Below are 56,443 nucleotides of genomic sequence, written 5' to 3'. Positions count from 1 at the left end.
TGATACTACGCATGTCAAATAAAATAATAAGAAATGAAATTAATTGTAATATTTATTTGTATTTAAGTAGTTAAAAACAAAATTAACAATATTTATAATAAGAACATTTGTATTATTTGTGTAAAATAAATTAATTGTTATACTAATTTTTTTTATATACTACCTATATAAAACAACAACAATAATTATTGTTATACTTTTAAGTATTTTATTATCATTTGCATAATATAAAATAATAAGAATAATTAATAATACATAGAAACATAATTAAGCATTTTAATCATAAACTCGAAACGTAAGATTATGATAAATTCATAATTTATTTTCGAATACTCAAGTAAATTAATTTATAACAACGCTTACCTCAGAATAATACATTAGAAACGAGGGCAAATGATATATAAGCAAATTTTCAGATAAAAAACGCGCCATGTTAATATTGATCAGAGATACATCACATCACTTTAACACGCCATGTTAGTACTGATCAGTGTTACATCACATCACTTTAAAAAAAATTTAACGTCTTCTTTGTAAAAGAAAAGAAAGATGCATGTATTATTAACTATTGTAGGTCGTAAGTGTTTCTCATGACAAAGTTCCTCCAAAACGAATGTCCAACAATTATTTTTTTAAAAAAAAATTAAGCAAGTCACGCCTATTGAATAGGCGTGACTTACTTTAAAAAAAAAATTTATTACGCAAGTCAAGCCATATGAGATGGCGTGACTTGCTTTTTTTTAAAAAAAAATTAGGCAAGTCTGAGATGGCGTGACTTGCATTTAAAAAAAAAATTTGCATTTAAAAAAAAATATTGTAAGTCACGCCTTTTCAAGAGGCGTGACACGTTACTTTGTCATTTTTTTTTTACTTTATTTTATTAAAGTATTAAAAAATGTGCTGTAAACGGTTAAAAAGCCCAAATTTTCGGCAACCATGGAATTTTTAGAGAAAAATTTCGGCCACTTCCCTCCAACGTTTGCCGCCGCCAAGTTATCGCTAAGCCGCCGAATATTAGAAATTCCAACGATGTAATCTCGGCGTAAACTTCGTTTAGATCTCTAGAGCGGTCTATATGAGGAATAGAGTTTATGAAACGACCTCGATTTTTTTTTCCTAATATCGAAACCATAACTTCTAAATTTCTAAATAAAATAATTTAACATAATCATGAATCTTAATAAATTAACAATTAAAAAGTCAAGTGCATAAAATAAATCCTAAATCATCACCTAACCAAAACATCTTAAATTATCCTTTGAAAAGATCACAAACAATAAAAATAAAGCATAAGAATTCTCTAATAAAAATCATTAACATAAATCTTTAAATCTTAAATCTAATAAACTAGTACGGAAACATAAAGGCCCTCGGGTGTGTACTGCTGCACTCGATCGACTCAATCGTCACCGCCTCCAAAAATCATCAAATCCTTTGCGTTAAAAACGCTCGAATATTCGATAATCGTTGCGGGGAAATTGGTGGCGATCGGAGCGGCGTTTCGATTGTTTCTTTTGCGTAAAAGTGGCGTGAATCGATAGTTCTACGCATGACGATGGATCGGTGATTGTTGGATCGAAGGAATCAAGTCAAAAAATCAAAATAATAGCCTAGAAACTCTCGGCTGCTTGTGTGTGTAATTAGTATGTGTTTTAGGTGTCCATCACGTGGATGGTGAATGGGTGTGTGAGTTGCCAACTAATAAATACTTAAACATAATTTAGGTTTAAACAAACTCTAATAAATAATTTAAACGTTAATTAGATAATTAATTTGACCCCAAGTTTAGTTTAAAAATTAAATACTAAGATCAAGATAAACTCAAATTTAAAAAGGTTGATGTTTCTATCTTCAAAATTTGCCATAAAAAAAAAAAATCTTAGATTTCACTTAGATACTAATTAAATAAATTGATTAAGGCCTAAAAATCATCATAAATATTTCAATAGAATTTCAAGAATTAAATCCTTAATTTAAAAAATTAATATTTTAAAACACCTAAAATCTTATAAATTGCATAATAACTAAATTAGACCTCAAAATACTAAAATTCGTAAATCATTTAAATTACTAATTTTCTTGGCTTAAAATAAATATAACATTCAAATTTTTTTTTTGCACCTTAATCGCCTCCGATCTCCGTCCCCCGGTCTGACTTCGAATATCCGGACATAAAATCCTTAATTTCATGAATTCATGTAAAATTATGCAATTAATCATTTAATCATGCAATCATACCTTTAATCGTATAAAAATATCATGCTAGCATTTAAAAGCAATTAAATAAAATCATTTAAGCAATTAAAACATATTTGCATACATGTGGTTTACGTAGACTGATTTTTCGGACGTTACAGTTTATGATTGTATACTTGATTTGACGATCGAAGAAGGAGAAACACCCATTCATAAGGATATACAAAAAATGCTATCTCAGCTTAAAATCCAGAATAATTTGGTGCCCAATGTTTAGAACACAAAGATAATTATTCTAAACGTTCTATAAATGTTTTAAATATACGATGCCAAGGAACATTTTTAACGTCAAAACAAAATTTTTTAAACTTCTATTGCGTCTTGGATACGAGAAAATGGAAGATCTCTTGAGCTTGATGCGTCTCCAAACCATGAAAATACAAACTAAAAGTTTTTCTTTCCAAATATATGTGGTGTTGGGATATATAAACTTGTTTAAGCGGACTTACGTTGGAGCTTGGGACACTGCAGCAAATCCTTTGAGCTGAAAATAAGATACACGCATATCATATCGCATCACCATGAAATATTAACAATAACAATCTGGACAAGATATGGTCTAGTGTTGGAAAAAGAAAAAATATTGTAAACTTGCGTGTTCTAAGTGATCAAGAGATGCACGGTATTAAAACCATGAAACTAAGTTTAAAACAAACTATCTGCAACAATGGACCATTTTATTTTGACATTTTTTTAACTCTTCTTCAAGTGGATTGACCTTTGGCGTAAATGCATATGTGAATGGACAACAAAATCTAGTAAGAACTAAAACAGTTAGAAATCACTTGAAGAGGCTCATTTAATTTCATCGTTCACGAGTTACAGTTGGCTATCGCCAAAAGTTAAGCATTTCTCAAACTGAGCCAACTCCGGAATATCTGAATGCATCAACGGAGAGGCTGTAGCCGACGGTGGGAGCATGCGATGATAGATGGTGAGGGAGGGACAACAACAAGCAAACATCTTCAAATCAAACAAAAATATTTCCATCTGATAATATTTCTTATTTTTAATGAGCTGGTTTAGATATCAAAATTAATTTTTTTTAAAAAAATAAATTTCCAATTCCGGTCGATTCTGCATTAAATTTATGTTGGATGAGTGGTGAGTAGTGAATGAAAAGAAGTGAGAGATGTCCCACATTGAGAAATAAGCCAAATATAGTCTTCCTTATTAGCTCCAAGTTTGAGCTAAGGTTTTGGGCCCCAAGGGGCACCAAAAGTTTTTGGAAGGGGGAAGATGCTGATAGTCTGGGTCTCGGTGAAACACGCACGCGCGGCCTGCCCAGCCCGGTGCGGTGCGGTCTCTTGACCATATTAATCTTTTTGGATAAATTTTATTTGGAAAATATTTTTTATTTTCGAAACAAAGGTTGCATTCTGAAACTTTGTGTCCATTCTGAACCAGTGCATCCTTGCACCTTCCAGTCCAAACCAGTGCGTCCAGTGTGATTTGGCGCAGAACCGTGCGTCCCCTAGCTTGTACGCGTCCCATGGATTATCGCAGAAGGGTGCACCCTTCTGTGATACCCATGACTCAGTCTTTAAATCATCCCTTTGCAAGTGTTCATAATACACACTTCTCGCCTACATTTTGTTGCATTTTTTTATTCCGAAACTTGAAAGTTCAGATATATAGTTGTTCGGTGACATCCAAAATTTGAAGTGCTGCATTTTTGGATCGGAGTTTTTGTACCTTGGGGACGACTGTCATTCCGTATAGCATATACATACGGGAAAATTCGTCTTGTGAAAAAAAAATATTTTTCTTGTCTCAACTCATACTACTCGTTGTCCACCTAAGATCAAGAAGAAAGACAAATAACAATCACAAGACGAATTCTTTTTTGTTTCTTATCGATCTTCATTCTGTCGATATGTCGGCTAGATCATTCACTCCCATGCCTACTGCTCCCGCTCACGTCGAAAAAGCCTCCTAAATTTTCTGGTGCTGACTTCAAACGTTGACAGCATAAAATGCTATTCTATCTGACCACGCTGAGCCTGTCTCCGTTCTTGACACAGGCCCTTCTTGTCATCTCCGAAAGCGATACAGACTGGCAACGAAGGACTGCTGTTGATGCATGGAACCACAGTGACGTCCTCTGCCGTAGCTATATTCTGAACGGACTTAACGACATGCTTTACAGTGTCTACTGCTCTGTCAAGACAGCCAACAAGTTGTGGGAATCATTGGAGAAAAATTACAAGACAGAAGATGAAGGGGTCAAGAAGTTCGTTATTGGTAGATTTTTGGACTTCAAAATAGTGGACACCAAATCTGTAATAAGCAAGGTACAATAAATTCAAATTATTATTCATGACTTATTGGCAGAGGGGATGGAAATTAATGAACCATTCCAAGTGGCAGCAATTACTGAGAAACTGTCATCAATTTGGAAAGACTTCAAGAACTAACTTAAGCACAAGCACAATGAGTTAAAACCTGAAGATCTGATTGTGAGGCTTCGAATTGAGGAAGATAGCCGAAACTTTAAAGTCAAAACATACAAAAGAACAATGGAGGCCGAGGCCAATCTGACAGAATCTAGCACTAGTCACAAGAGAAAGCGCCCTCAAAATGATAAGAAACGAGGGCAGGCCAAGAAGTTCAAAGGAAGTTGCTACAACGGTGGGAAACCGAATCATATGGCCAAAGATTGTCATCTTCCAAAGAAAGACAACAAAATTTAGAAACCACCAAAGCAAGCCAACGTCATCAAGGAAAGGCATGTTCCAATAGACCTATAGGAACTTGATCTATTCGCAGTTGTATTTGAACCTAATTTTGTGAATAATCCAAGGGAATGGTGGGTAGATACCAGTTCCACTAGCCACATCTATGCTGACAAAGAAATGTTCTCATCCTACACTTCTATAAGTGATAGGAATTTGTTTATGGGAAAATCTACGATTTTAGTGACTTCTAAAGTCGTAGGGATTGGCGAAGTGGTATTGAAGATGACTTCTGGGAAAGTGATATCGCTGAGGAATGTACTACGTGTGCCAGAAATTCGAAAGAACTTAATTTCTGGATCTTTTTTGAGTAAGGCCGGCTTTATGCTTGTGTTTGACTCAGACAAGTTTGTCTTAAGTAAAAAAGTGTATTTGTAGGCAAAAGGTATCAAGATAATGGTCTTTTTAAAATGAATGTAACGAGTGTTATCTGTCACGAGGTGAAAAATAAATTTAATGATTCTGTTTACTTGTTTGAAAGTTCTAATTTATGACATGAAAGATTAAGACATGTTAACTTCAACACCTTACAAAGACTTGCAAATCTAAATGTACTACCTGCATTTAAAATAAATGCACAAGATAAGTGTGAGATTTGTGTTGAAGAAAAGATGGTCAAAACTTCATTCCATTCTGTGACAAGAAGTACTAAGCCACTTGAATTGAACCACACTGACTATGTGATTTAAAACTTGTGCAAAATCGAGGTGAGAAAAAGTATTTCATAACATTCATTGATGACTGCACAAGGTTTTGTTACGTCTATCTATTGAAAAGTAAGGATGAAGCTTTAGAAGCTTTCAAAAATTATACGAATGAGGTCAAGAATCAACTGAGTACAAAAATCAAAATGATTCAAAGTGATCGAGGTGGAGAGTATGTCGCTCCATTTTTAAAAAAAATTGCACTAACTCTGGCATAATTCATCAAACTACAGCATCATACTCACCTCAATCCAATGGAGTTGCAGAACGTAAAATCGTACTCTTCAGGAGATGGCGAACGCGTTATTGATAAGTTCTGGCTTACCTCAAAACCTGTGGGGGGAAGCAATCTTATCTGTAAACCACATTCTTAATAAAATATCACACAAAGGGAAAGATGAAACTCCATATTGTTAAATCAAACATCTAGATATTATGTCACATCAAATTCCACGTTATTTACGTGCTATGGAGTTTTGTTTATTTCATAATTAATAAAAAAATCAGTATCGAATTTCTAAATAAAGTCTATATTATTTTAATAATAGTAACTGATATATTGTTAAATATGCACTTCTCGTGGGAATGATACTTTACTCATCATATATTAAAGATTGACACTGTGTGCTTGCGAACGAAAACCGCGTAACATTTGTAATTTCAACGTCAATCCCCATCAAATATTTCAAGAATCTTAAATCCTTGATTTTGATCATCTTACGCAAATATTTCTTGAGACACTATATAGATAATCCCTCACGATTCCCCGATATCACTATATCATTTAGATATACCAACAAGATTGTGATAAAATTATGTCTTATTTTCTCAAACAGAGAATGGTTATTGCTAGACTGTTGGAAACATGCCTGACACATAACATTTTCAAATTTCAGGTTCCATTGACTCTAGGCTTGCTTCAAGCTGTAAAAGAACTTGTAATAACCAATTACTTAAAAAAAACACTTGCTTGTTCTTAATGATCGAATGACAGTTTGGAACTAGATATAAGTTTGGAGCTTTCGGACCTAAGATCGAACCTTCCAAACCCACACAACTAGCAAAGCAGTAACACTTCCAATGAGCATCGACACATAAGAGTTCGGAGCTTCTTAAGTGGAGATCGGAGCTTCTGGACAGTGAGGTGTCGAGAGGCAGTTGACACGCATAGTTAGGACCTTCTGAACTCCAAATATAAATAGGTCAGTGATCCTAGAATGGTTGGCATCTCAGAGTTCGGATAACAAAGCAATCATCCCCAAAGGACTGACTATGGACAAATGTATAATCCAAGAGCCTTAGTTATAATTGGAAAATATTAATTGAGATGTAAGTATGATTAGAAAGTAATAATGGTTGGTTATGATGTCTACCACCAGTGAGTAGACACCCAGCATTTCCCATGACAATTAGTACTTAGTGAAATATTCAGCTGAGTATGTATTCTCATTTGTTGCATTTTACTTGTCATACGATGCATGTTATTTGTCACAATATCATGTGGCATTTGCATATAATTTTGAGACAGTTCATTCCTTGAGATAAGGTTTATCTAGTGAGGGTCGCTCAGTCTTATGTCACGATTATCGGGAGTCGTGAATCACCCATTCACTCTACGGAGCAGCGTGCTATGATTACTCTTGATATTTCAGGTCCAAGATCTGGATTGAGTATGGGAACCACCAACTAATTTGACGGACTTGCGTGCTACTCTCTCATTTGCTTAGACATTGACTGAGCACGAGTTTTCAGTTTGATCGCAGATCACCAGTTCATGATTCATGTATGCACATATAGGTTTGTATACTAATACATTATGTATTGGACGATTAGGTAGTTCATGTCCTTGCTTTTATCTTGGAAAACATATTCCCACGGGGCAGAGCCAGGCGACGCAGACAATGACTAACGGAGACCAGTGATTTCTGAGGAGGTTCAACATTTGTTATTTAATGAGTATTTTATTTATGAGTTGATATATAAAATTTCGATATGGTTGTATAACTTTATTCAGGTTTTACCGCGAATATATCAGAGATACTATGTGTTATCATGATTTACATTTCCGCTGATTATGGATATTAGCTCTGATTACTCTTATTATGATTTATTAAGTTTATTATTGCATCCTAGAATTATTTAACATAGACGTTCCTGATAAATAAGCCTTAAAACTTATGTGTGAAATTTATTCACAGAGTGATGCGACTAACAAACAATTGAGTGCTGATAACATTAATAGTTAAATAAAAATTCATTTCCTTTTTATGTGTATATAATCTATATATATCCCCTCTCATGTGTATATGCAAATATAAACGTCGATATTATTGTGCAAATTTCTTGTGTCACAAAGATATAAAATCAGTCTTATGAAGTTGATTTCCTAAGTTGTAAAAGTTAAACAAATAAATAAAAGTTAAATCGTTCGTCACAATTAATTGAGAAGCACTTGAATCACTATGAAATAAAAATATATACATTCTTTGTTTATATATTAGATTCACTTAATTTACACAAAAAAATATATTAAATTAGTTATTAGTTATTCTGGTATATGATTAAAAAAATTGAATGTATAACATCATATAAAAGAGGATATATTAAATTCAAATTCAAAATTCACACGCATTTCAAAAATTTTGTCAACCTAATAAATTATGAAATTTAATTAATAATTTATTATTTACAATTATTTTTTTTTACCAAACACCAAACGATATTCTAAATCCATTAATTTAAAATCCCAATTCAAATTCAAATTTCAAATCTCATTTTTTGAATTAAACCAGTACTGACATCTCAATAGTTAATATGTTTTTTTTTTAGTAACTATTTATACAAATATATAATTTTGGGTTTATTTTTCCTTTTTAAAGATAAATATAAACTGCATAAAACACTTACAAAGTCCTAAAGACTCCACAGATTGAGAAAGATTGAAAATGAAAGTATACCAAACTCACAACAAAGTTCTATCCCTTTCACATAAACCAACATGAAGTTAGCTTTATCAACATGCATGGTGGTGTACTAAGATTTCTAGAAAAGGAACCAAACTTTACAATGGTGATGCTCTCAACATAGATTGAGAAACGTCATTTACCGATGAAATATAGCAAGTGTAGTGTTCAGTGTGATATCCTCGCCTGTAAACTGTATTGTGCAATGTTCAGTATGCAGCTTCACCGAGTTCCGAGATATTCGCATTCTTTCGAGTTCTTTTGACAGGGGCAATACCAAGAAGGCAGAAGAGCGATTAGATATGTTTCTGAAACAGTTTCAGAAAAGCTTGAAACCTTTTTACATGACAATAAACTATTTTGTTCTGCTGTGTGCCTTCGAACGCCTTATTATTGAACAAAATGCATTGTTCTGTGCGAGTCACGGTAGCGACATACTTTTGAGCAATAAACTCACAAGACAAACCACTTTCAGAAGCTCTTCCATTATAGCAAGAACGCCAAAGTTTAAGGTACTTGCTGGTTTCGTATCAACTGATCCATCAAGAATGATGTCCACTGCCAAATGACGAACCAAAATGTGCTTGAGAATCGCCAAGAAGTTGGAGCTTTATGGTGTCGGTTTGAGACGAGTGACAAACATCCACACATTCTACCAAATCATCGTCGCATGTTAGCAATACCCATTCAGCATCGTCGTCCAAATACTTGAGATGGTATCCCTGAGTGTCACTCACACCAAATCTTCTGCAAATTTCTTGGTATAGATCTTTGTAACCCCAAGAATGTTGGATCCGGAATCTGATCTTCTCTTCCCCAAAACTAACTTTTACTCGTGGACGGACTCTTTCTTGAGCTTTGATGCCACCGCCAACCTGTGCTTCTGGACGGCTATTTTCTGGTTTAACAGTCACGTATAAAGATGCCTGGCTTCGGGATCTTTGAAGGAGCTTTTGCTCATCACTTGATAGATGTAAATTTGCATCACTTCTAGTCCTCTTGAACATGCCATCGGCGTTGTCCTTAAAGACTGATTCATCGTGACGTGGAATGCTCAAAGATGATTTAGGCTGTGTTCCACCGGAACAAGATCCACTTGAGCCGGAACTTTGACTGGAAGAAGAAGAAGGTGACAGAGAGACAGCAGCTGGAGGGCTTGAAAGGAAGCTTTCATGATGTACTTCTGCAGGCCATACATGATCAGTAGATTCGAAATTCGAAAAATGGGTAGTTTTCGATGCATTTGGGGACGCCAGTTCAGGAAAGTTTGAGTAGAAAGATTCGATCTGCAAGACACCAGAGGCACCTTGGACAGAGTCGATCACACGTTGGATTTTTTGTAGGGAATGGCCAACTTTCTTGATTTTTCGAGAAGGCCAACGCTGTATTCCGTGCTGCCTGCATATCCTCTTCAAAGTTGTGGGGCAAACTGGTATTAAATAAAAGGGAAAAAACACAACATTAAACACTAATTTACAAATATCATCTTTGATATAAAAAATTAAAAGGAAAAATTACTCATCACTACAAGTCAAGGAAAAAGTTTATGCTCACCACCAAGATTCCTAGCAGCATCTTTCAGGCTACCGGCAAAATGTTGCCGAAGAACTTGCAATGTAATAGTTTTATCAGCTTTAGCACGTCTTTTCTCTTCAGTTCTGTTCGTGTAGACCGAACTGCCATCACCAGAAGTAGATCGTTTCGTTACAAATGTGAAACCTTCTCTCGAATTAGAATCAGGTGCCTGGCTGAATCTCATGGATGGGGAAATTATCAACTCTTCATCTGGCAAAGTAAAATTTTCTTGCAACTCTTTGTCTGTGACAACTCGTAAAGTCCGGCAAATATTTCGTATTATATGCGACAAAGAAGTGAGCATTTTCTTCTGTTCTTCTAAATCCTTGCAATCTATAGGCAAAAAGAACTCCAATACAAAGTCCGCAGAACCTGTGCAAATACTCCTAAGTCGTATAGCAACAGCAGCTTGTAGTCCAAACATTCTTGCGTGGTGAGAAAGAGGGTATTCGGTCTTACTAAACGAAGTAACATCAGGCGAGAAACAGGGCTGATTAGTTCTAAACGCTTTACCAACTATGCCTTGACCTTTCAACAAGTGGTACTCAGAGCAAGCTTCATGAAACCCCTGAATACGGGAATCGCCTATGTAACAAGCAGAATCTACCGTGGAGACACAGTTTTCTAGATTATCATCAGAGTGACGACATCCTCCTTTACCTTGCAAGATGCACGGAACCCATGTCTGAGCCAAAGGTAATCCATGTGTTTCACAGGCAGATTGAAGAACTTCCAAAATTTCCGGTAGTGCAGTTTGGTAAGATATATCACTTGTCTGCAGAAAAGAACCACAAATATCAGGGGCATATCAATAGGAGTAGAACTTGACAATCATCTTCCTCAGATAAAAAAAATTTCAGATTCCAAAATGTTAGCTCTAAATTGTGGGGGAATACATATATTATGTAACCAACTACCTTGACATTTTGCGCCACAGGAACTTCAGTAGTCCTGAGATCAACAGCCTATGCACAAGCAAATTATTTTCTTGTCAGAAAATTCAAATAAAAAAAAGATTATTTGTTGAGTTGAACATGTATCTAACGATATACTAGATTAACAGCAAGATTTCAGCACTAATTTCATACAAAAGCGACATGAAGTTGAGTAATCAAATGTCTCGGATATGTATTTTTCAGTTGCTGTAGAACATGGAACATAGTATAATAATGCTTGGATGATGTACCAAGAAAATACAGAAAAAGGCATAAAATCAAACCTCAAGAGCTTTACAGACACGTTCTAGCTCCGCGCCATATTTGAGCTTGGGTGTTGTCAAAACAACTTCGATCACACCCAAACAAGTTCGACTACCTTGTTCCATAACTGGAACTGCAAGAGTACCACGAATATCATATTTCTGTGCATCAACAACTCGAGGATATTCGTCCCTTGTAAAGAACCGAACATCAGGAGTCCACTCAGGGATTTTATTCCGGAACACCCTACCAGGCAATCCAGCTTCTTTTGAACCTTCCTCGGTGGAGAATTGGTAACCCCTTGAAATCTCCCGATATTGAGCAAGATTTGGACAGTTACGGTCGACGGAAACAAGTCGATCATTTGTAGTCAGAACACGTTCTCCATCTCTGTTCACGGGAACCCAAACTTGAATCAGGGCATCTTTATCCTTCGAGTAATCTTTTATATATCCAAGAGCCTGAAATAATCGGTCCATTATCGATGTCGAAGCTCTAGGCGCAATCCACAATCTTTTTCTTGATTCAACACCTTCAACCACATAGCTTTCGGGTTGCCCCAGAGAACCAAGTGCATCTTGAGCTTGACTTATGGATAGATTCTCGGGGAAAGATGATCTCTGTCTCTCTTCTTTCGATGAGACCCGGCCAAATTCGACAGTATTCGCTTCTAAAGTCGACCATAGAAACGAAGGTTCAAAAGGTGAAATGGGAGTCGAAGCATCAAAACTCAGGAATTCGGGTCCATGCGTTTCTAACCAACCTCCTTCTAAAAACAGCTGGTCCATGTAATCCAGATCCATGAAAGAATCAGACGGAGAAGCACCCAACACCGAATTAAGGGGAAGTACATTTTCTTCCATTGCCCAATCTTCCCACACAATCACAACTGCATCACATCCCATATTCAACAAAATTAGCCTCCACCATAAGTAAATCTAGACGCAGATGGGGGAAAAAAAAAAGAACACACAATTAATTCACAATCAAATCAATCGGATTATCCTCTAAAGGTGTGGTTCAGACAAAGAACAAAGGATGTGAAACATCAGGAGAAACACAAGTACAACTAACTAACTTTCAGAAGATTCTTTACAGGTGTCAAAAGACATGACTCCATTCACCAAGATTCTTGTTCCCACCATTAAAACAAACAAACAACAGGGTTTCCATTAAAATCCAACAAAACCAAAAAATATATATATATATAGACCTTCACAGAGAACACTGCGAAAGTATAGCCAGCAGATAAAACCCACAAAAATGGAAAAAAGAAACACCAAACAAGGAAGCATCAGACAGAAAGATTTGAGAAGCAACTAGCTGTGTGCAAAGATTCTTGGATATTCCAACAGTGGTTGGTTTATTTCCCGAATTCAAACCCCAATAATCGAAATAAATAAATACATTAAATTTCGTACACTCAGAAAAACTTGTGGTGGCTGCCCGTGATTCAGGAATCTCAGCAACACATGTACGCTGGGTAGGGCCTCAACTCTGAAAATTTGTTCTTGTGTATACTTACAAAAAAATCCTAAGTTTATATTTTTTAACCAATATCAGAAAAACCAAAGCACGAAGAAACCTCACAAACCAAGTCCCCCGTCTCTCTCCCCCCTCAGCTATATTATATACACACTGCACACATACACACATACATATATATACACATACATACATATATATATACATAGAATATTATATTACCTGTACACAGTAGTGCTCAGCTCATGCTTTGGATCAATCGGCACAAGCACGTAATACTCCAAAAAATGATAAATATTATAGTTTCGTTGAAAATATTATTCAATTTGTATATAAATATAAATTAATAATCAAGATTCTCGTAACATTCAAGGGCCCCACCACAAAACCCCTAAGGAATCCAGCTACGGTCAACTATGGAGTAGAAGAAATTGTATGAGATAAAAATAGTGGACGAAGTCATTTGATTTTTCCTCAAAAAAAAAAGGTCATTTGATTTTCTTTTTGAAAAAATAATTTTATTCTTATGATAGAAATGTTCTTTCTTTAAATGGGTTGTTTAGTTTCGGTTTGATCATGCAGTATTAAATAATAAAAGTTCCTCTTTAGTACTTTTCATATTTTTAATGGGGGCAATTGTCCTAAAATCCCCAACAATATTTTAAAATTTGAGTTCAGTCGCTAGTTAAGATTTTATTTCTTCTCATTTTTTGACAAAATTAACATACATTCTAACTCTCTGATTCACCATTATTGCCCCTTTTATTCAATTGACTCACTTTTACCCCTTTTATTTATTTTTCAAACAGTCATCCTCCAAAAGAAATCTCATTTTGGGGCGAACATCAACGACTTGAGCCCTGAAACATGAAGACGTTGTGCAGAAGAAATTTTTGAAATTGGTCGTGCTCATAAGAAATCCGTCGTGCTGATAAGAAATCTGTCGTGCTGAGAAGACCCTTGAAGAGATCGTGTTGATAAGAAATCTGTCGACCTTGAAGCCGACAAAACCCTTGAAGTGTAGATTTATTGAGTGATAAGAACCGAACCAAAAACAATTGAAGACGAGTTGAAAGTTCGTTTATTTCCTCAAGTTTTATGTTTTTTTCCTGAAATTACATGTTTGTGATTTAATTTTGTTTTATTTGTTTCAATTTTAATATTGTTGTTGTTATTGCTTGATTTTCTGTAAATTCCCTACATTTGTGAATTCTACCGATTACGTTTCTAATGTTTATGTTTTAGTATTATTATTGATTTTGTGTTTCAATTGTGAGTTGATTATCTGGAATATTGCCCCAATTTGTCGATTAATACAATTTTATCCTCTAATTTTACAGTTTATTTCTTTATTGTAGAAGTTGTTAACTTTTGTAAAATTGTCTTGAAATTCTTTACAGTATTAACTTTTTATGTTTTTATGTATTAAGTGCAAAATGAAATATGTAAGTAGGGCTTGCAACCTTTCGTTTTTGGGTAGTTGTAAGTGCAAGAAGCAGTTGTTTGTGATTTCAATTTTCAGTAATTGTAGTCTGATGGATATATTTGTGAGGCTTGGAAAGAAATGTGCAGTGATTACTCCGGAATCTATGATTTCGCAATATGTAGCTCCACGACACAAGATGTACGTGACGTTGAACGATGATGATGATGTCCTAAATATGATTCATCTTCATATGCGCATAAAGATCACCATGATTGAATTGAGAGCAGAGAGTAAAAACGAACATTTTAACAGCCTAAATATTGGGAGGTGAAATATATTATATTTCTCTCCGTATTTTGGTTTGATAATTTTTTTTATTTTATATCTAGTAAGCTTGAAATTGTGAAATTTTGAAACTAGCGTGGTTTTATAATTTTTGCTCTAGCAATATGATGTAAATACATTTTTCTGTCAGATTATTGGTTAATAATATGTAGTTGGACGCATATTTAGGAGAAGTGCAGATTATATGATTTGACGATACTAATATTATTTACACTCAATAGTTTACATTTTGTATGTTAAATACTTATTCGTTTATCTTGCACTTAACAAGTTTATATCAAATTGGTAAGGGTTGTTGAGGAAGACAGACAGTCAAATAGTGATAATGAAGCCGATCAAGTCTCTTTGTGCAATACACTAGATGCCTGGATTAATTGCATCTGTGGCGTAGGTAAATCATTCAAGGATGTTGCCGACTTTAGAAGATGTGTTAAAAATTATGCCGTTGCTACAAGATGTTCATTTTCGTACAGAAAGAATGATGGCAAAAAAGTCACTGCTACTTGTACTAAAAATATTTTTTGTTGGAGAATTTATGCTTCTAAATATAAAGCAGACAATCGAAAATGCAATTTACAGCATACATGTTGTGAGAATAATCTACGTAGTAGAGAACATCCTAAAGTAGATGCAACATGGATAGCTAATGTGGTTAAATACAAATTGATAGGAGAGCCCTTTTATCGTCCTTGTACAATTCAAAAAGACTTGCAAAGAGATTATGGAGTAGAGTTAAACTATCACAATGTGTGGAAGGGCAAGAAGTTAGCGATGCATGATATTCATGGCACAGATAAAGGATGCTACGATAGACTAAGATTGTATTGTTGTGCTGTTCGAGAAACGAATCCTGGAAGTGTTGCTGAGTGTGAGATTAATCCCATAACTAATAAATTTAAACGAGTCTTGGGGAGACAGTGACTCCAGCACCTCGGCTGGGGAGTTCTGTCAGTAAAGTAAGCTGGGCCTGGTCCAGGACTGTGATCACAGGCCCGTAAGTGGCAGGCCCAGGACTTTACAATAAAAGACGCCTTCTATTGTAAGGACCTGGGCCTGCCCCTTTTGGGCCTGCTTGGACCGAGCCAACGCTTCCCTCATGACAGCCCAAGTATCTTAATAACAGAACTCACTAGCCCTGGCAGTAGTGTACGTGCCTCCCCAGGTTTCGATCCAATGACCTCCAGGACAAGTACATTGATCCTTGAAACCTGGTAACCACTTGTAATATAACAGCAAATCCAAACATCATTAACAATAATATAACTAAAAAAACAAAAATAAATTAAACTTAAAATAATCAGTAGTATGAGATTAAAGTATGCTTCATTTACCTGTTTTGTCACCTTCCTTTTACGTCTTGGTGTTGAGCTAGGCGGGTCACAAACATGGACCTTTTTTTCTTCTTCACACGATCGGCCCTATTCCTTACATTGTCCACAATTGAAGATTGAAAAACAATACGCTTCTCTACTTCTGAAGTACCATCAACAGTACCACCACTGCTCTCATCACCTGATCTATTTCCAGAGTCACTTCCTAACACGTAATTGTTTTCTTCTTTTGAAACATCATCACTATTATGATTCAATGCATTACTTTCGGTACCAATTTTCATCTCATCAATTAAAACATTCAAAGAATGAGATGCCTCTAATTCTTTGTTTTCTTTCGCCAGATCAGAATGCAGCATCTCCCCAAGCATATTTAAAAAATATTGTAAGATCATCGAGATAAGGAAATATAAAGACATGACTGATATAATAACTAGTGGAGAATATTATGCAGTTAAAAATCAACATAAAGCTTTCTTCTTCGTCCCATTCTTCTTTCGCTTCGTCGAAATCGATTATTAGGAAATGAGGAGAGAGATAATAATAGAGATGATATTATAATAAATACATGTGTATTACTGGGTTTAACTTAAAAATGAGAGCAATTGAGTATATTCCTCTTCATTAGGGAGTTAACACAAAGATATTGATTTTGTCTTAGAGTGATAATAAATATTTTCTTAGTTGGGGACGGTAGGAAGAATTTTTGTATAATTTGCCTTTTTTCATTTACTAAAAAATTCTTAAATAGTATTGAAATTATAATCTTATTTTGCATTTCAAATTCCCTGTTTATTATTTTTAAAAAATAAAACGAACTCATAATTTGAACCGACTTTGCGGCGGAGATTCTAGAAGTCGAATTTGGTCACATATAAACTAAGCTCTGGTTAATTGTATTTCGAGTTTTCAATATTATTTTAAATTATCTTGTTCATTACCTAGTGAGTGAGTGATTTTATAAAAGTTGGTTGTCATTATGGTCATTTCCAACTTCATAAAGATTTCCTAGATTTTAACTTTTAAAAAAATCGAGTCATTTGATATACACAAATCCATAGAACATTATAAGTTTTTTGTTATTTAACAAGGTTGCTGATCCAAAAAATAATTACAGAGCTTAAATAAACTGAATTCAAAAAAAAAAAAAGATATTCATAAGAAGAAGTTTTCTAAAGAACCCAACTGAATACAGAGCCGACTGATAATATTCTGATAGCCAACCCGATTCAAGATCAACTTCGAACATTCTCTGAAGAATCAGTATAATCAGTGATAAAATATCACAGCACAACTGAATTAGCGGATAAAATTTTTCGTATCAATACTCACTGAATCCTAACAGAATGTTAGGTTTATACTGACTATCAGAACATGACAGAAAAAACGATGACATATCAACATTGACATTTGTATTGGAAATGGTATGTCATTTTACAAAGACTATCGTTGCAAATTAATCTATAAATAGATCAGTTAAACAAGCTCTGAGGGTTGCACACTCTATCTCTAAACCTTTTGAATTAACTACTCTCCACTTAAAAAGATTTTTGCGAGCCAAACTGAAATAGTCAGAACAAGCTGATAACTCATTATTTGATCATATTGAGGATCAAATTTGTACTTATAATTAGTTAAGAGTAAGAAGATATACTGCTCAAATTGTTTAGATTTGAGTATACTAAGAGTTTCAATTAGACATCGTTAAATTGTACTGAAATGAGTGATTTCAAATTATTTTTAATTACAAAAGTTTTTTAGTGCAATCTTTCTGAAAAGAAAAAGAGGTGACGTTTAAATATTGAAATCTCTTAACATACAGAAATAACCTTATGCCTATTTTCAATTTATCTACCTTATAACTATGCAGTCAATCCCAACTGATCTTCTTTTAAGCCATTTGTTCATAGAGTCTCAGTAATCCTACTTCCGCACAGTTTGTACTTATTGCTTTACTGAGAATCCAACTGACAAGAATAAAATTTCAGTGTTGTTAAAACAACCGAAATTATCTGTTGAAAAAAATTTATTCGCCCCCTATAAATTTAGTTCCAGTCATAACAATTTTATTTTAAGGATTTAAAAAAATTAAATATTCGATTTAGTCTAGGTACTCAAACAGTGCCTGGAAACGAACTACTCGAGCGCGACTCGACTTCGGCAATGTGAAATATCTTTTGTAATTCTTGATATGGGTTTGAGAGATCAAACATAAATAAACAAGAGTAAACCAAGGAAAGTAAATTTTATTATGTTATTTCTTATAATGCAATTGGTTAATTATTAAAAAAAAAGTGTTTTTTGGTGGGGTGGATGGTTTGTATCTTAATGACTTTACTTCTTCCCATTTTCATTACAATATTTTGGATACTTTTTTATATGTTTGTTAATGACGATGACATCACATCAACTTGATGATATAATCGTTAAAAAATGGATATAATAATCGTAATTGTTGAAATATTATTTAAAAATGTGTTAAATATTTGTGTTGAAAATGTGAATGTTGAATGTTGAAAATTAGGTGTTGAATATTGAAAATTAGTGTGTGATGATGTAGGTAATGATGTATTTTATTTTTGGATTATTTGTAAAAATTTTCTATAAATAGATCTCTCATTTGNATTTATTCTAACATATAAATCGAATAAATATTGGTTGAGGTCAATTTAGCTTGAGAACATTATCATCGAGATAAACATATTGCCATCATTATTTTAATTTTTTTTTACGTGAGATCAAACTTTACGGGTCAGTTTTAGATCAATAATGAACATTGGATCTGCAGCGAAAGTATAATACCACAATTCAATCAATATGTAATAATTTCAGATAGAGAATATTGCAAAAAATATTCAGTAAATACGATTGAGGACTCGAGTGGATGAGCTAATCAATTATATTTTCAAAATAATGAATATATAAGTGGTGGGTTTCACTTTTGTATCAACTGTGATGTACAATATAGTGTGTACTTGGGCAAGTGGCCTACTTGTCTGCCATTTTTAGGTCGAAACTTGCTATAATTGCCCAAAAATAGTCTACCATTTTCTCTAGCAAAAATAAAATCTAATTTAAATATTATGATGGTGATTGAATTGTCAAACAAATTGTTTAATGGTATTTCTTATTGTATTTAACTTGTTTTTTGTATGTAGAATAATTTTGTGTTGGAATCCAAGTGACATTCATTTGGTTCCATTAACAACAACTACAAAATTTAATAAAACTACAAGTTTTCGAGAAAAAAGATGACATACCGAAATATATGTTTTTTTTGGATCTAATTGGGGATTTTGCTACAGTTGAGTTCTCGAATCCGAGAATCATCTCGACTTGAGATTTTAATATCATATCAGCTATAAATCATGGACATATAGTACTTTTAAAATGCAAAATATTATTGTAAAATGCAACAGATACAAATCACTACTCCGATCAGGCAGTGGTTAGAACTCAGCCAAAATTAGCTTAAAGTAAATAATGGACTACGGACCGAATCTCTCTGACGAAGTTCACATCTACTTCAATTACCACACTTGTACATTATTCTTTATTCTGAAAACCTACTCTAAACACTAGATATTCTGTCTATATNATTCTCGGCAAAGTAATTATCAATGTTCTTGTTCAACACCATCCGCCCAACAGGCTGCAAGGGCAGGATGTCCTCAGGCCAAGTCTTGGTTACATCAAGTGGATCAAAGTCGAATCTGCCTTCATGATCAGGATCGATAACCTGGATAAAAAGATTCCACTCTGGATAGTTGCCAGCTGCAATTGAATCATAGAGATCCTGGGTGGCGTGGCTGTGGTTAGCTCCTCCGACCTTAATAGCATCTTCCTCCAGTAGACACTTCACTCCACAAGTAGGCTTCCAATGAAACTTCACATAATGTACTTTTCCGGCCTTATTGATTAGGGTGTAAGTGTTAACACCAGAGCCCTCCATGTGTCTGTAATCTTGTGGAATGCCCACATCATCAAAGAGGAATGTGAACATATGCAAACTCTCTGGATGGTGGGAGAAGAAGTCTAGGATTCTCCAGTTCTCCTGAATGTTGGACTTTGGATTGGGTTTCAATGCATGCACCATGTCTGGGAATTTCATTCCATCGCGAATAAAAAAGACTGGGAAGTTGTTTCCCACCAAATCAAAGTTTCCCTGCACCAGTTAAAGAAAATGACAAAAATCAAATCTGCAAGTGTTAAGTCATTAAGCAACACATTTTCCCCAATTACTTCTGTGTCTAACAATTCCACAGTTCTGTTACTCCAGTGTATTACATTTCAAATTTTAAAAAAAATCAACAAATTATATTCTACTTCTGAAAATGAAAATTTCATTTCATATGTACACTTTTCCACATGCTAAGGTCCGAGTAATACAACTTACAACCACCATATGAGAAGGACAAAAATGTAAAATCAATTAACAATCTCTCTTCCACATCCAAGCCAATTCCAAAGTCAATAAGTTCCACACATGGGGGGGCCAAAGCAATTATGAAAAGGAAAATGTAGGGTCCATGTATCTCACTAGGCACTAGGCAGATATACATTTAAATTGATGGTTAAAACCCATCCTGTTAAAATATAGAAAAGAAATACGGTGGCTTCTAAAGACCAACTCTCCTCGAGAAAATGAAAAAATTCGAGTTTTTACCTCTCTGGTGTAAAATTTCACTGCAAAGCCTCTGGGATCCCTGAGGGTTTCAGGGCTTCCTCGCTCATGGATGACAGTGGAGAATCGAAGGATAAGAGGAGTCTGAACTCCAGGAGCCCGGAGGAAATCAGCACACGTAAGGTGAGTGATATCATGAGTGACCTCAAAAAAGCCCTTGGCACTGGCACCTCTAGCATGTACAACACGTTCTGGGATCCTCTCACGATCAAAATTAGCCAGTTTCTCCACCAAATGGTAATCTTCAATAAGGATTGGGCCTGTCAAGTTGGAGAATTTTGCATTAAGACGCCTTAAATCTCAGGTCTCACCTCAACTAAATACATAGGAAGACGGATGATCTCTACAATCCACATATCTAAAATTGCACCAAGCAACCAAGCTAGACAGTTTATCTATACAATCAAATAGCTCCATAGTTCCAAGCGAAGCAAACAGATAGCAGAGCTTGCGCACTATATATATATATTCACAAGGTCCACACAGAAGAATTCATTCATTTCTGGAAGAACATGTCACATAATTAGGTGAAAAAAAACAAGGCCTGGCAATGGAATTAGAGTTCTCAAAACAAATTATCAAGATGTAACGTAAGATAAATCAAGATTCAATAGCCAAAAAAAAAAAAACGAAACTAACACAACAAGGACGAACCCAAAAGGCTACTGAGAAGCTAAAACAAATAAATACCTCGAGTTCCAACAGTCAACGAGTTATTATTATTCCACACCGGAGCTCCAGAATTCGTGGTCATGAAAGGTGAATTGAAAGCACTGGACGGACGGTACTGGACAATCAACAAACCAAAGATTAAAAAATCAACCAAAAAAATCTCACCAACACCACCAAAAAATCTCGCGCAATAACCAAAAGATCAGTGCAATCCAACTGCACCCCCAATCCATTCCAAACAATGTTTTTCGATACAATCAAATAATTAGTCAAAAACTATCAGCGGAAACACATCAATCAATCCACCAACCTCCAGAAACACCAAATATCAAAATTCAACATTAGGAAAATCAAAGAGAAATCAAATCAAACAATAAAAATCTTCGAAAATCAGTACCTTGTATGGATCCATGGACAGAGATGCGGCGTGTATTTTTAGGGGACGTGGTCTAAAGAGGAGAGGAAATAGTTTTTAATGCAAAGTGGCAACACTTGGAATCAGTTATGTAATAGTATCGCACAACCAATATAAGTATTATCATTTTCATTTTTTGTGAATTATATAATTCAACATTTTTTCATTTTTTGTGAATTATATAATTCAACATTTTTTATTATTATTATTATTATTATTATTATTTTCATAATCTTTTACATATAATTTTGTTTTTTGATTTCACGATTGATTATTCTGTATAATCGATGACTTGTAATTCATCTGACATAATATCTAATTTCAACATAACTCTTTTAAATATAATAAATTTTTTGGTCATTCACATTTAAATTTTAAAATAGCATATTCTTACATATTAAAACATGATGATATTCTGAGTACTATTTTGTTTTAATTTTTTATATAAAAAATATTAATATTATGAGAAGGTGATATTTTGGGAAGAAAATTAACGTCATGGAAATTAATCATAAGAGTAAGTCTTTTGTGAAACGGTCTTACGAATCTTTATCTGTGAGACAGGTCAACACTAACGATATTCTCAATAACATGTAATATTCTTAGTATAAAAAGTAATATTTTTTCATGGATGACTCAAATAAGAGATCTGTCTCACAAAATACGATCCATGAGACCGTCTCACACAAGTTTTTGTCTAATCCTAATTAGTGTAAGTATTTTTATTTAATTACATAGAATAATATGGAACGGATTAAAGCAATTATTTGGAATATCAAATAAATTTATTAATATTACATCTGCACTTCGATTTTCACTTATCTCATATATATAATTAAATATTTATATTTAGTTGTATTAATTCTATTTTTATCAATATATCTTTCATTAGTTATTTCCAATAATCTTTTATATATTATTAAAATATTTATTACATAAGGATAGATTGAAATTTATTTGTATTGTGTGAAAATAAACATGTATATCCATTTGAGATGGATATTTTTTCTCCATAATAATCGTTACGAGAGATCCATAAAAACTCTTGTGAGACGTTCTCACGGATCAACTTCGTAGGTCAAATCTTTTATTTGGGTCATTAATGAAAAAGTATTACTTTTTATTGTGAATATCGGTAGGATTAATTCGTCGTCACAGATAAAAATTCGTGATTCCGTCTCACAAGAAACTTACTCCGAGAGATCAATTTCGTGAGATGAATCTCTTACTCGATCAGTCCATAAAAAATATTATTTTTTATAATAAAAATATGTTTTTTTATTCTAAATATGAACCAAATCGAATTATCTTATCTTATAAATATAAATTCGTGAAATTATTTTACGATAAAATCGACCATTTTTTTAATACATACAACGGATAGAGAATTTTGAGGTCGGTATTAATTTATTATTTGCATGGTCGGTATTAATTTATTATTTGCATTATATTCTGTGCCAGGAGATAATCATAATTTTTGAAAAAAGGTCAAATATATTACTATAAAATAATAATAATAATAATATTATTATTTATTATTTATTATTATATAGTAAATAATAAGGAGAGGGGATTCCTTATCCAAGGTCTGGAGTTTATCTGTATTCGGTGATGTGTGGCGGTCATGATCCGATCCAGTAGAAGACGGGCACGTGGATCAAGCGTCGGAATGTGTGATAGCAGATAGAAGATTATTTCGAGGCTGTGTGAACGCGAAAATATTCCGATGAAGGAATCTGATGGGACCCATCTTTCTAATTTTATTTCAAAAATTAAAAAACAATTTATATCCGTGAAAAATAAGAGTATCAATTCTTGTCTCGAGTTAATGTATGATATTATTAAAAATTGTTCGATCCGAACCCGAACCAATTGGAACCGACTCATCCTACAACCCGATTTTGATTTTTTTATATTTTTAAAAATAATTAAATAAAAATATGATATTGTGATTTAAACATGTAATAATAAAATCTCATATATATGATTTAAATTTGAAAGTTTAATCGTAGAAAATTAAAAATATATTTAGTAAATCAAATAAATAATTTTTAAAAAAAATAAAAAAATATACAAAATAAATATTAAATAATAAAAATTTATTATATAAATATATAATAAATTTTTTAAAACATACAATATATAAAAATGTAAGTAATATTTATTATTTATATATATTTTTAAAAAATTTAAAATTTTTGTGTGAATACAATCTAACCCAAAACCTGAAAACCTCCAAACTAAACTTTTTTTTTTCAAGTCGAAGCAGATCGTCGGGTCGTGACAAATTTTGACACCCCTAAATGAATATAAATGAAAGCGTCATCAACAAGGATATATGTATGCATGTGTATATTAAAAGAGATGCGTGCTAACAAGGAAAAAGATATTAAGGACTTGTACGCTAACAAAATCAAGAAAACTTGTCAATATAAAATACACTGTGAAAAACAATAAGCAGCCTCCGAATAAATAAATCCCGCAAAATTTTAATATCATCTTATCGCTATGTGAGGATGAGATGATATTAAAATATTAATTCTTTATTTTAAAACATTACATTTATTCAATTAAAATTGTTAATTAAGAAAATAAAAATTATACATAATTAAAAAAAGTTAAAGTTACATATGATTACATAAAAAATACATGAAATAAAATAAATTTTTTTTAATAAAAAAAAATTCTAGATCGTCCCACCACTCCTTTCTTTTTTGTTTAATTTTTTTATTAATTAATTTACTTTTTTAGTTTTTTTAATTTGAATTATTTAAAAAAATAAAAAAAAATATGTACAAAAACACTTCACCGCACAAAAGCCACCTACACGGCTACCACAATCGTGCGAGGATTGCTTCACCGCACGATTTCCTCGCCCCTTCACATTGAAACGGGGCGAGAAAGCCCAGTAATTCTACCCGAACCCATTGGCCATAATGACAAATATGTTACTAAAGTATTATTATTATTATTATTAAATCATAAATTGTATTCGAATGATATCTTTTTCTTTCAATCAGATTTTATAAGATTCAATCACCAATTTTTTAAGCACAAACTTGTGTGAGACGATCTCACGGCTCGTCTTTTGTGAGACGGTCTCACAAAAGACCTACTCAATTTTTTAACCCGAAGTTTTATTTATATCTTTATTACTTATAAATTATCCACGCAAAACTTTAGTTACGTAAATTGAACCTAAGAGATTCATATTTGCATTATCTATTTGAGTATCACCCCTCTCAACTTTATTTCATTTTGCTAGAATTTAGGGTAGAGTTGGGTCGAACGCAAAACCTATGTCACTATTTCACACGCTTGGTATCACTCCAGTTCTTAATCCAATATATTTTGAAATGGTATAATTCGTTAGACAAATCAACCTTACTCAAATTTATAACAAAATTAATGTCTTTCATAGACGACCTAAATAAAACATTCATCTCACATAATTAATCCGTAGCAGACAACCTCACATGAGTTAGTAAAACATGAAATACTTCAAATTTGAATACATCTGCATGGAATGGTGGTGAACAAACATTTGTTCTTAAAATCATGTGATTAATTACTGTTAAATTTTAATAATTACATAAATATTCATGAATATCATAAAGAATTTTTTTAACAATATAATTATAAAAATTTAACAATAAAATTAATCATTAATTACATGATTTTACAAAAAAAAATGATTAAAATTGATTATTAAAATATAGTAACAATAAGACTAATTGATTCGATAAAATGTCACAACTCAATACACACATGTTCCCCTGGACATGCACTTTGGTTCTTGAAATGTGCATCATGTCCAGGGGAACTTGGCTTCTTGCTTTCTCCGGTAATTCTATACTACTATTGTGTAAAGAAACAATCCATGTTCCCCTGGACATGCACGTTTCAAGAACCAAAGAGAATCAGCTCCAGTTATATATCTGCACTATCAAATTGACTAATTCTTGGAGTATTTTACAATGCTTGCAGAGCGACCATACAACTAAAAAGTCACAGAGGGTAGACTTTTGCAGTCATCCAAGCAGAAAAACAAGTAAACAGGTTCGAAAGACAACAGATTCCTACAATATAAACAAAATTTTCAAAGAGAATCGGCAACGTTCCAATCTGACTGCAAAGGATACATTCACTTCAAAATACCTGTTAATTTCATCTGATTGGTACAGCTACGTTGATGATGACAAATTATTGGTCGGAGAAGGCTTCCCCAAAATATTCAGCGCCTTCATCCGTTGCATTTCGTTTCCTGTCACCAAACAAAACAGAATATAGAAGAATTTCGCATTTGAATTTGGAAAAAGAAATTACACGAAGCAGCTTACAAACTATACCCAAGGCTCTTTCAGAACTAAAAGAAAGATTTACTGCCTCAACTTGGTAAGTGAGCATAGATATCCACATTTCTAGCTATCAACATCTCAATTATACTTAAATAAAAAGCATCTCAATTATACGATAAGTCTATAATTTCTATATCAAGGGAGAAACCCTCAAGAGTAAATGCATTGGTATGTCACGCTGAAAATTTCTCCAGAAAAGAAGCAACAAGCCAAGTTCCAACTCGTATGACCACCCATGTTTTTACACATGCCATTTCATTCTAAATGTCCTGACAAAAGGTTACATTCGCCATTGTGACTACTCAGCTGATGAAACAGAGAATGGGAAGTTTAGAGATGATATTCGAGTAGCTCGCCGCTCTTAATCTGTTGGCTTATGTCATCAATGTCATGAGCTGATGAGAGAGAAGTGATACAACTGTACAACATTACAGGGCTTCATTAGGTATTATTACTTGGTGCTTACAACTCAAGCTCCATGATCAGATACATGAAAAAGAACAGGTGGGAGAAAAGACAGGAAACTGTACAAAATCGGTATGCAGTTTTCGCATATCATGAAATAAAGGTAGTGTTTGGATTCAAATTTTCAGCTCTGAGAGAAGGTTTTGGGATAACATTTGGAACATGATTTATGTGACTTTTCTTATGGGACGATTTTTAACATCAACTTATGTAAGACTTTTTGCTTATGACAAATGATAATCATATCTATTTTAAAATTTTAAAATATGATTGTACATATCGTAAAAATATAATATAATAGTAATTCGATATTTTTGGGAACTGACGAGAAATTGTATTTAATTAAGTATTATGTTCGAATGAGTGAAAATGGATGAAAATATATTTTTAACAACGACACGAAACAATACAATAATGTTTGGTTTTACTTTTGGGATATAGGGAATTGTTTTCCCAAATGGACGCCAAACAAAGTGAATGTCTGGTCACAAACAAAACTTCAGAAAGTTGAACGAACAGGTCTTACTCCTGTCATGAGAAAGAATAATATAAGACAAGACTTTCTTCCAACCAAATGACACGACCTCGACTAGCCATATCCAACCAGCAAATCTCGACAATTTCAATTGACTCGAGCCCAAAACTCCACAATAGTCATTAAGAAAGTTATCAACCCATATTTGTTGGTGTATTAAAGATGATTACCAAGGTAAAAACCAAACAATTCCTGACCATGGAGTACTAAATTAATGGTTTCAATAGTTGAACACAGATGCAAAGGCATGAAATAAAATGTTATCCAATGTGCATTCTTCAACTCAAATACATACTCCTCCTGCCAAGTCCCATTATATTTATTGTTAGATGAAAATGAACCCCGTATCATATCAGATAAAAGTTACACTAAGTAGGTGTTTGACTAAACTTATTTAAAACATCTTACAAAATGTTATATTTCATAAATTGTTTTTAGAGCTTATAAGCTATTTCGTTTGATGTCTGATATTAATATTATAAGATCTTTTATATGATAATTACCAAAAACAATATAGCACTATAAAAATAATTTCAATTGTTATTTTTTATAAATGATTATTCGGATTTATAATAAAAAGGTTTAATTTTAAATATTTAATTAAATTACAACTATAATAGTATTATTAATAATTAATAGTAATTATTATAAAAATTATAATTACATAATAACAAAATTATTATAATAATATTTATACTATTTAATTTAATAAATATAAATATACTAAAAAATAAATTTTTTTTGAATGAACTAATAAATAATTTTAATAATATCTTATAGTGATAATAATATAATTATTACTGATATATTATAAAAATGATTATTATTATTATTATTACCATTTCAAATTTAAATTATTATTATTTTATAATAATTANAGATAAAAAATTAATTTTAGTCTTGTATGTATTGAGGTTTGACATTTTTAGTAATGTATCTTTTATTGAATCAATTATGATCCTGTAACTATGTTGTAATAATCACTTTTAGTATTTCTCCTCAAAATCGTGTAATTAAATGACTAATGTTATAGAAGTTTTTAAAATTTTTATAGTAGCATAATTAAAAAAATTCCTTGTCATATTCTCGTATGTTTAACAATGTAATCATTAATTTTAACAATGAGATTAGCAATTTAATTACACGATTTTAAGAAAAAAAAACTAAAATTGATTATTAAAACATAATTACAGTACTATAATTTATTCAATAAAAGATATAGCAGTAAAAATATCACACCTCAAAACACTACATGACTAAAATTGACATTTTGGCTTATAATAAGTATTAAATTAATTTATTATTTTATTATGCTTATTAATATAATAAAATAATTATTATTAATCATATTTATTATAATAATTATTACAATTATATAATCAATATATTAATGTAATATTTATTAATAACAACAAATGTTATAATATTATATTATTTATATTATATATTATTTATCTATCCTACCATTATAAGTTTTAAATTAATTTACATAATAAATTATATGCTGGTAGATTTTAGATATGATAAAGTAATAAGGATTATTTGGTCTTTTAAAGTTATTCAAATAAGACTTTTTCAAATAAATTCGGGTATCCAATTTTTTTTAAACAGTTCATAAGCTGTCAAACAATTTATTTTGACAGCTTATAAGATATTTTTTAAAAAAAATTACCAAACAAATTTTAAGAGTTTATGAGATCTCAAACATCTTATAAGTTGTTGTGAACAGCTTATAAAAAGTTAAGTCAAACACCCTTCTAAGATGCGGTCATTGTATCTAAACATGCAAGCTCATTATATTAAATATTCAAATACGGCACTCTTCACAGAAAACAATACAGTGATGCAGGTTACTCGGTGCTATCATTTGCCGTAGTTATTATGTTCCAACAAGGAACGCTTTCTCACCAGTACCTCAGACATTTTAAGTTGAAGATTTATACTTCTTTGAAAATGTGATATGGGAAAATCGTTCGAGTCTCACAACCAAATCAACATGCCTGTAGTATAGTTTCGGAATGCATTACACCGTGCAACATGAATATAGCCAAAGGATAAATGCTATCCAACATGTACCAATAGTTCCACATTTTGCTGATGATGATGCATACGAAAAATATATATACTTATTAAATGTTCAAAAATAGAAAGGAACTTTCTATAACTCCAAAATTACACAGAAATCAGATGCCACAAGTACATGGTATTTGTGCATTTTCCTTCATTTCTAGCAATCAAAAGCTTATGTCTAATTTCCGGGGAATGTAATTCCTACACATCTTTAACATGAGTACCTTTTTCCTACTTTAATGAAATATTATGGTATATGGATTATTAAAATGCACATATTCCATCCGGAATCATTCTCCAACCGAGTCTCCAATGCATGCAAATAAGTCAATGCAAAGCTTTCAAACATTTACATACTTTGATGCCAAACAAAGATATAGAAATTGCAAATAAGAATGAAGCAAACAAATGTACAAAAAGTACATACCTTCCTCCATGGTTAACTGGATTGCTCTCTTCTCCAACTCGACAGCATGCTTGCTAAGCTCAGCTGGAGACAAATGCATAAGCACTGACAGAAATCCCATAAAAACAAACAGCGATAGTCAATAAAGAACACAAGGAAGTGAGTAGCACCAAACAAATTCATGGAACAGGAGAACTCACTTTGCACGTACTCTCTTTGGTTGGACTCGTCACATTGCTTTAGAAACTTCTGCAGGTGAATGAAGCGTTCTGTTCTTAGTTGATCACTAGCGTTCTTAATGTCAACTGTACGTGGAACCTCTGGGGAGACCTTGGTAGCTTGAGTGCTATTATTCTGCTTATTTGGAACAGATGGAACACTGCTTGAAAAGGCAGTGATAGGGGTCATAATATTTGAAGTAGCCAAAGGCATGCATTGAAAACTATTATCCTTTGTCTGAGCAGGCCTTTGAGGTACCTCCTGTGATGGTTGGACAGTATTCCTTAATTGCAAATTGTCTGAATATATTTCCACATTTTTCTGCAGTCTTCCCCTTCCAAGTTCCAATTCAAATCTCCTACGTGCATTCATGACATTCTCATTCATACCGTTGTAGGTCAAGGATGGAAGACCCTGAGAACTTGAGGGGCGCTCGGGTGTAAGCCGCTTATTCCCGCTAGACTTAACCGCATCACGATTTGGTTTTCCCACACCAGTAAGCAAATTATCTTGCTGCTTTGGCATCGATCCTGCGTTTTCATTCTGCACGTCTCTCAGAGCAGTTTTTTTTTGTGTGCTAGGAAGTTGCTTATCATGAGCAGGAGTACAAGTTCCATTAATACCCATTCCATTGACATTGTGTTCAGTATTGATCATTTGTGATGCCAAAAATTAAGCCCTCTAAAATCAACGCAAAAGCACCATCCCAAAGAACCCTTGAAAACTGGTGACAGGTAAAAGGGAGTCGGATTTTGTTTCCTTAAAAATAAAACCTCTCGTATCAAACAGCATGAGTAAATAACAGTAGAAATCAAGATTGCCCAACTTCTTGAATACATATACGGCTTAAAATGAAGATACCATTATTTTGCAAGAAAAACAACTAAAATATGCTGACCATCATTCGCAATTACAGACAAACAAAATGATAAATTTGGGGAGTATTGGCAGAAAAAATAGAGCAATTAAACAAAAAAACGAATATATGCTACCTAAAGCGTCCCAAGTCCGCACACCAGCGTACTAAATTCAACATATATACAAAATATAATATAATCAACAAAATATTAAGATTCAAAACAAAGTCAAATTACAAAGAAATTCCACTCAGAGTTAAAAAAATTGAGCAGAAAAACCACACAAGCAAGCACTGAACATACCAATTCGGATGCTTAAACCTTATTTAGCGACTCGAAACCAAATTACTGAAAAAGCAGAATATCCAAATAATAAAACCCACAAAAACCCTAAATTCATTCCTTCATAATTTCACCGAAAACATCCATAAAACCCCGCAGAACACATAACATCAAAAAGAATAATCCCCGGGAATACTGAAATTGAGAGCGGGAAGCAGCGTAAGAAAATTGAACCGCAGCGTAACTTACCGTAACAGCGAGAAATGGAGTGTAACTACAGATCCAAAAAGAGGGGAAGAGAGACGGCGCGAGAGAGAGCAAAGGTTTTCAAAAAGTACCGCTCGGGTGTCTATTTAAAACGTGTTGATTGATTTGATTTTCATTTTTATATATTTTTCGATTAATATATATTTTTGGATAAAATTTGGGTAAAATTACTCTCCTCTTTTGGGCGTAATTTTTTTTTTTTTATAAATTAGTACTTGATAACACCATAATTTTAGTTTTAATTCTTATAAAGTCAAGTTTATATTTTTACCTTTTCATTATTTACATAAATATATAATTTTCTCCACACAAATAACTGTGTCTTCTCTTTCCACTTAATTCATCAGCCTCTCTCTCTGAAAAATATAAATCCATCGGCACTCGCTCAAGCAAATCCAGCCGTCGATCTATCATCCCCCTTTCTGCTTCAAAAAATCCGACGTGTTTACATGTCATGTTTTTTATGTGTTTGATTATTTGATTTAGTTATCACAAGCAAATCAGTCTATCTGTGTCTTCTAGATTATGAGATTGTTTCTGGCTTGAGTTAATTCGAATAGTCTTATGTCCAATGACGGACTTACAGTATGAGAAAAGGTGGGATTTTCCGCATTTTTCCAGTAGTTTTTTTTCCCCGAAAATGGCTTTTAAACTTTTTGTTTAATTATCTCATATTTCACCTTTTAATAATTTATTCACTGTAAAAAAAATCATGGCCATATTTCTTAGACGAACATGAAAGAACCAATGCCATAATTGGTTCTGAGTTAAATAGATCTTAATATTATATCGTTTCATTCAATTATATTATTTATGTTGTGATGTTTCTTATTTATTTTCAAAAGGCCAAACCAACATATCATTTTTAAAAAAAAAAAATTCTTGCAGACATAAGCGGTTGCTAAACTAAAAAAGCAGTACCGAAGGTTGTTCAAAAATACCTCGCATTATCTGATTAATTTCTAGTTTGCATTCAATAAGACCAGTCTGTTGGTGTAGAATTTGTTGCTTATCTATCTATGTAAGACTTACTTTATGTTGGTTAAACAAAACTTTTGATATTGGTTGTCTAACTGCAATTGAGATATGCATTATGAAGTCGTTTATGCAATAATCATTAAATTATTATGTTCAGTTACAGTTTCATGCATGTTGTGTGGTTTCTTACATTTACAAATAAGCAATTTTTTTTTACAGGAATAGTTTGAAAAATTACTCTATTTTAGGCTCTTGGAACTTAATTTTTCCCAAGTGATACCCAATTGTGTGGTTAATTTATAATAGACTTTTTAAAGTCGATTATTTGCGATTCAACTTACATTTGAATTGTTGTGTTGGTGTCATTTAATTTTTTTTTTTTTTTAAATGTCATATGGGTCATCATAGAATACAAGCAAGTCATTGTTGGTATTTTCATAGAAGAAGCATTAGGAAGACTTGTTCATGTCATTTAATTTTTCAAAAAACATGGTCCATCATTCATAATGAAATGAGAGTAAGTACTTATTTTGACCTACAAATTAGTATCTATTCTGGGGTTTAGATACTTGATTTGACTTTTTGAATACTCCAAATGTGTAAAAAAAAATATTGTATATTCGAGCAATCACCATAAATTCAGTCATAATGTTACGTTTTTGCTTTAAAGGTTCATGAAAACGATTTCTTCTTGTGCATAACTCACGCTTTTCATGATTTTCGTGCAAGGGGCTGCCGTGTTGTCGAGGCAAAGTGGATGTGCATGATGGTAAAGGGTTGTCAGAAGGCTGGAGACGAGGGTAGGCATGTCATGTTAAGAGCCGAGGGGTTGTGTTGAAGGGTTGGCTCGTTTTCGTTAGGGTTTGGGTGAGAGGCTGAGCCGGCTGTGCAAGGGTCATTCCTAGCCATGAACCAGACTGAAACGATCTCGATTTTTTTTTCTTTGTCTAATCTTAAATCATAAATTCTAAATTACTAAATAAAATAATTTAACATAATCACGAATCATAATAAATTAACATATGAAATCTCAAGTGCATAAAATAAAATATCGACTAACAAAAATTCCTAAAGCGACCTTTGAAAAGATCAACTAACAATAAAACAAAGCATAAAAATATATCTAAAAATCCTTAACATAATCTTTAAATCATTTATCTATCTAGCTAGTGCGGAAACATAAAGGCACTCGGGTGTGTACTGCTGCACTCGATCCACTCAAGCGTCAGCGCCTCCCATCAATCATTAAATCCTGCATCATACAAACCTAGTGAGTCTAAAGACTCAGCACGTTCTAAACATGGATAACAAATAATACATATACAATTACATGCATTAAAAATCGTACTTTTATTTAAAATATCTTTTGAACATAAATAAATCATATAAAATCATTTTAGCATAATTAAATCATAAATCGTAAAATCATTTTAAAATCTCTTCAAGCATAAATAAATCCCTTAAAAATCTTTCAAAATAAGTTTTAAGCAAAATTAAATCATTTTAAAAATAGCTTTAATCATCATCATGAATCATATATCATATAATCATTTTTATCATAAGCTTTCAATCATATATCATTTTAAAATAGCTTTAATCAACATCATAAATCATATATCATAAAAATCATTTTTATCATAAGCTTTCAATCATATATCATTTTAAGTGAAGTTTGATCCTTGAAAGTGACTGGCTTTTATCCTTTGGTCGACTGCAGTCGTAGCTCCACATGGTTCATGGGGGTTGGTACTAGGCTCCACCATGGAAATACGATCTTCGGGATCCCTCTGGGGACTTTTCTCATAGACGGGGTCCCTCTGGGGCCTTGGCCCGTAAACAGGGTCCTTCTTGGCCTTGGCCGAATATGGGTTTCCTCTGGAGCCTTGGCCCTCAAGTCATCTCCATAAAATCATATATCATATATCATATCATTTGTCACAGTCAATTCACATCTCTCAAAATATTTTTCCTTCTCTTTTAAAAATCATAAAATAAGACAGCTTTCTAAAAATAGCATTTTAAATAGTATAAATTGCACAACTTTACCATAAATCATAAAAATACATATTATCATTAAAATCATCATTTTAAATTATATAATATCATTTAACATACATTATGATCCTTTGGGACGCTGCCAAGCGTTTTTCGTATTTTCCTAAGTGTAAAAAGACCATTTTTCTCTTGGACATATAAATTCTCGAATTTATCTTTTTCTCACTTTTAATGATATGAGATTATTCAAAATAATTATTTAAGCTTAAATATAATTTTTCAAATTTTTAAGAAGCATAAAACTAGGCTTTTCAATTAATTCTTTAATTAACGTTTTGTGCGACGATAAAATCTCGGATAAATCCAAAACTCATTATTTTGATCCCAAATTTTAGACATAACATTTTTAGTATTTATTATATCCTTACAAGTCATGAGCCACACCCGTGGACCCATGGATTCAATTTTAGTTCTTTTAATTTTCGAAATTGACCCTTAACCGATCAACCCGAGCCATCTCCCGATTTACTCGAGCCACACCCGAGCCACCTCAAGCCAAACGCTAGCCAACCCATCTAGGCACCCTCTTGACCAAGCCCAACCCAAGGAATCAGCCCCCAAGTCGCTCAAACTCACTGGACCGAAGCACCAAATTCTGTGCGCTGTTGCATCTCACGCCCAAGAATCCTAGAGACACTAGGACTCTTCCAGGCCCTTAACCAGCAAACCCACCTGAAGCTAATTGACCCTAGACCAGCCCAGACCTAGCCTGGACCACCACCGAGCCCCTATCTTGCGCAGCAAGCCACGCAAACAGCCACCCCCACGCACAGCAGCAACTTGCGCGCCCCAATCTTTCTCACGACTCTCTCGAGCCAGCGCCCAGCCCAGCCACTCCAGCACCTGGCCCGACCCCTGCCCATGACCCTTGGACCTTGATGAACGACCTGGCTTGCCCCCAGACCGAGCTGCGAGCCCCTCTTCTTCCCCGAACAACTCTACGCGTGAATATGGGAGGAGTCCCACTTTGGGTGGACTCCTTCCCCAAGCCTAGAACTCGAACCCTAGCCACCCTAGGACCCAACCTAGCCCTAGACTGAGACCACCCCTGACCCAGACCCAGACTTGATCGGGCCCCTTAACCCCATGCATAAGGAACGAGCACCTTGAATCAAAACATGCACACAAGACTCCACAAAACTCACGGTTCTTAATTCTGAATTAGCCCATGATTTCCAGCCTTGATTTCTCAATTATTTTGTCATGTTTTGGCTATAAATCATTCATAATTTATCATGTATTGACAGGATGTCCGTCGGAATCAAAAATATTTTTCAAATAAACGTAAAATCGTTGAAACTTTGAAAAATACGCATCCCGATGTAAAATAATCGAACACCTATATTTTTCATGCATAAACAATTAAATCAAGCATATTATGATTTGTATGATGTTAAAAGAGTTTAGGAAACGTGCCTTTGCGTTTATAACGCTCGATTATTCGATCTTCGGCGAGGGTGCGACGTTGGACGACCGGACGACGAAAACTCCTAGCCTTTTCTCCTTCCCTTAATTTAGAAAATTGTATGTGTGTGGGAGTGAATTTTCGGCTGATTGAAGTGAATTGTGAGGTTATGAAAGCCTATGAGTCCTATTTATAATTTAATTTGTAAGTTAAATAGGCTTTGGTTTTGGGCTTGCAACTTAAGGGTAATTGGGCCTACTTAAATTAATTAAATTGAGCCCAATAACACTTAATTAATTAAAACATAAAAGTTTATAAATTTAGTTTCCCTAAAATAATATTTTTGATATTTCAAAACTCCTTGTTTGCCCAAACCCGCTTCCCGGGAAAAAATCGAACTCGACTCGTAAAATAATTCGAACTCCAACATTTTTAGAAAAATTAAATCATTTTAAAATCATATTAGGAAGCCTTGTCATTATTTAATGAAAAATACTGTCAAATACACATTCTTGTCTTGGTCGTCCCCGATCTCTTTTTCCCTGCCTATTATCGAATATTCGGGTAAAATCCTTAATTTCATGAAAACATGTCACATAATCATTTAATCATGCAATCATACATTTAATCGTATAAAAATATCATGCTAGCATTTAAAATCAATTAAATAAAACAGTTAAGCAATTAAAATGATTTTGCATGCATACGGTTTATAGACTGATTTTTTGGGCGTTACATAGACCCTTGTGGGTCGAATTCATGGTCCAAGATAGCTTGAACACGACTGGAGCTGGTCTCGAAGCCAACCGATCGAAGAGTAGTCTTGGCCGCGGCTTTGGTGTGTTGGGCGTCCTTTGGGTGCACGGGTGTTGAGGCGTGTGTGGGGCTGCAAGTCACGATGATTTGGGTCTGGTCTTAGTCCTAGGTGGTCTGGTTCGGGTCTGGATGGGGCGGTGATCGAGCTAGGGCCGAGTGGTTACAACTAGGGTTTCCACGTTTAGGGGGTGGAATTTCAGTAGGTTTCAGCAAGGTTTTGGGAGATCTTAGGTGGCTCGACGTAGAGGGTTTTGGGTCTAATTTGATGATATTAAGTTGTGTTTTAAGTTTGGAAAGATTTGGTTGCGTTTCGGGTTGATTCGGGTTAAAACCGGGACCCCGGTCCAAGTTTTAAAACGAATCGTGTAAGTTTCGAATCGAGCTCGAGTTAACGTCTAAGAAATGTTTAAAAACTTTTTTTTGGAATTTTTAAGGAGTTTGGTAAGCTTCGGGTCGAAATTTTGAGGTCCAGGGGTAAAACGGTCATTTTCCAAAAGGGCAAAATGGTCATTTTGCACGCGAGTCTAGATTTTAGTCCTGGCAGCGCCCTGAGAACAAATTTATAATGTTTTTTTTTAAATTTTTATGAAGGATCTTGTGCTGGGCACCAGAGGTGCTTCAAACACAATATTCTCCAAGAGCTACAATAGCTCGTGTTCTAAGAATGTTTATACTGATGAATTAAATCGAGTTTGATTAAAAATCAAACGAAAAACACTCGAAGTAATCATTCGTTAAGAAAAACTGATAAATTTTATATACTGTGCAACTAAATAACTGAAATTAGGGGAATCAGTTGTGGCACATATCAGTTCAGTTATTGTGACAACTGAAGTGACGGATGCTCTAAATGATCAAATCAGTTGAAAACCAAAGTTAAACAGTTAAAGAACACATGATATGTTTATGGATGTTCGGATACTTCAACTGCTCATACGTCACCTCTTCTACCTCCTCGGGTATGATACGCTAGACGACTTTGATTTATACAACACTTTGTACAAATCCACCCAGCTTATGACTTACCTACTGCCTAACCGAACTCCTAGACTAGACTGAAGGCAGCACCTCCCAGCCAACACTTATTTAACGTCTGTGTGTCAAAGACTACATACACAAGTTTAATGTCTTTGTGCAAGACTGTATTTTGGGTGGTGTGTGTGTGTGTGTGAGAGAGAGAGAACTGAACAATGAACACTACAAGAAAGTGTTCTCACACATTGAGGGAATTGTGCTTCTAATCTAAGCTGATGACACGATGAAGTGTTCCCTCTGGGCAAATTGCTTCTAGTAAGCAGATATGCAATAAGCGTGCCCTTTCTCTCTGTTTCTTCGCACACTTGTTCTTGTTCTTCTTCTTTTTTTATTGGTCTTAACTGATCTTCTATTTATAGGCGGGAAATCGATCGTACCGTGAGACTCAATAATTGTATCAGTTGCAGCTTGAACGTGTTCCTTGAAGTTTGTGTCTCGACTTTTCCGACAACCTTCTGGAACATTTTGGCTTAAGTTTTGCTGCAACGTCCATTATTGTACTATCAATAGTACATATGCTTTGTATCTTTGTGCGTAGCTGGAATCCACTTAGGTAAGCTTGTCTTGATCTGCAACTAATTGATTCCTAACTGATGCTCCTAACTGGTCATCTGAACTGATCTTCAGTTGGGCTGGTGAAATCATTTAACTCGTCAGTTGAACTGATTTCACTCTTTCAGTTGAATTGATCAGCTGGGCTCTTCATCAGTTGAGTTCTTCATCAGCTGACCGGGCTTCAGTTGGATATCAGTTGAACTGTTCTTTGATATGTCAGTTGAGCTGATTCAGTTTGGGCAATCAGCTGGCACTTTCAGTTGCGTCTCGATAGCTTCAATTTTTGGCTCAATTAACTGATCACTTCGAAGCTTGATCAGTTCTAGCTTTCTGCGCACTACAATAAATCATTAGAAACAAAGTAGCAAGTTTTGTTAACATCAAAATCAAGATTGCGAACATGAAATGTTCCAACAATTTCTCTTTTTTTGATGATCACAAAAATTGAGCAATTAAAGCGATTTTTTTTTTAAAAAAACAAACCGATTCTCCCCCTATAGTGAGAACCAAAAACATTTAAAAAAATTTAAAAGAAATCTTTCAGTTCGAGGGATAAAAAAGCTCCCCCTCAAGAATAGAATTAACAACTAGTTTAAAAACATTTTTCAGTTTGAGGAATCTTTTTAAAGAAAGCTCCCCCTCAACAGCTGATTTAAAAACTGAGTAAAAAAAAAATCAACGGCTGATTTAAAAAATGGGTAAAAAGAAAATATTTCAGTTCGAGGGATAAGAAAGCTCCCCCTCAATTACTGAAATAAAAACTCCTTTAATCGAAAATAAAATAATCTATGATTAAAAAGAATTTAACAACATTTTATCATTAAAGCAGTTTAGGCAATAAATCTTAAGATAACAGTTCAGTTATATGAAAATTTAACTGGATGAACACGATATTTATTTAATCAAATAAGCGTCCCTTGTATCATACATTTACTCACATCAGTGATTGTAAGGGGAATTGCTACTACAATAGCATACTTTTAAATAACATCACATATTAGTTAGTCTACATATAATAGAACTGAATTTACTAACAACTGGTCGCTTTGAAAGCTTTGAATGCTGCAGCGATTTTGAGTTTCTTTGCCAGAAGAGCAGCGGATTTGACTTGAACTTGGTCTTTTTGCTGGATTACTGGTCGAGCTGACTCAAAACTGGACTCAAATGATGCTAAACCGCATTGATCATCTATTCTGATCTCACAAGGCAATCAAGCGGTGGTATACTGTTGATGATTAAGTTCTTTAATCATCCAACGTCTCAGCATGGTTGGGCTTCGTCTGTTGATCAGCTGAACTAGTAGACTTGCAAATGAAATCTTGTCCCTTGAACAGTTTAGCTAAACGTCTTGATAGGAAGGGCTCAGAACCCTGCGGGCTGATTAAAACTCCAGATCTCGGAGTCCAGAGATGTGGCTACAATGTTAGTTGCAGGGTCAATCCTCTCTACTCTTTGCTGTGAGCGTTAGATAAACATTTTCAAATAGTTTTGAAAATAATATAAAGTACTTTTAAATAGCATTTAAAACTATTTTAAAGTAAAATTGAAACGTCTGCTATTCGTTTTGCTTAAAAATTACTAAAAAATATTTTTTTCCCTAACTTACTAGCATTTGGCTGAAATCTTACAAAATAAATAAAGTATTTTCGACACCATTTTAAAGATAAAATAACCAACTAATATTTGAAAATCAACGGAAATAGTTTAAACATAAAACCAAACCTAAAAAGCAATAAATTTGAAAAGTATAGTCCATATTAAAACCTTTCAAAAGAATAAATAAACAGTCGTAAAATCTTTAACATAACCATAAACTTAAATGCGGAAAAGTAGAAGCGTTGATCCTCGGGTCATGTGCACCTTCAACCCAGCATGGTCAACCATCAAAACCTCCATCAAACTCACCTGCATCAATCACACCTAGTAAGTCTAAAGGCTTAGCACATCATAATCTTTATAACAAGTAATACATATACAGCTCACAAGCAACAGTTAAAATACTTTTACGTAAAATAACATTTCATGAACATGCATAACTTAAACATCAACTTTTTCCTTTATATCATTACATATCATATATCCTTTCATCATGAGTATAAACTTTTTTTCTTTTTATTGAATTCAGATCGTTAATCGTGACTTTCCTTTTCTTCATAAAGTCGATGGATCCATCTATCATGTAACCACAGTACTGGGCGGTGGGAACATCAGTGACACTCTCACCGGTCAACAGAGCCTTGACATATCCTCATCATATGGAAATACGATCGTCGGGCTCCCTCTTGGGCCTTCTCCCATAAATGGGCTCCCTCTGATATCTTTTCCCTCACGATTTCCCCATTCATATCATCATAACTTCATAATAGTCACAATTACTTCACATCCTCCAATGATTCACATTTTCATCACTTTATAAAAATCATGCATTTAATATCGTTTTTATTTTAAAAATAAGCATGCAACATATCTTTTAACGTTATCGGTTCATCATAAAATTCCATAAATAATCATAAAATTTCATAAACATTTAAAATAAAAATTTTAGCATATAAAACAGCATTCAGAGCACTGCCATGATATTTACTAATTTTTAGCTGTAAAATTACTGTTTTACCCCTAGACGTAAAATTTCACGTTTTTGACTTTTTCTTAATTTTATTGACTATAACATGTCCCAAATAATTATTTAAGCCTAAATTAATTTTTCCATAATTTTATTAGCTAAATATTAGACTTTTTAATTATTCGTTTTTAAGACGTTTTAATCCCGAATAATTTCAAACTTTAATATAAAATTCCTGAATTCAAAACTTAGACTTTTAATAATTATTTGGCCCTCGTGAACCATGACTCGACCCCCGTGAGCCATGATTCGATCTAATTCACCACAAGAAAACCCTTTGTTAGGATCGGTTGGGAGTGAAAATCGTTGAACTACGATAGCTCGGTCCTTGAAATATTGATCACCGATGAATTAAATCGAGTTTGGTGTTCAAACCAAGCAAAAAATACTCAAAATAATCTTTCGTAGAAACCGATTAAATATTTTGTAAAGCATTTAAAAATATGCAAGTTGAATGAGCAAAAATATTTTAGTTGAAATCCTATCTTCGTGATAGAAGGGGTGATGTAGGAGTAATTGAAATCTACGAACATCCAGAAACAAACCTTGTCCATCTTTTAGTCAGTTATATTCCGCACTTAACTTTTAACTGACTGTGATCGACTAACAAGATTTTGAGAATCAGTTTCTCAGCAAACTGATTCAAACCTTCGAGAAAGAGTTAAAAACCGTGAGTGTTTATTCAACTCCCCTTCTAAACACTCCTTATCCTTTAACCGATCCTATCACCCTAGGACCCTCGAACACTCTCCTCGAGCCAACTTGTTATTTCATCGAGCCAAGCTCGAGCCACCCCGAGCCGAACCCTGACCAGCCCCTCTAGGAACCCTCCTGGACCCAAGGAATCAACATACTTGACCCCTAGCTCGGAACCGAAGTCACACTCCCAAGTGCAATTTGCGGCCGAGAGTCCCACTTGGCATGGACACCTCAAACTTGCGCTTAGGACCTAGCCAACTGCCCAGCCCATGAACCAGACCCTTGTGCTCCTTTCTATAACCCTAAGGAGTCGACCTAGCCCAGCCCGAAGTCCCCTGGCCGAGCCCCTTAACCCTGCAAGCCCACACAACCAGCGCATGTTGCATGCTTCTTCTCGGGGAGGAGTCCTAGCCCCCAGCCCTCGACTCGAGCCCTAGCGTGGCTAGGACTCTATTCCTGACTCATATCTGGTCCTAGATAGCCCTGGCCCCAGCCGAGCCGAGCCACACCCCAAGTTTCTCCCTTAACCGATCACCTTGACCCCTAAACACCATATTTCGGTCCAGCTTGTGTTAGCTTCATGTGAAGCTCTTAGGACCCTTAAACCCATGTAAAAACAACCTTTGAACCTTCCCTAATCATGGCAGCCCCTTTATGCATGTAAACCACAAATTTTGGATCAAAAATCATGCTTTGAATTTCATGTTGTGCACAAAAACGAAAATAAATATAAGTGTCACTTGTTTTTCACACAAATCGTACATAATTACATATTATGGTATGATGATGAGTGAAAGAAAGAAATATGCGTGCCTTTGCATTTTTTACGCACGAATATACGTTGGCGATTGAAAAACGACGAGGACCTTGGCTAGATTTTTTCTTTGAAAGCTTCGAAGTTCCCCTATAATATGACGTGTGTGTAAAGTGGGGCATGGGGTTATGGGGTGGGTTTTGTACCTTAAATACTTAATTAATCTACTAACAAGGCTTAGACCTATTAAGAAGGTTTAATTAGGCCCATTAGTGCTTATTTAAAATATTAATTTTTATTTTGTTTAATAAAGTTTTTGACTTTATTATTCGGGTTGCCAAAACGTTCGTATTTTTGTTGAAAATCCAACACCGATAAAATTTACGTCCTAGCGTATAAAATCACCTCAAAACTCTTTATTTTCAAAATTAAGAAAAATCATCAATCATATTTTAAATAATTTAAAACAATTATGTAATAAAATCACTTTCCATTTTTCAGCCCCCGGTCTCAGTTCCTCGATCGCAACTCGAATAACCCTTAAAAGTACATTTTTAATGCATGTAAGTAGAAAACTACTAAAACATCGTATAAACATGTCTCATAATCATTTTAGCAATTAAAATCAATTAATTAACTATTTTTCATATTTCCTAGATTTGCATGCAGTTGGATTACGTCGTCTTAATTTTGGATCTTTACAATTCCTCCCCCCTTAAATAAAATTTCGTCCTCGAAATTAGAACTTACCGAATAGCTCCGGGTAGCGACTCCTCATATCCCTCTCGGTTTCCCAAGTAGCTTCTTCTTCCGAGTGATTCAGCCACTTGACCGTGACCATTGGAATGACTTTGTTTCGGAGTCTTCTTTCCTGCCTTGCCAAGATTTAGACAGGTCTTTCCTCATAAGTCATGTTTGGAGTCAATTGTAGAGGTTCATAATTTAGTACATGTGATGAATTCGACATGTACTTCCGCAACATTGAGATATGAAACACATTGTGAACTCCAGAAAGCATCGGCGGCAGTACCACTTTATAAGCTAGTATTCCAACCCTATCTAAAATCTTGAACGGACCAATAAATCTTGGATTAAGCTTGTCCTTCTTGCCAAATAGCATAACACCCTTCATAGGTGCTATTTTCACAAACACATGGTCTCTCACTGCAAACTCTAAGTCTCTTCGTCTCTTGTCAGCATAACTCTTTTGTCGGCTTTGTGCAGTCTTCATTCTCTCATGAATTTTGACTACAAGCTCGGCAGTCTCTTCAATCGCATCCGAACAAATTTCTCGTTTTTCACCAACCTCGTCCCAATGAATAGGAGATCTAAATTTCGTTTCATAAAGTGACTCAAAAAGAGCCATCTCGATCGATGATTGATAGCTATTATTGTAGGTGAACTCCACTAGAGGTAACTTTGGTTCCCAACTGCCTTGGAAATCAATAACACAAGCTCGCAGTAGATCTTCTAGAATTTGTATAACTCTTTCGGACTGACCATCGGTTTGAGGATGAAATGCTATACTGAATAATAACTTGGTCCCTATCGCTGCATGTACACTCTTCCAAAAAATGACGTAAATCTCGGATCTCTGTCAGAAACAATAGATACAGGAATCCCATGCAGACGAACTATCTCTCGAATATATAACTCTGCATACTGAATCATGGTGAAGGTCGTCTTAATAGGTAGAAAATGCGCTGATTTCGTAAGACGATCCACTATCACCCATATAGCATTAAATCCCTTAATAGTCTTCGGCAATCCCACAACAAAGTCCATCGTAATGTTTTCCCATTTTCACTCGGGAATAGGAAGTGACTTAAGCTTTCCCGCTAGTCTCTGATGCTCCGCCTTGACTTGTTGACATGTCAAACACTCGGTCACAAAACGCAGAATGTCTCTCTTCATACCTGACCACCAATATAACAACTGCAAATATTTGTACATTTTCGTGCTTCTCGGATGAATGGAATAAGGTGTGTCATGAGCTTATTTCATAATGAGATCTCTCAAAGAATCGTCACTAGAAACCCATAAACGATCTCGATAACGAACTATACCATCCACCTCAGAATATAACTTCCGGCCATTGGCTTCATCTCTTGCTCTCCACTTTTGCAATTGCTCATCAGTGGACTGTCCCTCACGAATTCTATCTCTCAAATTCGACTGCACTGATAATGTGGCAAGATTAGGGGCCTCGCCCCTAGCATATACTGTAAGCTCAAACCGTTGTATCTCGGACTGCAACGGTCTTTGGAGTGATAATTGAGTGATAACTGTAGCTTTTCGACTCAATACGTTTGCCACAACATTAGCTTTCCCCGAATGATAGCTAATCTAACAGTCGTAGTCCTTTACTAATTCAATCCATCTTCGTTGTCTCATATTCAATTCATTTTGGATGAAGAAGTATTTCAAACTTTTATGATTGGTGAATATATTGCACTTCTCTCCATATAAGTAATGTCTCCAAATCTTCTATGCAAAAACTACCCCTGCAAGCTCAAGATCATGAGTATGGTAGTTTTTCTCGTGAACTTTCAACTGTCTCAACGCATAGGCTATAACTCGGTCATTTTGTATCAGAACTGCGCCCAAACCAAGTTTAGAAGCATCGGTATATAGGACATACTCTCCTTGCCCCGATGGCATAGATAACACTGGCGCTGAAATCAATGCTTGCTTTAACTTATCAAAACTGTCTTGACACTCGGGTCCCCATACAAACTTTGCATTCTTTTTTGTCAAGGCAGTCATGGGTACCGCTATAGATGAGAATCCCTGAATAAACTTGCGATAATAGCCAGCTAGTCCCAAGAAACTGCGAATCTCGGTGAAGCTCTTCGTTACTGGCCACTCTGTCACTGCCTCGACTTTACTTGGATCAACTTCAATGCCATCACTAGAAATATGTGGCCTAAGAAAGCCACTCTATCAAGCCAAAACTCGCACTTGCTGAATTTTGCATATAATTTTCTATCTTGCAGTACTTGCAGTGCGGTCCTCAAATGACGACTATGATCCTCTTTGCTCTTAGAATAGATCAATATATCATCAATGAAGACTATGACGAATTGATCAAGATACGGCTGAAATATGTGATTCATCAGATCCATGAAGATTGCTGGCGCATTCGTCAGCCCAAATGGCATGATCATAAACTCATAGTGCCCATATCTAGTACAAAACGCTGTCTTGTGGACATCTGCCTCTTTCACTTTCAACTGATGGTATCCAGAACGAAGATCAATCTTCGAGAATATCGATGCTCCTTGCAACTGATCAAATAAATCTTCAATTCTTGGCAGTGGATACTTATTCTTGATAGTGACTCTATTCAGCTCTCGATAATTAATGCAGAGTCGCATACTATCATCTTTCTTTTTCGTAAATAATACCGCTGCGTCCCATGGAGAATAACTAGGGCGAATAAAAACCTTGTCTAACAATTCTTGGATTTGATCTTTTAATTCTTTCATTTCAGCGGGTGCTAGACGACAAGGTGCTTTAGATATAGGAACAGTGCCCGTCATTAGTTCAATAGAAAATTCCACCTCACGATCGGGTGGAATGCCAGAAACGTTTTTGGGAAAGACGCTAGGAAAGTCTTTGACAATATCAACATCCTCCAATTTCTAACTGATAGAAGCATGTGCGGTAGTGACACATGCTAGAAAAGCTTGGCATCCACGTCTCATAAGCTTCCTCGCACACAGACAAGATATAATGTGCGGCATTTGCTTGTTTCTCGCCGCCTCAAAGACAAAAGATTTACCACTAGGCGGTCGAATAGACATTGTATCGCTGACGAAAATCAATCGAAGCTCCATTCGTTGATAACCGATCCATCCCGAGAATAATATCAAATTCAGGCATAGGGAGTACAATAAGATCTGCCCGAACCACATCTTTGAATAAACGAAACTCCAGATTCTTAACAATTCTAGACGCGAGCATTTGATCATCGGAAGGAATAGAAACTTTGAAACCCAAACCCATATCTTCATGAATAATATTCAGTCGCTTGATGAAGGTTTCAGATATGAAAGAATGTGTAGCTCCCGAATCTAGCAGTGCATAAGTTGCTACACCTTGAATGATAATCCTTCCTGCGACGGAAATATCTTTTAAATCTTTTTGTGTTTAAGCTTAAGGAATTTCTATCATTATTCTTCCGAATTTATGTGAAGATTACGTGTTGCACTTAAGTATTTCTTGAAAAATTTCATTTTAGCCCTTCAGTTTTTTGAAATTTGCAAATTGACCCTTATATTTTCGAATTTTTTTTCATTTTTGGTCCCTTAAATTTCAAAAATTGCATATTTGGTCCTTAAGAGGGAGTTTATGAGCCTCCGTCAGGGAGACTCGACTGTTGCTGAGTTTGTGAAAAAATTTGAAAAGGGTTGTCACTTTGTACCCCTTATTGCGAGAGATGATATGGAGAAGTTTAAACATTTCATGGATGGTCTACAACCCTCAATACGAAATAATGTTATGATGATACGTATTTTGGATTATGCTACTGCTACTACTTATGCATTCCAGTCTGAGCAATCTTTGAAGGACATTGAGTTTGAGATGCAGCGCAAGAGGCAGCAACAACAAAATAATAATCAGGCAAAAAAGAAGCCATATATGGGTCTTCCTAGACCTCAAGAGCCGCAAAAGCCCCAAGGTCAAGTCAAGAAGCAAGGACAGCAAAAGCCACAACACCATGGAGCACCAAAACCTGCTGAAAGGCCTCTATGCAAGGAATGCAATCACCTACATCTTGGCAAATGTGAATGAGGGACATTCAAATGTTTCTTTTGCAAGGAGGAAGGGTACAAAGCTGCCGATTGTCCGAAGAGAAAAGCACCTACGGTGGGACGAGCTTATCTCATGTATGCAGAAGAAGCAGAGGAGGATCCAGGCACTACTCTTATTACGGGTAACCTAGTCATTTAACATTTTTATATTGCTTTTATTGCATGAAATGTTAAATTGATTATTAGAATTGAATTGTGATCAAGTTTAACCTAGTGAAAATTAGGTTGCATGTTCTACTTTAGATAGAATTAAGATATGATTTTAGAAACGGTAGACTTGGTATTAATTTTTGAGCCTTATTCTCTGCAAAGGATGTAATAAATCCAAATAAAAGTTTTATGGCCAAAAATTTAATGAAAAATCATAAATTGAGGGTTTGTAAAGGGTTTCGAATTTATTAAGAGGTCTAAGTGCAATTTTCGAAAGTTCAAGGGTTCAATTGTAATTACTGAAAATTATAAAGGACTTAATTGCAATTAACCTGAAGTATAAGGACTTAGATGCTTTGAAAACTCAGGTTCTACATATTCAAGCCCACAATGCATTCATTTGTTCTTTTGATAAACATGCTGACTAGTATGAATTTATGGTTTCACATTTTCATGTATTGTGTTGGATCTAACAAAATCTATTAATTTATATTTTTTTCCCCTACACAACTCAATTCTTGTTCGGAAGAGCTGCAGTCATTATGATCAAAGCCTAAGCGTGATTTGCCACCAGCTTGTTCTTGACCTTCATGCAATTTTCCAAGTGAAACAGAAGACTTAGTCCAAGTGTTTACTAAATTGTTCAACCTCTGATTTTCAATCATGATAACTTGAAATTCAGATTACATGTTCTCATTTTCAGTCATTAGAATAATCACTTTGGTGTCTTTAGATTATCTCGCTCACCAATCTAAATGTTATCTGTTTTTTGAGCTTATCTACTAAACACTTGTTTTCTGCTTTGACTTCCTCAAATATTTGTGAAAGTTTTTTTTTACTCCATGACAATTTCATTTAGTGCAGTGATTAAGTCATCTTATGTAAATTCGTTTGAGGTAAAATAAAATACATCATCATTGTTGGATTCTTGATCATCATTAGCCATTAAGTACTTGAATGAATCTTCGTCACTTTCACATAATGCATCTTCTGAACTAGTGGTCTTGCGTCTGACTCAGTTCACTTGCTTTTACTCTCTTCAGCTATCAACACCTTATGTTCTCTTTCTGAAAGAGTTTTTTCTCATCTTTAGTTCTTCTCATTTCGGATGGCTTCTTATCATCCTTCTTCGGTCTTGTACAATCAGCAATAAAATGGTCCGTTCTGCCACAAATAAACTAAGCTTGATCAGAAAAGTTTGATTTTTATATATAGTTATTCTTCTTATAGGAAATTCTAAAGTTGGAGTGATTTTACTTCATGAACTTCCCCAATTTCTTGACAAATAGTGATATGATTGTTTAGTGGTTCAGCAGATTTTGATGGAGATTCTTTAGCTACCATGAGAGTTTTTTTTGGATGTGAGGTTGATGATTTTCTTTATTTCTAGTTCCTAGCTCGAACGCATAAGCCTTCATATAAGCAAACAGCTCATGCAACCTGAGCTTATTCAGATATTTTGATTTTCACATGATAATGGTTTTCACGTCCAATTCTCTTGGTAATAATCTCATCACTTTCAGTGCAACCTCTATGTTGTTGTATTCTTTGTGCATCCAGTTCGATTGTAATGTCATTGAATCTTTCATCAAATTCTTTCTTCGTTTCTCTGGATTTTATCTTGATATTATCAAACTTTTAAATTGCCACCATCAACTTGTTCTCTTTGGTCATGTCGTTCCCTTCACACAATTGAGTCAGCTTTTATCAGATCTCTTTTGTTGTTGAACAAGTCTTGAACTTATTGATCATGTTTTTGTCTAAATTTTTGTAGAGAATATCTTTGGCCACGTTGTCCTGGTTTTCTTTCTTTTCATCATCAAAAGTCCACTTCATTCTAGGTTTCTCGACAATTTGTGGAGCTCCATATGAGATGGCTACAAGAGTGTTGGCTTTAAGATCTACATTGGTATGTCATTTATAACATGCCACACGTCACCGTCTTGAGCTGATAGATGTGTCGACATTCGGATTTTCCAGTCATCATATTCTTCTTTTGAACACATATCGATTTTATTAAAAGATGCCATTATATATCCAATATTCAGAGATCAGAAAAACCTACTTTGATATCACTTGTTAGGATCAAAAATATTTTAAGGGAGGTGAATAAACACTTTTAAATATTTTGTTAGATTTTATAACTTTAAGCCATGTGAATAGCTAAAGTTAATTTTACATTCAAACTAGAGATGTCAATGGAGCGTGTATGGCTAGATCCAAGACCCATCCGAAGAAAATTTTGACCCATTACTCGCCCCCACTCCGGTTAAATATTCTCCAGACCTGTCCCACCCCGAATACAAAACGGGGCTGGTTAGACCCGCGAGACCTCAATTTTTTTAAATGAAAATAGTAATTTTCTTCTCATATGACTGAATTATAAAACAAACAAACCTATAAATACAACATAATAGAAAAATAATCTTGTGTCTTCGACCACACTTAATAATGACAAAGAAAGTATCTTCACGAAATAATGAATTACATAAAATAAAAAAAAGAGTTAAAGCTCTCCAAAAAAAATATTGATATCCCCAAAAATAAGTCATACAGAACTTAAACAGATCAATATAAAGTCGGCGATTTGGCAATATTTCAGTTACACGCTCTTCTTGATCATATTTCAGTTACACACTCATGGCACCGGCGATCACTTTCCGCCCTCTTCGGCCCTGGGCCTCACTTGATTGTAACAATTATGGGCCATTAGGCTGAACCAACATGAGCCTCAGACCATAACCATGCACCACTATTAGTCATGGATCGTTAGGATGGTCCAGCATGAGCCGTAACCCATGCCCATGCACCGTCACTCATAGAATATCTCACCCCTAAAAAGTGGATTCTTTCGCCTCCCCCAACACTTGAACCCAAGACCTTCAGGCTTAAGTACCCAGATTCTTAAAATGTTGGTACCATTTGGACTAGGGATATTCTATGAGTAACGGTTCATGGGCATGGGCTATGGATCATGCTGGACCATCCTAACCATCCATGACCAGTAGTGGAGCATGGGTATGGGCCGAAGCTCATGTTGGTTCAGCCTAATGGCCCATGATAGTTAAAAAAAAGGCGCTTATTTTCGTTTTTATGACTACATAGGCATAAAACTAGAGTTTTCATTTTATTAAAACGACTTGCCAGGAAAATATAGAGTAGCCCTGGACAGCGATGCTTGGGAATTCGGTGGACCTGGAAGGGTAAGGAACTGGTTGTTTACACAGAAACCTCCTTCCCTTTCCAGTTGTATGTCATGCAGCATATTTAAGAAGATGCGAAACGTGTCATTAATTTATTTGGAGATTTCCATAGTTTCTATGCTAACTCATGTTTTTGGTATTTCTAAACACAAATGAATTGCCTAAATCATACAAAAGAGTCCCACTTCCTGCTAATCTCATGGTGCAAAATCTGATGTTTCCAAGAATAGGTGATGTTTATCAGGTTATAATTTGCTAATATATAGAGCTCATCTACTGGGGGAACATTTGATGGAGCACTTTATGCAGCAATTGCTTCATGTAACATGGTGTCCAGTCTTCCTATTGTCTTGACGTCGCAGATTTTATTACGACAGGTAGGGCACGAAGTAGACCACTTCACAATGCCTGAAGGTATACCATCCCAATTCCTTCAAAGTGCTTTCTCCTCCTCGTACATGTGTGGTATGTATGCTTCATATTACTGCCTTTCGTACCGACTTTTCAGTGCGACTTTTAGTCCTCAGCTTTATGGGTAATGTCTTCGCTCCAAACAGTTAAGACTTTAGAGTCTCAATTAGAGGAAATGAGATCCTACCTTAGGATACTACCATGCATCTAAGGGTGTACATTTATCAATGCCATTAATTTTTCATTGGATCCCACATATATTATTAAATCTCCATTATTATATGCATGGGACTATGGGTTCCGTATCTAACATAGGCCTATAGAAAGTTATTAACAAATTAACTTATTTATGAAGGTTGACTATATAGTAGAAGAGAGCTCAAATGAAAACGATGCCTCAACAATTTTTAATGAGGCAGCAGATAATGGTGAAACATTGCATGATAATACTAATTCTGCAAAGGATAAAGTTGAGCAGAGTCGAGAGGAAGTACTGGATACAAGAAATTTGGACGATGAATGATCATATTTTGATTGAATACTTCATTTGTTTTTTATAAATATCGGTGATTATGAACTACATATGCACGACTCTCTTTTCTTGCTTTTCATTTACTGCATAGTGCATACTTTATGTATCTTTTGTTACTTTACTGCATAGTGCATGCTTTATGTATCTTTTGTTACTGATATTTTTATTTTAACTTGAATAAAGATCACAATATCGAGTCACAAATTTAGTGTTCAACGCCAAAGATTCCAATATAATTAAACATTATCAGGGGCTCGACTCGTTTGTAAGTATTTGTACATTAACTTATAGAGAATTTATAAGGCTGATCAGAAACAATTTAAAACACCAAAAACTTTTGAGGAGTGAAGGTTTAAACTTTAAAGGGCATCAAAAATAAAATTGATATTCTTCAAAAACAAAGAGAGAATTTATATGGATATAAATGCACAGAAATCAAACAGCACTCTCTTGAACCAAACCAGATGCAACTTATGTTGCTCACATGTTGCAGCACTCACAAGCATAAGCAAATTACTGCATTCTAAAATCTCACTGAGGCTCTGCTGCATCTATAAGAAAAACAGCTGGTTTAGTCTTAGCAGCATAGCCATATTTTGAAGTACTGTACTTCTTGTGTACACCAGTAAGTTTAGCCGTTCCAGCATTGGTATGCAAAGTCACCATAAGTTTTGCACATCCCCTACAAAATAACATCCAGCGACCAAATATACTTGAAAAGATGGAAATGTTTTGTAGTTGGAAAATGTTTTGTAGTTTGTACTTACAGAAGATGGTGTTCCATGTAGCTTGTATATTTTTCGAGTGTCTTGCTCCACTGGCTAAAACCGTTAAGAGCACATTGAGCAGTGTAGATGGCAGCAGCAGCTAATAAAGATGGTGAGAACTTGAGCATCTCACTCTCAACGAGGCAGAGTTCAATTGTGAAGAAGGATAATAACTCCAACTAGTTCCAGTTCGGAAAAAGAAACGTTACAAGGTGTGAGACCATGAAAGTATTTGAGTCGTGGACTTAGAAAAACCAAACTAAGTTAGATTCAACCAACCGTTTTGTCAGATTGAGCGGCTTTTAAAAAACGTCTCATGAAAACATACGGCGTCGGCACAGAGAGATTAAATTGTAAGGTATTGACCATCAGTTTCTCCTGTAGCCAATTAAATTAGAAATTGTTTGTCATGGAAAAGATTCATCGCCCTTTTAAACTGAAATCCAGGTTCTGTTTTTGAGTAGGTAGTGCTGTACCATATCGAGAACTTCTTTTCTGCAGTAAGCTCGGTCAGATATCAGTATAAGATCATCCACGACAGGAACAGAAACTTCTTCGTATTTGCAAGCTAGGAGCATGGCAGTCACTCCAACAAGCTGCAGTTTCTTTCTCACAACTGACTGTGATGCTAGAAATCTATCTATGAGATTGACAGTTAGATATAGCGTCTCCTCCATCAGTTCAAACTTGTAATGGACCTATTTGGACAACGTAAAATGTTATTATCTCAGTACTTTCTTCTTAATTTTGAACAAGGACACAACTTGGAGTCCAGTTTATTACCTCAATCAGCCAGTCTATAAGAATGCCTCTCATTCTTTCATTAATGTCAGATTGGTTTTCCATGTAGTTTGATGGGACACAGCTTAAGCTCTGTAATCAAGATCACACGATCAAAAGAACAACACAAACAATAGGAGAAAGGGAAATACATTAGTTGCACTCACACGAAAAATAGACCAAGAAAATTACGAGAAGAACTCGATGGAATACCATGTTGATTCTTGAATTTACAGATTTCGTATAAGTCCCACCCGATCAAAACACAGCCGCTGCTCCTCTTCTTCTTAATAGTTTCCTACTTACCTATATATTTTTATATATCATTTGATATTAGAAAATAGTCTTAATTTTCAAACAAATGGAGCCAGAAGGGGATGTCTGAGCCGCGGCTTTTCTTTTCCAAAAGTTTGCTATGGACCTATAAAATTTTATTATTATATATATGGATAAATAAAATCTCATCTCTTAAGATTTTTTGAATCTCAGTTATGCTATCCTATACTTAACACACTTCTAGCTCCGCTAACAATCCAACAGAGAGTGGGATTGTACCACACAATTTATCGTCGATTTAACTTGTTTGATATTAAAAGTATACTAATTATCAAACAAATGGATAGATATTTCACCTCTGTCTTCTTGTAATAAGCATATATATCATCAATATACTCAGTCACGGAAAGTGGATTCTTCTTATCACAGTTGTCTATGTCAACTATCGTCTCCTCTTCATTGACGTCTTTCATTTCAACTTCCGCATCCTAGATCAATTTGGAACGTGAGAATAATCGAGTTTACTGATAGCAAGTACCAAAATAAAAAGAAATCAATACCATCTCATCTATTTCTTCCAGCATTGCTTCTGTGTGCTGCACAAACATTGGCACGACATCATCATCAATGGGCGTTTGGTCCTCTGCATCAATAATAGTGAAGTCCTTTGATTGATTGACACTCACACCTGGTTGAATTGATGGCTTGATTTCCTAAAATAAAGCACAGTTCGATCATCAGGAGGCACGGTTAAAATCTAACTTAATGAACCTCAATACTTGTTCATTATATGAAACCATACCTCATCTGATGGATAATGATCTTTGCCAGCCAATTGTGCAGCAAACATTCTGAGCAGGAACCAAGGATATGAATTAGAAAACAATGTCCAAAAGCTAATTCTTAGCATAAAGGCTTTTGATGATCATGCATTTGCATTGTATAAATTTCCGAGGGATTTTTGTAGAATTAAGCCACACTATCCAAGCACTCTTTTTCTTAAAACCAAGAAAGACTTAAATCTTGACAAAAAGGGTACTAGAGGAGATATAACAAACCTAGTGACGGGACGATGCACCGGAATAACAGGATTCTTATTTTCAGCAACATTTTTCCTAAACAACGTAAAGAATTAAAAATTAAATCAAAAATGGAATTCAAATATGTATTAAAGAATAACCAAAATGAAGTTTTACGAAAATCATACTCTGTCAAAACACCTCTTTTGTGTATAGCACAGGGGTAAGCAGGATCTCTTATGATATTCTTATTGATTGCACTCAACGCCCTCCTATTTTGCCCAACTCCTAGTCATCATAAAAAGATTATTTTGATCAATTAACCCTATATGATTAGGGTTTAATGGAAAATAAGATCAAAGACTCCAGTGTCTTCTAAAGTGAATGAAAAAGAAAACAAACAAGAATTAAAGAAGGGTTTAAGTTTTTGAATTTGAGCTAAGCTTTTTGAATATTCAAATTACCTTGAATGTTTGAAGGCCTGATTGTACCCGGAAAATTCTCATTCGATCCACCCATCCTGATTTCCCTTTTAAACATAATTTCTGCAGATTTATACATTCAATCATGAACCCATCGAAGAAATCAAAAACCCAATAAAATTTCATCTGAAAAATGGGAAATTTGGATCAGTAACAATCACCCAAGATTCGAGAACAGATTTAAAAAGAACCCAGATCATATAATCAACATCAAGTCTTTTCAATAATTTTTCTCGAACCTCCAAGGCAAGAAACTCCCAGAGAACTATACACAAATCCAGTGAAGAACTCCTCCGGGAATCTCAAAGATTCAGCGAGAGGCTATAAGAAAACCCCCATCAAATCAAATCAATCGGAAATTGATAGACTAAAATCCCCTCAATTCAAATTCTGTGCGTGAGAATCGTTTTTTTTTTTTTAATCCTTTGAATCAGAAGAGGAGATTTGGGGAGAACGTAAACAGCGGATATATGTCCGTCCGCACATGCATATTTGAAACCAACGGCTAGTAAATCATGGCCGTTTGATCAAAAGTCGCGTGGCTCCGCGATTGGGCCAACGGTTATTTTGTTCTTCTTTCAAATATTTCTCCATTAAATTAATTAATTTTCCCTTAAAAAAGTCTTTCTTGTATTAAGTGCCATTTTCTCTTACCACCAATTATTTAATAACAATTAAACGATCATCTCCCCCTATCTACTTTATTTCTTTCAAACAATAATAATTGACACCATAATATTTATTTATTTAATCTCTTATTACATAAAATAAAATGGTTCTAATATAATATATTTAGAAATTATTGAAATCTTATTTGTAATTTATGATATATTATGAAAAGCCNTATATATTCCATCATACATAGAATAAAAGGTCATATTATATGTACAAAGGATATACATTGAGTTACAAAGTATATTTGAAATGACAAAATTATCTTAAATGTTTTTTTGAAAGAATTTTTCGAACAATAACCCAATTTATAACCGTCGTTGTTCATAAATCGTTAACACATTTTATTATTTTCTTATTACTTCATTATTGAACATTTGTATATGAAGTAATTTATTTACCGATTTAGACGTACATAAATGTGATATGAAATTATAATTGAAATGAGAGATTTGGGTGATCATTAATTTTCCCTTTCACATTAGTTTTGATGCACAAAATTCATTTAACCTTTCGTATTGTCCCAACTAATTATGCTAAACATCCCAAAAAAGGAGCTTGATTAGTGACACAAGTAAATCTAGTAGGAAAAAGTTTCCCTATCAAAGCAATGATGATTTGATTTTGAAAATTATAGCATGGAGCGAGGATGCTACGCTGCCTTTGGCTTATTTCTTTCTTTTTTTCAACTTTTTGGAGCCTAAATGCTATGTTAATATATATGTTCGTCTTGAGATACATTTGAATTATTCGATAAAAACAAATATATAAAATCACTCAATTTAGTAGAGAACAAAAAGATATGACTGAATATAGGTCAATCTCTCTCAACCCGTCAAATATATCCCTCTCAACCCGTAAAATATAACTAAAAGGTGGAAGGTTGACAAATATATATATATACTAGTTACTATGCACACGCGATGCGTGTGTGTACAATCTTTTTTATTATTATTGATGGACTAAAGTGAAATTTGACAAATTATGGAGGGACTAAATTGATATTTAAATCGTTGAAATAAAAATAAAAATTTGTGTTGAAATTAAAACAAAAAAAACAAAAAACAAAAGTGTAATATTAATATCATATAAAGGTAAAATTGGAAAAAAAAAGTTGGTGTCCTATCTAGGTAGTTATTATCATGTCTTCACACTTAATATAATA

At 34.4% G+C, this 56,443-nt stretch overlaps 4 protein-coding genes and 1 long non-coding RNA gene across 16 annotated transcripts; 1 reads left to right on the top strand and 4 right to left on the bottom strand.

Moving 5' to 3' along the window:
- Positions 1–8,657: 8,657 nt before the first annotated feature.
- LOC140966303 (protein NLP5-like) lies at positions 8,658–13,245 on the bottom strand. Of its 8 annotated transcripts, none has more exons than XM_073426648.1 (5): positions 13,140–13,245; positions 11,453–12,321; positions 11,151–11,198; positions 10,213–11,008; positions 8,658–10,087 (listed from the first exon to the last, which is right to left on the bottom strand). In XM_073426648.1, exons 2-5 carry the CDS (start codon positions 12,293–12,295, stop codon positions 9,201–9,203), a joined length of 2,574 nt encoding a protein of 857 aa, XP_073282749.1. In that variant the 5' UTR covers positions 12,296–12,321; positions 13,140–13,245; the 3' UTR covers positions 8,658–9,200. The 8 variants fall into 8 exon arrangements, with proteins under 8 accessions (XP_073282749.1, XP_073282739.1, XP_073282744.1 ...); XM_073426638.1 differs by lacking the exon at positions 13,140–13,245 and adding an exon at positions 12,854–13,026 and having other exon boundaries at positions 11,453–12,370; XM_073426643.1 differs by lacking the exon at positions 13,140–13,245 and adding an exon at positions 12,854–13,026.
- A 6,345-nt stretch (positions 13,246–19,590) lies between these two features.
- On the bottom strand, positions 19,591–21,923 carry LOC140991792 (catalase isozyme 3). The gene is made up of 4 exons (XM_073461962.1): positions 21,773–21,923; positions 21,394–21,490; positions 20,686–20,963; positions 19,591–20,184 (listed from the first exon to the last, which is right to left on the bottom strand). Exons 1-4 carry the CDS (start codon positions 21,785–21,787, stop codon positions 19,591–19,593), a joined length of 984 nt encoding a protein of 327 aa, XP_073318063.1. The 5' UTR covers positions 21,788–21,923.
- Positions 21,924–25,659: 3,736 nt separating this feature from the next.
- On the bottom strand, positions 25,660–31,355 carry LOC140966278 (uncharacterized). 3 transcript variants are annotated; one of them, XM_073426615.1, is made up of 5 exons: positions 31,232–31,355; positions 29,825–30,567; positions 29,646–29,729; positions 25,949–26,054; positions 25,660–25,678 (listed from the first exon to the last, which is right to left on the bottom strand). In XM_073426615.1, the coding sequence occupies exons 2-4, from the start codon at positions 30,498–30,500 to the stop codon at positions 25,975–25,977; spliced, it is 840 nt and encodes a 279-aa protein (XP_073282716.1). In that variant the 5' UTR covers positions 30,501–30,567; positions 31,232–31,355; the 3' UTR covers positions 25,660–25,678; positions 25,949–25,974. The 3 variants fall into 3 exon arrangements, with proteins under 3 accessions (XP_073282716.1, XP_073282711.1, XP_073282705.1); XM_073426610.1 differs by lacking the exon at positions 25,660–25,678 and adding an exon at positions 25,716–25,869; XM_073426604.1 differs by lacking the exon at positions 25,660–25,678 and having other exon boundaries at positions 25,716–26,054.
- Positions 31,356–50,757: 19,402 nt separating this feature from the next.
- Positions 50,758–52,652, top strand: LOC140966269 (uncharacterized). The gene is made up of 3 exons (XR_012173303.1): positions 50,758–50,804; positions 51,106–52,407; positions 52,514–52,652. It is a non-coding gene; the product is annotated as an uncharacterized lncRNA (long non-coding RNA).
- LOC140966239 (cyclin-B2-4-like) lies at positions 51,748–55,065 on the bottom strand. Of its 3 annotated transcripts, none has more exons than XM_073426588.1 (12): positions 54,768–55,063; positions 54,589–54,669; positions 54,313–54,412; positions 54,164–54,220; positions 53,908–53,956; positions 53,666–53,818; positions 53,462–53,593; positions 52,833–52,922; positions 52,526–52,747; positions 52,329–52,427; positions 52,050–52,228; positions 51,748–51,964 (listed from the first exon to the last, which is right to left on the bottom strand). In XM_073426588.1, exons 2-12 carry the CDS (start codon positions 54,662–54,664, stop codon positions 51,814–51,816), a joined length of 1,308 nt encoding a protein of 435 aa, XP_073282689.1. In that variant the 5' UTR covers positions 54,665–54,669; positions 54,768–55,063; the 3' UTR covers positions 51,748–51,813. The 3 variants fall into 3 exon arrangements, with proteins under 3 accessions (XP_073282689.1, XP_073282684.1, XP_073282693.1); XM_073426583.1 differs by having other exon boundaries at positions 54,846–55,063; XM_073426592.1 differs by lacking the exon at positions 51,748–51,964 and having other exon boundaries at positions 52,046–52,228; positions 54,313–54,414; positions 54,588–54,669; positions 54,846–55,065.
- Positions 55,066–56,443: the final 1,378 nt, after the last annotated feature.

The sequence above is a fragment of the Primulina huaijiensis genome, chromosome 2 (assembly GCF_012295235.1).
Source record: "Primulina huaijiensis isolate GDHJ02 chromosome 2, ASM1229523v2, whole genome shotgun sequence".
NCBI lineage: Eukaryota > Viridiplantae > Streptophyta > Magnoliopsida > Lamiales > Gesneriaceae > Primulina > Primulina huaijiensis.
The sequence above is the reverse complement of the archived record's forward strand: the minus strand, read 5'-3'. Positions and strand labels throughout refer to the sequence as shown.

Bases quoted from the DNA above. Each gene is read 5' to 3' on its own strand.
- LOC140966303 (XM_073426624.1), bottom strand. From the start codon at position 12,552: ATGGAGTCATGTCTTTTGACACCTGTAAAGAATCTTCTGAAA. The intron at 11,199-11,452 runs GTTTGATTTTAT...GCTTGTGCATAG, and splicing joins GTGTCTGTAAAGCTCTTGAG to GCTGTTGATCTCAGGACTAC. The intron at 10,088-10,212 runs GTGAGCATAAAC...ATTTAATACCAG, and splicing joins TGCTGCTAGGAATCTTGGTG to TTTGCCCCACAACTTTGAAG.
- LOC140966278 (XM_073426615.1), bottom strand. From the start codon at position 30,500: ATGATCAATACTGAACACAATGTCAATGGAATGGGTATTAATGGAACT. The intron at 29,730-29,824 runs GTGAGTTCTCCT...GATTTCTGTCAG, and splicing joins CCAAAGAGAGTACGTGCAAA to TGCTTATGCATTTGTCTCCA. The intron at 26,055-29,645 runs GTATGTACTTTT...GTTTGGTGACAG, and splicing joins CCAGTTAACCATGGAGGAAG to GAAACGAAATGCAACGGATG.
- LOC140966239 (XM_073426588.1), bottom strand. From the start codon at position 54,664: ATGTTTAAAAGGGAAATCAGGATGGGTGGATCGAATGAGAATTTTCCG. The intron at 54,413-54,588 runs GTAATTTGAATA...TATGATGACTAG, and splicing joins CAGGCCTTCAAACATTCAAG to GAGTTGGGCAAAATAGGAGG. The intron at 52,229-52,328 runs GTTGGTTGAATC...AACTGGAACTAG, and splicing joins CCGCTCAATCTGACAAAACG to TTGGAGTTATTATCCTTCTT.